General features: G+C 32.6%; 2 protein-coding genes and 2 long non-coding RNA genes across 4 annotated transcripts; 2 read left to right on the top strand and 2 right to left on the bottom strand.

The window, feature by feature from the left end:
* Window positions 1-11,810: 11,810 nt before the first annotated feature.
* LOC140440613 (phospholipase A1-like) lies at window positions 11,811-63,415 on the top strand. The gene is made up of 6 exons (XM_072530981.1): window positions 11,811-11,953; window positions 49,313-49,604; window positions 50,610-50,803; window positions 51,447-51,641; window positions 55,425-55,612; window positions 63,199-63,415. The coding sequence occupies exons 1-6, from the start codon at window positions 11,839-11,841 to the stop codon at window positions 63,373-63,375; spliced, it is 1,161 nt and encodes a 386-aa protein (XP_072387082.1). The 5' UTR covers window positions 11,811-11,838; the 3' UTR covers window positions 63,376-63,415.
* On the top strand, window positions 37,469-39,933 carry LOC140440612 (uncharacterized). Its single transcript, XR_011950885.1, has 3 exons — window positions 37,469-38,087; window positions 38,532-38,636; window positions 38,754-39,933. It is a non-coding gene; the product is annotated as an uncharacterized lncRNA (long non-coding RNA).
* On the bottom strand, window positions 43,459-44,605 carry LOC140440611 (uncharacterized). Its single transcript, XM_072530980.1, has 12 exons — window positions 44,550-44,605; window positions 44,445-44,495; window positions 44,368-44,385; window positions 44,195-44,221; window positions 44,120-44,137; window positions 44,046-44,063; window positions 43,958-43,993; window positions 43,886-43,900; window positions 43,815-43,829; window positions 43,702-43,737; window positions 43,594-43,644; window positions 43,459-43,479 (listed from the first exon to the last, which is right to left on the bottom strand). Exons 1-11 carry the CDS (start codon window positions 44,581-44,583, stop codon window positions 43,595-43,597), a joined length of 318 nt encoding a protein of 105 aa, XP_072387081.1. The 5' UTR covers window positions 44,584-44,605; the 3' UTR covers window positions 43,459-43,479; window position 43,594.
* On the bottom strand, window positions 55,942-69,839 carry LOC140440614 (uncharacterized). Its single transcript, XR_011950886.1, has 3 exons — window positions 69,623-69,839; window positions 56,727-58,367; window positions 55,942-56,671 (listed from the first exon to the last, which is right to left on the bottom strand). It is a non-coding gene; the product is annotated as an uncharacterized lncRNA (long non-coding RNA).
* Between the last annotated feature and the right edge of the window lie 2,250 nt (window positions 69,840-72,089).

Below are 72,089 nucleotides of genomic sequence, written 5' to 3'. Positions count from 1 at the left end.
TTCAAAATTGAAACTGTTATGACACTAACTAAATTATATTAACAAAATTTTGTACCTTTCTTTCACTGAATGCCTAAATGAACTGTTTTCCACTATATAGATTCTAATCACCACTGAATGTCTTCGTACTTTGGTTATCCTTGTTTTTGTGAAATTACTTTTTCCAATTATCAGCTTCTACCAATTTAAGATATTATTTTCTTCACCAGCATTTATAAACCACCAAGCAAACCAGCAAAACAGCATTTATATTTATTCTTCTTTTCAATATACCAATATCCAATTATTATAAGTTGATTTATACTAATCTCCAATCATAATATAATTTTAATTTCTTCCAATATCCATCCAATATTCTTCTAATATACTTTTTTTATCTTCAATAATTATTTGTGTATAATTATAAATGTGCATTAAAATATATATGCATAATTTTTAATCTTCATTTAACCCACTATATTAAACAATTGGACTATTAACTGAATGGACTGGACCTACTTTCTTACTAAACTGCCTGACTGACTTACTAAAACTGTCATCTTGAATCCAAATCACGGGTATTTATATCTTTTTGGATGTTCTAGAATCATCTGGTAGGAGATCATGTTCCATTTGTTCTATTACTTCTATATGGATGTTCTCGAAAAAAGTATATGTTCGTTCCACAGACATAACCATTATTTCGAGAATGTTCGACCGTAAACAATGGTCAAATTCTGCATTCTGGAGAATTCGTTAATTTTCTATTGATAATTTTGTTGACATTTAGGCTTTTCAGATCAGAATAAATATTTAAATTAGTAACTAACACTCTAATTTAATAAAATACACATTTTAAACAATATATTATTATAACCCCACTTTATATTCCCAATTATTTCCTAAAATGTCACTTGGAGAGTAAGTATATCTGTCTGTCACTCACATATGTATAGTTGGTTGCCTAGTCACATGGCTCACTTAAATATATCTACCACATTATAATTACTAAAATACAACTTTTTACAATTATTATATGCTAATTTCTTAAAAATGCCCTCACATAAATAATTTTTATTAAATTCTCTAGTATATAACTTCTTAAAATAACCAAATACTTGTTATATCTAATATATAACTTGTAAATTATTTTTAATCACTATTTTTCTTTCTCCTATATCATATCAATATATATATATATATATATATATATATATATATATATATATATATATATATATATATATATATATATACAGTGTGGATATTAAGTCTTACCCCTCCTAGTGAACTCCGTTATTTAAGACAAAGATGAAAAACGCTCGAACCCGTCAATTTTTATTTTAATAGAGGTATTTTATTACATAAAAAAAATTGTCACCCTTTTCATCCCCTTCACTTGACAGCTACCCCCTCAGATTTTTTAAATGGTAATGGAGGTCGTGCGATAGTTCGTTGAAAAGTGTTTGAAAAGAAGAGTTCTAAAATCTTTACTGTAACTTTAAGGATCTGTTTGTTAATAACGATTTATTGTTTGGAGATATTGGAGATACACTTTGCGATACAACAATACGAAAGTAGGTACACTGGTTTTGCTTTAATATGGGACATTCGGTATGTCACTCGGTTTGTATAAACAAAATTTATGTAATTTTTATTCTTGAACGTTTATACCGAATTATTTTTTTGCAGAATAAATACTTTTGTATCGTTAAAACATATCGTGTTAGAACAATTTTTTAAATAATCTAGTTGGCGTGTCTAGTTTTTGACAACTGTCATAAAAACCAAGCAATTAGCACTGTGATATTAAAAAATATTGACAAGAACCTCGAGATTTGGTGAGCTTTAGTGGTAACCTGTAAATTTTTAGTATTCAAATGTCAAAACCTCAAAATGGCACCACCTCGTAGATTAATAAACAAATGTGAAGCAATTTTAATAGTTAGTGAAGCAGGCCGTAACTACCATGAAGCTGTGAGAATATATTTAATGAAAGTTTTCCGAATCGTCCAATTGATCGACACTATAGACTACTTGTCACCAAATTTTGTGAAACTGATGCTGTCGAAAACAAGAAACGGGATGGTAGAAAAAGATTTCTGAGGAAAAGCAAGTAAATATTGTGTCTCAATTTGTAGTAAATCCATTTAGTTTAACTAGAAATGTTGCTCGCGAATGCGAAGTAAGTCACAGGACCTTCTTAAACATTTTAAAAAAGCAAAAATTTCATTTCTATAAGATGAAAATGGTGCACGAATTGACAGAAGATGATCCAGATCGACGACTACAATATTGTGAAACTTTGGATAATAATATTTCACAAGATCCAAATTATTTAAGACATATTTGTTTTTCCGATGAAGCTACATTCTATTTAAATGGTCATGTACATCTAGAAACCGTAAGATATTGGTCTGACGAAAACCCTCGATTGTTTCGAGAGTGTCATACTCAATTTCCCACTAAATTAAATGTTTGGGCAGGTATACTAGGGGATCACATTATAGACCCTTTTTTTATCCAAGGCAATTTAATGGGGGAAAGCTATCTTAATCTATTGGAAACACAAATAATTCCTGCAATTAATGATGTGCTTAGAAACAATCCAGGCGAATTCACCCAAGATCTTGTTTTCCAACAAGATGGAGCTCCGCCTCATTACGATGCTCGCGTTCTAAATTTTTTAAATAATTTGTATCCGAGAATATGGATTGGACGTCATGGATTCATTGAATTGCCACCAAGATCACCAGATCTTACTCCTCTAGATTTTTACCTATGGGGTTACCTTAAATCCAAACTGTATGGGAGCCAGTTGATGACAATTGATGAACTCCGTCAAAGAATAATCGAAGAATGTAATAGGATTGATATGCAGACCCTACAAAGGGTTAGGGAGGCAACGAAACACAGAATCTAGTTCTGCCAGGAAGTAAATGGAGAATATTTCGAGCATCTTCTACAGTAATTTAAGTTTTCTTTAGGATAATTTGCCAGTTCCTTTAATTTTAAAGATGTAATTTAATACATTATTTTTTGTATATTTTATTTTAAATAAAACCATTATGCCATACAAAATTTCAAACTTATACATTTTTGAATTCTTCTTGTCAAACCCTTTCCAACGAACTATCGCACGACCTACATTGATATTAAAAAAATCTGAGTGGGTAGCTGTCAAGTGAAGGGGATGAAAGGGGTGACAATTTTTTTTATGTTATAAAATACCTCTATTAAAATAAAAATTGACGGGTCCGAGCGTTTTTCATCTTTTTCTTAAATAAGGGAGTTCACTAGGGGGGGGGGGAAGACTTAATATTCATACTGTATATATATATATATATATATATATATATATATATATATATATATATATATATATATATATATATTATATATATATATATATATATATATATATAATATATATTTTATAATTTCATCTAATTCGAAACCTATTGTTCTCATTTTTGAGGCCTAGCATTCATTTAAGTACCTTTCTTTCAAAGATGTCCATGGGTTTACAAATGTTTGAGTCAATATCGAATTTTTAAATCCATAGGTCACTATCGATCCGATTATGATTTTGTAGATTTTTATCTAGCCCATTGATACAGATCTCGTGAATTAAATATCTGGTTCAGATATTTACATCCGATAAAGTAACAAAGTATGCCGTATTGGCTGGGATGATTTTTCTGTTAAGCTTTGTATTGTCTTATGATGTTTAGTTCTAAATAGATTAGTCGTTTAGGTGGTGCTAACAGAGACCTGTTTAACATGTGATTTGTTTCGTATAGGTATTCTCGCCGATTGCTTTGGTTCTGCTCATAATATTTATGTCATCTACATATACTGCCAGTTGATTTATTGATAAGTGTGTTATTTTCACCATCTGACGTTGTTCTATCTACGTATTCCAGTACTAAACTAAACAGTGTTGGTGCCAGTCCATCACCCTGTTTTAGTCTTTTTGTCAACTTGATTAACCGTGAATAGTTAGTCGTTAGTTATTATGATAGATCTTTCCTGCTTAAATCCTGCGTTATATTCTTCTTTGATCTTCTCTGCTTAAGATTGTATGCTATGGTTAAGTATACTGGTAAATATTTCATATTCACAACACAGCAAGGAGATTCCGCCATAGTTTTGACACAGGAGGTGGTAGCCTTTTTATGGATTGCACAGATAATGCTCTTATTCCACTCTTTTACCATTTTTAATGTTATTTACATTCCTCTGGGCAATTATAGGGGCAATATCCAGGGGCATTGTTATTTTTCTGCAGTTTTATTGTCCTTTCAATCTCTTAACAATGTCTAACACCCCAGTAGATAATATACATTATAAATTAACTTCAATATTTGATATTAAAGTTGAGTACAGTTTAAATTCAGTGCGATTTAAGAGGAAACATCATCTAGAGTTACTGTAAGTGGTCTTACTAATAATATTAGCTCCAATATTATCTTCAAAGTAGAGTAATCTACGGGCTGTTTTTGACAACATTTTTCTGATCGGTGGTTAAAGCTAACTACCTACCGATGCAATCAATTCCTCTAAGGAACAACGATTCCATCAATTGCACTTTTCATTGGTCCTTATTTTAATTTTTGGTAGAACCAATTTTTATAATCTTGTCTCTGTACTTCTGCAACTTTATTGTAAATTAATTTAGTATTATTTTGTACTTGCTATAAATTATTACTTTTAAAGTCAATTATCTCGAGATAAGCATAAAACATTAAGGAGAGATATTTATATTATCTAATCTTTTGGAATTTTTTTAAAAACATCAAGTTCTCCTTAAACTTATTTTTATATATTTTATTTATATGTGCATGTGTCTATGTCTACTATATTGAAAGATTTTCCATTTTTTACATGTTATGGTAGATTTATTTGGATTTCTTGTTTTTGGAATTCACCCGTCTGGTGATTGAGTTATTACATATATTTTGTTATATCGTTATATATAACATAATAATATATTATATAATAATATAATATAATATAATTTTTATTTAATATAGTAATATATTAATATAATAATTATTCGATAATTATTGTCATACGACGAGATAGATTTTGTTGTAGATGTCGTTCTGATGAGACCTAAAGAGGTTAAAATACGTATAAGTGGCTTGCGGTTGCCCTGCATCGAAATAAAAATCTAATACCATCATTATGTTTTATATTTTGTTTTGTTTACCTACTTAATTATATTTATCTACTCCTAATAAGTTTCCTGATAATAGAATATCTCTGAGAATTTGCTAATAAAAATATTTAACTATCACGATATCTTCGACCAGGAGAAAGATTATTTTTTTATGTAGTGTGTTGGCCACCTTTATTTCATAGTTAACTATTAATATTTTTTCTTGTATTTGATCCCAGAACCTAATTATCTCTCCTTATCTATTTTCGTTTCTAAGGTTTCTTTATTTTCCCCCTGTAACCCCAAAAAGTTAAGTCGTGCCCTTTTTCTTATCTTCTCTTATCTTTGGTAATTTTATCTATCTCTCGTATTATTCATTTTTCTGTCTTTTCTAATATATCCTATCTTGTCTTATCTTTATTATTTTTTCTGTTGGATCCATTTCTGGTTCCAAAAGCTAGTTTTGAACTTCCTACTCGCTCTCTACTAACCATCTAGCTGCCGTGGCCTTTCTAGCACCATCCAAAAAAGGTTTCTGAGGTTACAATATTCTTTTTAAATTCCATCAAGTCCGTAATATTTTTTATAACGTAATAATAAGTGCACGTTTAATGTGTATATAAAAAACATATTGTTTACACTATTAGCTTGTTAGTAGTACAAAAAATGGGCGTAATTAATTGTGTTAACGTTGCGGAACATAATGTCGGATGCCGTAAAAAGTCAAAAAGTTCAGGTAGAGCGTGTATTAAAAAAAACGAAATGAAAGTCAAGTTCACGTGAAAACAATACGTGTGTTAACCAAAACATTTGTGAACATTCTACCTATTGATGTATATTAAAAGTTGCTTCATTCCATGCATTATTCAAAAATATTAGCATACACAGAAAAACATTTGTTTTTCTGTGTGTAGGTAAAAATAGTCAGAGTATGAGGCCTCTGACTGAGTATATCCACTTAAAATTGTGAAACCAAAACAGATCGAGGGAGAAATAGAGATAGCTACAAATTAAAATATTAGTTAACTTATTTCGCTTTTAAAAAGTATTGACTATCAATCCTTTATTTTTTTCTATTTTACTGAGTTGTCATAAAGTTATGTATTATATGCGTATGCGATCAGTTTTATTTAGGTGAAACATCAAGGCCATTAAATGTTAGAATAAATGAACATCAATCTTATATTAAAAATAGAGAAAATTTAATCTCAAACATGTAAAGACGCATGGGATAATGAACATAGGGTTCAATGCAATGATTCAAGTATAGTCCTAAAAGAAACGGATGGTAAAAAGGTAAAAATTAAAGAAGCGGCTTTAATTATGCTAAATGAGACCAATTGTGTCGCAAATTCCTCGGCAGAACGTAGTAGGATCTGGTTACCCATATTAAAAGAGGAAGTTATTAAAAGGAAAATACCAGTATTAGGAAGTCAGTTACATATCGAGGATACATGATTTATGTTTTTTTTTAATAACAAACATATAAAATCAGAATTTGGTTTTTATTGAAGGTAAACTAAATGTACGACCAAATACTTATGTCGGGATAGTATTTTAAGGTTTTTTCCTGGTTTTTCCATCATAATTTACTATAAAATCACTAACAGGAGAATTTTACTGTTATTATGGCATGTTTTTTTCTTTTTAAAGACGAATTACATGCTATGATTTTTTCTGACAAACATTCTCAAGTTAAAGTTGATTTCATGTAGTCGAATGAACTATCTTACAAGTAAAGTCGCCCCAGGAACGCAACTCAACAATATTGGCAATATCATTTTAAAGTTATCTACTTTAAAAATGTATAATAATTGAATTGTTGAACTGAATTGTCAATATAAATAAGTCAGATAAAATTTAATTATCAGAAATAGTAATAAAAAAACAAAATTTGTTTAATTTATTAATGTTTGTATTTTGAGAACGATTTCCGAATTGGAAGTTGAAACATCAATAAACTTATTTTAACCTTTAATTGTGGCTTATTCCCATTTAAATAGTAATTACTTTAAAATGCCACAAGAAAATAGCTTAAAGGTTATATTAGTTTCTTTTTACATAAAGTCATAGTTTCTGTTTCTTTAAATATATATTGGTTTAGAAAAATACTAAACCTATTTGATATTTTTTATTTTTTGACGAATTCTTTACCATCTAGGATCCTTGAGATTTTCTTGTCATTCAGTTAAAACGATAAGGCGGCGCCCTTTTTATTTTGTTAAATTTTTTATCTACTGCTCTTTTAGTTAATATAATTCAGTTTTATCTCTGTCGTTCTAACTTGGTTTTAAATAAACCGTTTCATTATCACCAGTCTAGATATGTTGACCCACTTCCTAATGCTCGCCGTTATGTCTTTCAAAACACCTGAGAGCCGGTAGCATTGTAGACGTTTTAAATTTGTGTTTCTTTGTTCAACATAAATTTAAATACAGAACATCCCCTTGGGTTAATTTTTGCATTACCCTAAATAGTACCCAACTTCTGTGCATCCTTTTTGCCCATCCAGGTGTATTATTATTAACAAAATCTCATCAGCCAAATTGGCTATTAGCGAAACAATAGTAGCAAGCAATAATTTGTATTACATTTATACGGTTATATAGCGTTTAGAACGTTAATTGAAGTTAAGAAACTTGTTAGGTTTAACATATTGCACTGTAGAACTTAAATATCACTTAGTTTGTTGGGTATATTGTATAACATGCGCTTTGGCGTTAATGCTGAACATTTCTCTAATATACCTTTGTTTGGTAACTTTTCTTCACAGTTGTCACATCTTGGTTCTTGTTTGTTGGAGAACACGTAGCTATTGGTTAATCGCGTGTAACCCAGTCGGAGTCGCGTTAATATTATCTGGTCTCTCCGACTTGTTGGTAATGTGGGCCAAGTTTTAACTATGACTGATGACAGTTTCCTCTTTTCTTCCCACATACATCGCACTTTACATTTGACCGCCCCTTTATATTTTACATTTGAAGTTGAAGATGCTTTACATTTGAAGTCCCCACTCGTAAATGTTTTAATACACTCCGCACTATTACTAGTTGCAGCTTCTTTTGCAGCATTGTCTGCCTCTTCATTTCCTTGAATTCCAATATGGGATGGTATCCAGAAGAATATAATATTTTTTCCATTTAGTTGAGTGGCCATTATCTTAATGACCTGCTTATAAATAAGTATGAACTGCTTGTTTTATCTTGATGACTAAAGGATTAGTTGGGTAGATATATTGGATTGACTGTACGGAAATTAGGGAGTCTTTGAGTATAATATAATTGGTATTATTGGTTGCGTTGACCGTAAGGGTGGCTTGGTATAGAGCGTATAGTTCAGCAGAGTAAATAGAGTGATCTGAAGGGAGTTTGTATTTATTTGTCGATATTGGGGTTATGACTGCAGCACCAGTACCTTCATTTGATTTAGATGCATCTGTTTAAATATGTGTATAATCAGTGTAGTTGTAAAGCATATCATTGAAGGCGGATTTGATTACCTGTAGGTTAAATATTTGTCAAAAGAAATGAGGCGGGTTAGGCACTGAGGGTTCTTTATGTGCCATGGAGGACGATTGGGAGGGAAAACATTTTGAAAACGTGCAGTTTAATTAATTTAAGTAGCTTCTAATCCTTGCATAAAAGGGTATGACCGGTCTTGGCTTTTTTATGAAGAGATTTGGGAACTTTTCTGTAGAACAATTTTAAATAATAGGGTTTTTTGAGTTAGACCTAATTTTTGCAGCTTATGTTATTAATAAATAATGTCTTGTGTCTTTTAGGCACGGTTCACCAACTGCACAATAAATAATTTCGATTGGTGTTGTGCTAAAAACTCCAGATATTATACCTAAAGAAAGATTGTGAAGACTGTCAAGTTATTTTAGCAGTGTCTTCGTGGCTGTAGAATACACAGTAAATCCGTAATCTATTTTTGATCTGGTTAATGTTCTATATAACATCAAAAGCGTTTGGTGATCCACACCCCGTTCTTTATTGGCCAGAGTTGTTAAAAGATTTAATCGTTTATGACAAGATAAGATAAAATTTGTTATATGAAGTTTCGAGCTTATAATTTCTCCTAATGTCATGCCCAAGAAATTTATTGATATTACACGTTTAAGGTTTTTATCACATAGTCTTAGGTTGGGGGTGTTTGTGACAGTGGAAAAACAGAAACCTGTTTTTTGTGACCAGAGTTCTAAGTGTTGTATAAAGTTGTGTGTATAACAAAATATATTTTGTATATTTTTTCCTTTGCAAGAAACTACAAGATCATGTGCGTAGACTCCTGCCTGTATAGGCTATTTTAGGTTTTTGAGAATATCATTGATTGCCACTATGAAGAGGGTAGGACTTATAACCGAGCCTTCAGGAATGCCATTTTTGGATACATTATATCTGATGGTATGTTTGTCGTAACTCTAAAAGTTCTATTTTGAAGAAAGTTTTTAATAAAGAAGAGGCAGTGACCTTGGATGTTCCAACCATGTCATTTTTTTATTATATAATTGTGCCAAGCTGTATCGAAATCTCTTGGTATGTCAAAGAAAACTGCTAGACATATACTCCTTAGTGCGAATGCTTTAGAAATGTCACTTTCCAATTCTATGATATTATCTATGGTTGACCTTTGTTCTCTAAAACCACTTTGATCTGGAATAATTAAATCTTGTCTCCCCAGGTGGCATCTAAAGGTGCATTTTCACCAAAAAACATTTACAAACATCTACACACAAACATTAGCAAACATTTGCTAACGTTTGTCAACACATGTTTAGCACAGTTTGTCAAAAACATATAAACTCGAGAGTTTGAGTAAGTTTGCAAACATTTGCCATCGTTCCGTCTTGTTTGTACAAAATGGCGAAAAGAGAAGTTATATGTGCGACTAGTTTTTTAATTGTGTTTGAGTTAGTAAAAAACGAGAATATAAAAAAAAAGAAGAAATCGTAGATTTTAGACGTCAAATTTTTTAAAAAGGAGAAGTTCAATAGAACTTCTGAATGATTCGTCCACACTATTTCTGTTGCTATTTCACACCAGGCATCAAATTTTTTAAATTTATTGTAGTATAGCTTATGACTTGCATTCCATATTTCTAATTTTTTTTGTAAAATTCAATTAATTCTAAACATTTCTCATTATCCCATTCCATTTTTTTTTTGTAAATAACAAATACATGTAGACTAATCCCTCACCGAAAACAAACTATTCATTTCTACTATGACAGACTATAAAACCTAGTGTCTCCACCAAACACGAACGAACAACGAATCCCTTTGAAGTACCGGCAGCCGACGGAACCGTGCCAAACAACTGCAAACGTTTGCAGTTGTTTGGGAGCTTTCTAAAATCTGTATACACCAACCAAATAAAATTGTTTGCTAACAGTTGCAATCATTTGCAAACGTTTCCAAACATTTTGCGCGCTTGGTGAAAACGCACCTTTAGTCTATTATTAAAAATTTTTTCTAGTAACTTACACATGGCGCATGTTAAAGATATCGATCGATATGACTCGGGACTTGTTTTGTTTTATTTAATACTATTAAAGTTTTTGTATAGGTATGTAGATTTATGGCATTTTTTAGGAAATTTGTGCTGTAGCCATATACTAAAATGTGTATTGTATAGTACGTTACAAGAATAATACGAGGCGTGTTTTTTAAGTAAGTACCGTTTTGGAATTAAAAAAAGACGTGCAAAGATATGGCAATAATTTTACTTTTACATGAAAGCCTGTACCTTAATCTACTTTTCTACATAATTTCCGTGAATATTTAGGCACTTGTCATAACGTGGCACCAGTTTTTGAATACCCTCCTGATAAAATTCTGCCGTCTGACTTGTTAACCACTGCATCACAAATGTTTTGACTTCGTTATCGTCTTGAAGACGCTGACCGCCCAGGTGTTTCTTCAAGTGCTGGAACAAATGGTAGTCGCTGGGTGCCAGATCAGGGCTGTATGGAGGATGATCTAGAGTTTGCCATTTAAATGATTTGATGAGATCTTTGGTCTGATTAGCCACATGTGGACGGGCATTGTCATGCAGCAAAACGATACCCTTACTCAACTTGCCACGTCTTTTGTTCTGGATTGCACGACGCAGATTTTTCAATGTCTCACAATAAGACGCTGCATTGATTGTCTCATTACGAGGCAGAAACTCCACTAGCAATACTCCTTTTCTGTCCCAAAAAACTGTGCACATGATTTTCCGGGCAGAAATTGTTTGCTTAAACTTCACTCTTTTGGGTGATGATGAATGTCGCCATGCCATGGATTGTTGTTTCGATTCTGGTGTGACGTAGGCCACCCACGTTTCGTCACCAGTAACAATTTGGTCTAAAAAATCTTCACCTTCACTGTGGTACCGCTCAAGGAAAGTCAATGCACTGCCTAAACGTTGGGTTTTGTGCAAATCCGTCAACATTTTTGGAACCCATCGTGAACACAATTTCCGGTAATTCAAGTTCTCGGTAACAATGCGATACAAAACACTACGAGAATTACAGTTTCCCTAAATATAATTTTTTTAGTTGTTACGATTAAGCAATACTTTTTTTGAATGATTAAACGTTTTCGTATTTCAAGTCTATTAAAATTCTTATTGATAAGTAGATAATATTCGTAATAATTGATTTTACTAACGAATGTACCTACTTAAAAATGACATACATAGTATCAGTGGATGGTAGCTATTTTTATAATATCATTGCAGAATATTTATAATTTCAGTTTACATAAAATGTTTGTAAATATGTTAAGAAACATTATCTACGTGAGTATATTTCTGTTTATTATAGGTGAGTGAAAATACGTTTCTTAGTTAGTTTTTCATTTTTATTTCCTGATTAGAAATTTCAGAAAATTTTATTTATCGTTCGTTCATCTATTTGTACTCAAGAGTGATTTCTATCATATTTTCATATCTGCTTTATTTAAACAGTTTTAGAGGTAACCGCAATTTACGAATCAGCTGTATAATAATTCCCTGTTTAGACACCATTTACTCCAGTTGCCAGAGACGAAAATGTCACTAAACTTCTAAAAATTATACGAACAGGCTGAATTTGGCAAAGAATATTAATTTTGGGACCTCAAAAAAGATGCAAAAAAAATTTACCACTTTTACCCCCGGTTTCGCCCTAAAATCCCCCTTGGAGGGGGGGTAAAAACGAAAAAAAATCGATTTTTATTAATTTGTACACCGTAGAAAAAAAAAATTCAGATAAAAAATGTAGCTTAGATAATTTTACACAAAAATGTTATTCTCTCAGAAACAACGCTTGAAGCTACTGTCGTGAATATAAAATTTCGGTCTACTTCCTCCTCAAATTGTAGAGGGTTTTCCTTTTTTAAAAAGTTGTGTAATGCACAACATGCTAAAGTTATTTTCTGAACCTTGTCTGGGTCTGGGTTTATTGTGGTCAGGAAAATCCTAAATCTATTAGCTAGGTGCCCAAATGCATTTTTTACTACTCTTCTCGCTCTACTTACTCTATAATTAAAGACCTTTTGCTCAACAGTCATATTCCTAAATGGGTATGGCTTCAAAATATGCTCAATGAGTGGAAATGCTGCATCTGTTAGTATTACATGAGGGACTGGCTTAACTCTTCCAGGCAATGGTTTATCGTCAGGAATGTTTATAGTATTTTGAGCTATTGCACTATCCAATGATGATCTCCTAAAGACACCTCCATCTGATATTCTTCCATTAACACCAACATCCACATAATCAGCATCTTCTAGTGCCAACAACACAATGTGTTCCTTTATAATTATAATACAGGGAACCTTGTGTTTTGGATGCCCTAAAAACAATATGTTTTCCATCCATTGCCCCTATTGTATTGGGAATTTGCTACTTAGCTTCAAATTGCTGTGCAATGTTTAACCAATCTGCTGCAGAATTGGGTGTCTAAAATATAAAGCTTTTATAAGTTATTTAAAACAGCACTTAACTAAACTAAATTTTAAATATAACTACCTTTAGGTATGTATCCTTCAGAACATCATAAATTGCCTGAGAGGTATGTGGCACAAACAATGATATTGTTGATTCGTGGATTCGAAATGTATACATAAGACTGTAGTATGTTTCTCCCATGGCTAAAAATCTTAGTGGGACAATTAGTTTCTCTTTTGGACTAATTGCGTCCCGGTAATTAGTGTCACGTTTCTCTATAAGGGGTCTCACCCAAACAAGCAGCTTTTCAAAACTTTCTTCTGACATTCGCAAAAACTGTTTAAATTGTTGAGGTTTTTCTATAAATTTACTATTTAACATATTTAATCCTACTTTGTAAGATTTATCTTGTAGCCACGGTCGAACCAGAAGCCCGTATTAGTGCAACAGCAGCTGCCTTTCTTTTTTGTAGTCTAGCTACACGTGGGTGCTGTATTTTACAATTTTTGTTCATAATTAATGTTCAATTCACACATTAAATTCAAATTTAAACAAAACAATAACAAACAACATCCAATAATTAAATCATTGGTTCTACTGAAAAAAGTGACATTTGACTTTATTTGAAGTCCAACAAATTTGACTTCCAAGAAATTCACGAATTTATTGACAAAGAAATTGATGAATAAATTCATGAATTTCTTCGTGAATTTATTTTTGGTGTAAAGCCCGTATAAGGTACATTTAAATCAAAGCGAACACAAATCATCAAATACGACCGAACGAAGTAGTTAGAGATGGGACATGTTCCAACCGATGGTTGTCAAAATCAGCGAATGATCAAAAGAAATGGGTGTTCAGTGTGAACAGTGGATAGAACGTAGCGAACGAATTCATTGGGTAGTACTGTTTTAAATACTAATTTATTTACAAATTTGCTTGAGAGTGGTGTTTGTTGTGTAGTGCTGAGAACTTGTATACCTAAATAATTTTGCAATATGGAATGAATGAATGAAAAGACGCTTCAAATAATTGAATCATATAAAAAAAGAAGAATGTCTATGTAATTTTAAAGTCTAAATTATGTAAAATAGTAAACAAAAAAATGTATGCCTGGAACAAAATTTCTACTGATATGAATTGTGATGTCTCTGAATTAAAAAAAAAATATTACTTCGCTTCTAGCATCACTTAGACGAGAAAGACAAATATAGCTTCAAAGGTTCTTGAAAAAACTTTAAAAAAGTCAGTCAGTCAGTAATTCTACGTGGTTTGCTTTAAAATTAGATTTTAAAATCATGCATAGACATTCTACGGAAATTTGTAACTCGACCTAAATTGTCAGTCGTTAACTCAATTAATAAGGCATCATATCCTCTTTTTTCTCTTTTGTAACAAATTGGAACACCACATTCTGTTCTGAGTCCTGTAATAACTATAAAACTAGCAACGCAAGCAAGCAAGCAATTTGATTGAACCCAACCTGTGAGAAAGAAATGTTCACCCCTATGAATTACGTTCGTGTGTAACAATTCATTGGAGCGAGGTGTGTTAACTCGAGTAAAACAGGAGTCACCCCACCGCGCTCCAATGCTCCAGACCATCCCTTTCTCCCCTATAGCACTCTGATGCGCGATAGGGGCACAACTATCAGCCAAATGCTCTTCATGTGGAGGTCCTGGGTAATAGAACCCCAACATGGTTTCCTAACCGATTGCAAAACTCAGGACAGCGCATTGTCGCTATGATCCTGTTATCATGATGTGGCTTATCCGCGAACTAAAATTGCTTACTTGGGCCTTAAGTCTCCACTCTGAGCCTAGGCTCAGTTTGGCGACTTGGTGCTCAAGGGGTTGGGCCCTACGTGCCCGGGTTTTGGGGTTTTTGTTAATTTTTTTGGTGGCTTGCGCCGGTTTTTGTTATTATTTTTTTAATTTTTTTGGTGGCCGAAGCCGGTTTTTTGTGTTTTTTGTGATTTTTTTTGTCGGTGGCCCTGAAACAAAAAATCATAATTAGTGTAAAGTCTATACTATAAAAATCGGTAAGATAGTTTCGAAACAAATTCAGATTTCTGCTTTAATCTGGAGCCTTCTAAAAATTGCAAGACATGGCCAGACGTTGATAAAGATGTTAATAGAGACATGAAGAATCTAAAATTTGCATTCCACGACATGTCTATTCAACTAAGCAGAAATCCTTAACGAATTTGTTTCTTGTACTCGTACAAAGTAGATCCGAATAAAATGAAAAAGACAGAAAAGATTTGATTTCACGTTCAAAGCGTCTATGTATCTATTGATACGTATTTCGACTTAATAAGTCTCATCACAATAGTTATTCATAGCCGTTCTAGTAGGATTTCTGCTTAGTTGAATAGACATGTCGTGGAATGCAATTTTAGATTGCCCATGTCTCTATTAACATCTTTATCAACGTCTGGCCATGTCTTGCAATTTTTAGAAGGCTCCAGAAATCTGAATTTGTTTCGAAACTATCTTACCGATTTTTCTATCAGATGTCGCTATTGCGTCCATAACGAAGCCATTTTATTGTTGCTTCCTAATAAGACAGAGAAGATTATTTTTCACGTTAAGAACGGCTATGAATAACTATTCTGATGAGACTTATTAAGTCGAAATACGTATCAATAGATACATAGACGCTTTGAACGTGAAATTAAATCTTTTCTGTCTTTTTCATTTTATTCGGATCTACTCTGTACGAGTACAAGAAACAAATTCGTTAAGGATTTCTGCTTAGTTGAATAGACATGTCGTGGAATGCAAATTTTAGATTCCCCATGTCTCTATTAACATCTTTATCAACGTCTGGCCATGTCTTGCAATTTTTAGAAGGCTTCAGATTAAAGCAGAAATCTGAATTTGTTTCGAAACTATCTTACCGATTTTTCTATCAGATGTCGCTATTGCGTCCATAACGAAGCCATTTTATTGTTGCTTCCTAATAATACAGAGAAGATTATTTTTCACGTTAAGAACGGCTATGAATAACTATTGTGATGAGACTTATTAAGTCGAAATACGTATCAATAGATACATAGACGCTTTGAACGTGAAATCAAATCTTTTCTGTCTTTTTCATTCTATACTATAACATTAAAAAATATATAAATATAAAACAATATAACAATATAGATTTTATCTTCTTTAGGCAACCGGGCCCACTTTGTGTTTGGCGATAGTCGTTGAGTGTTTTTTGAGCTACGAACTGTCTTCTATGTGCGTTGTTGTTATTTTGAAGTGTTTTCTCTCTAGTGTTTTATTTTCTCTCTGGTTTAATTTTCTCTCTGGTGTTATTGTTTTATTTTACTATTTGTTGTTTTGGTCTTTTGTGCTTCCATCTGTGGAAAGCGTCATCATCTCTCTTAGTATGTGACTGGGGTGGTTCTCTATTTCTGCGAACTTTATCCTGGCTTTTTCTCTTATCGTGTCAGTTAAATTGATTTGTTGGAGTTCTCTAAAGAGGAATCTTTCTGCAACGTATCTTGGTACGTTGACTGCTTCTCCTAGACTGTTGTTGTGTGCCGCTTGTATTTTCTTTTTTGATGTGTTACATATATGTCCCCAAGCAAGGGATGCATATGTTAGTATGGGCAGTATTATGCTATTTATTAATCTTATCTTTGTTTTTAGTCTGAGTTTACTTTTTCTCCCTGTTAGTCCTCTTATTGAAAACTAGCAACGCTAATGATTACATATCCATTTGTATCCGACATTGTGGACATATCATCAACGAATGTGAACGTTCGCTACAATGTAAATGGTTCTACTTTATAGAGAACAAACGAACAAGCGAACACCGACGAATTCGTTTCTTTGTTCATTCGTTTGTCTTCGCTTTGATTTAAATGCTCCTTTATAAAAATTAGAAATGGGTAATTTCGAAAATACCGAAGAACACTACGAACACATCAAAAGGGCGATTCATTTAGCAGCAGAAGAAGCACTGGGGAAATGTGACGAAAATCATAAAGGAATAAAACCATACTGGTGGGATGAAGAAATAGAGAAGGAAATTAAAGATAAACGTCGGAAATACCAAACATTCTTAACAACAAAAACAGAAAACGATAAAACAATTTACAAAGAAGCACAAGCCAAAGTAAGAAAAAAGATCACTCAAAAAAAGAACGAATCATGGGAACAGAACTGCCAAAAGATCAACACCTACATAGGAGGTAGCAGAAGCACAGAGAGTTGGAGATTGATTAAAAGTATGAGAAATAATAAGAAAAAAGACGTTATATCACCAATAACAACAGAAAAATGGGAAGAATATTTCAAAAAATTACTAACAGAACAAAGACCAGAATTTGCTAACCTGGAAGACAACACGATAGGTATACATATAAATTCATCACCATTACAAATAAGTAAATCAGAGATGGAAGAAATAACCAAATCCCTGAAAAATGGAAAATCCCCTGGTCCTGGTGACATCCCTGCAGAATTAGTGAAAGCCGGTACGGACAAACTCCAGGAACAGTTAAGAAAACTCTTTCAAGACTGCTTGAATAGAGCCGAATTACCAAAAGAGTGGAAATTATCTATTATGTCAACTATCCACAAAAAGGGCAGCAAGGATCAGTGTGAAAATTACAGAGGAATTGCGGTAAACAGCACAATAAGTAGGATGTATGGGAAACTTATTAAGAACAAAATAGAAAATGACTATAGAGATTACGAAGCAGAGGAACAAGCTGGTTTTAGAGCTGGGCGATCCACAGTAGACCACCTGTACTCTATTACGCAAGTTATTGAAAAAAAAACAGCCGTCAATAAAGAAGTTCACCTGATGTACGTAGACTTACAAAAAGCATATGACAGTGTACCCCTAAGTAAACTATGGTCAACCCTACAGCAAACCAACATTAAGCATGGTCTTATCAAAGCAGTCCAAAGTCTGTATAATGGAACGACTGCAAAAATTAAAACTGGATCAAGGATATCTGAAGGATTTAAGGTCACGAAAGGACTAAAGCAGGGTTGCTGTATTTCGCCTACCCTTTTCAAAATTTATCTGGAACAAGCACTCAAGCTGTGGAAAAGAAAATGTAATGGCATGGGAATTCCTCTCAATGATGAGACTACACTGTACACCTTATGTTTCGCTGATGACCAAATACTGATTGCTCAGGATCATGACGACTTGAGTTACATGACTCGGAAGCTAATAGAAGAATATAACAAATGGGGTCTCGAAGTCAACATTAAGAAAACTGAAGCCATGTGTATTGGAGGGACAAAACAGTCCATTATATTAGACGATGGGGTAGAAATTAGAAACTGTGATGAATACAAGTACCTGGGTATGAAGATAACTCAAGATGGAACACTCGATGCTGCTATAAAAGACAGAAACATACAGGGTAGAAAAGCCATATCCATGATGAACGGAATTCTGTGGGACCAAACAATATCTAAAGCGAACAAACAACTCATATACAACACCATACTTAAAAGTGTAATCACATATGGCAGCGAAATTTGGCAAATGAAACAAAGAACAGAGAAACTGTTACTAGCAACAGAAATGGACTTCTGGAGAAGAGCAGCAGAAAAGTCAAGAAGAGATCGGATACCAAATAAGAGAATACGTGAAATGATGGAAGTCAAGCATACAATAGTTGATGACATAAAAACAAAACAATTAATATGGTACGGCCATGTACAGAGAATGCCAGATGACAGGATTCCAAAACAGATTTTGACGTGGACACCACAAGGGAAAAGGAAAAGAGAAAGGCCGAGAAAAAGCTGGAGAGAGGGAATTGAAAAAGAAATAGAGGAAAGAGAAATCCCTCCAGGCCTATGGCTGAATAGAGAAGAATGGCGGTTAGGAGTCGGAAGGCGTCGGAGAACGCTGTAAACCGATAGTAGTAGTAGTATAAAAATAGCACGAGATGCTTTGTTACGGCTACTAAATATTTTATTTGACGCTCGTTTTGATGTTATTAGTAGACAAGTTAGAATATTTTGGACACATAATGAGAAACGACACTAAATACAGATTACTAAAAATAATCCTTCAAGGCAAAGTATTCGGAAAGCGAGTAATTGGAAGAAAAAGAATATCATGGTTAAAAAATCTGAGGAAATGGTTCTCCACAACAACAACTAATCTATTTAAAGCATCAGGTAATAAAATAATTATAGCTAGAATGATCGCCAAAATTCGAAACAAATAGGCACCAAAAGAAGAAGTAGACAACCTCAGTGTTATTTAATGCATTAAAATCTTAACATAGTAGGCTGATGAAACGAGCGCTTTTGACTATTACTACAAATAAGTCTATTATTCAATAAATTTTGTAATATCTAGTTTATTTTGGTTTATTAAAGAAAAGCAGACAATTCCCAGACATCATAATTTTTTTTAATATCAATGCGAGAGATATGATTGCTATTTATTGTCAGCAATTTTTTAACGTACGTGCAGCGAAAAGAGAATATTTAAGAAGATACCCGAACAGGCTGCCACCTAATCACCAAATATTTAAACCTATGCTTCGGAATTTAGGCAAAAGTAGTTTAATTCGTTCTAAACGTGACAACTTAGGTCGACTGAAAAACATTACGCCTGATCAAGGAGATTAAGTAATGGTTCGCGTTGATGATAATCTTTACGTACGACTTTTATCTTTGGCGTTGGAAATCAGCAAAACCTGAAAATCCTACACCGTGAGTATTTTCATCCTTATCATTTTAAAATCTGTGCAAAATCTATTGCCAGCAGATTTACCTTTAATGTGAGTAAAAATATAACATTAACTATTTTGCCACAACAAGATCCTGTTTCCTATCTCCTCAATTCAAAAGAGGTCTCGAATTCATTCTTTGTAAGCCCAGTTGAAAATCTGAACTGATTCAAACAATCAGTAGTATCAAACGCAAATCTTCCTATAGTACTGATGATCCATAAAAATGTTCTTGAATCTCACAAAAAATGTGTTGGAAGTTCTGGTCTCACTAATTAACGATTCCTTTGAAAAAGGTATATTTTTAGAATACCTAAAAACAGCCATTATTATTTCTCTTCATAAGGGTGGTGAAAAATGTCTGCAACCATAGGTCCTATCCAAAATTATGGAGAGACTTATAAAAGCCCGACTTACGTCCTTTCTCGTTGAAAACAACATTTTATCACAAAGTCAGTTTAGCTTTTTATCCAATAAATGTACCAGTGATGCTATGTTTTCTGTACTACATGTCTATCAAGCACTGAACAATAATCTTACACTGCCACTATTTTCTGTGAGTATGCCAAAGCTTTTGATTGTGTAAATCACGAGATTTTGATAAAAAAAACTAAATTTGTACATTATTCGAGGTATTTTTTTGAATTGGTTCCATTCTTACTTGAGAAATAGGAAAAAATTAGTTAAAGCAAATTTTTATTAATTTGGTTTGTAAATATAATCTATTTGATTATGACTTTAATTTAATATTGTTTTAACGTGAGTGGTTAGAGACAGATATTTATCTATTATTTTATACATTATTATTATGTTTACCTACAATAATAATTATTTTTTATTTGGTAGAAAAATTTTATTGTGTTTAATTTAAATAGAATATTTATAAATTTATCTATAAATATATTTTTTTTGTAAAAATCCTAATATTTTTTTATATTTATGATTACCAAAGGCTCATGTAGAGGCACCAGTTTCAGGTTCTATAATTTTAGCTGGGATTATATTGAAATTAGTGGGTTATGATTTATTACGATTTATATTATTTTTTAAATTATTTTTATCATTTAACATTTTTTTTCTATCTTTATCTTTATTTGGGGGGTTTTTGGTTTCTATAATTTATATTCGTCAAAAAGATATAAAATTATTAATTGCTTACTCTTCTATGTCTCATATAAGTTTGATTTTAGGGGGTATTTTAACTTTAAATATATGAGGATTTTGAGGAGATAATTTCTAATCACTAACAGGAGAATTTTACTGTCATCATGACATGTGGTTGACTTTTTTGTGTGTGGTTGTCAAAGTTGATTTCATGTAATCGAATGAACAATCTTACAATAAAGTCGTCCCAGGAACGCAACTCAGTAATATTGGCAATATCGTTTTAAAATCTTTTACTTTAAAATATATAATATTATGTTTGAATTGTCAATATAAATAATTCAGATAAAATTTAATTATTAGAGGAATTTTTCACCAAGTACAAAAAAACATAATTAATTTATTAGTGTTTGTATTTTGGGAACGATTTCCGAAGTGGAAATTGAAACGTCAATAAACTTACTTTAATCTTCAATTGTGGCTTATTTCCATTTAAATAGTAATGACTTTAATTAAATATAAAACTCGAAGTAGATAGGTAGTCACTTCGCTCCACTTTTTTCCCCAGATTCTGGGGAAAAACCGCTCGCTCCTTATGGAAAATATGGCAAATTTCCCCAGACCCCTGACACAGATTTCCCCAGATTTGACCTAACCTAACGTAACCTAACCAACCTAACCGCAACGTGATTATAGCGTCAATTCTTCTTCTTTTACGTTTGACCTAACCAAACCTAACCTAACCGCAACGTGAAGATAGCGTCAATTCTTCTTCTTTTACGTTTGACCTAACGTAACCTAACCAAACCTAACCTAACCGCAACGTGAAGATAGAGTCAAATCTTCTTCTTCTTTTACGCAACATCAATTCTTCTTCTTTTACGCAACGTGAAGATAGCGTCTATTCTTAACCTACGAAGCGCGTACTGTGTGTGTGTGTGTGTGTGTGTGTTTGTGTGTGTGTGTGTGTATGTGTGTGTGTGTGTGTGTCTGCTACCCTCTGGTATGCTCCGCTACCCTCCGCTACGGTATATGTGTCTTTGCTGACCTCTGCACCTAATCACCCTCGTTTTTCTTTCACCTTCATAGAGACCAAGAAACGAATACATAAAGTATAAAAATAAAAAAAAATACATGTTATAGACGAAACCTAAGACAGAGACTAAGAATCGAATACAGAAAGTATAAAAAAAAATACAAGTTTTACACACAACACTGATACCTTTATATATAAAAATGGACAAGTATTGTTTATTTACATTACATTAGTACCAAAAAGCACGTCTGTATAAGCTTCCTCCATCTTTAGTAAGCGATTAGGATATGCCAACCAAAATCGTCCCTTTTTCACAAAACCTAGTAGGTCACGTAGCGTCTTATCCAGGTAACCATTATTCAAATATCGGATAAGTTTGCGTCGGAAATCAGTATTTTTAATTATTTGATGTAATTTAATGTGAACGTCGTCTGTTAATGCCTCAATTTGCGTTTTCATGTGTAAACGTCGTTCTTCTCTAAGTAGTCGTTTTGCTTCCAATCTTCTTTGATCTTCATTCTCTCGGTTTGACCGTTGCTCAGCTTCTTCTTTTGATTCTTCGTAATAGTGAAGTGTGTCACATGATATGAACACAGTTCTAGTTTCGTTCCAATTGTTCCTTTGGAATAGTCGTTTACACCCGCAAGGTTTTTCAGATTCACATATTGTATCATAAGACATTATGTCACATAACCAGAGGAATCTAAACGACGCCTGAACGGTAGGAATATCTGAAACAGAATAAAGTGCTTAATTAGGGTATAAGGTACACGTTCATCCATAAGAATCAATGTAAAAAGTGCTGCATTTATCGCATTTAGTAAAATTGAGTACATTAGCTGTAAACACCAAAGTTATATCTTCGGTCGGACGGAAGATTAAATGGTATAACATTGTGCTCAAAAGGCCTCTGAAATGTGCAGATTTGTGCTTGTTCTTCCATAAGAATCAATGTAAAAGTGGTGCATTTATCGCTTTTAGTCAACTTGATTACAGTAGTTGTAAACAGACAAAAAATCTTGATTACCCCCACCACTTTCATCATCATCATTAACACACTCTGAATAATACCAGCAAGCGGTCATTCATCGAATAACAGTCAAAGCAGACACATCGCAGTATGGCCAATCTTATGAAACAGTACATTCAGTTAAACTTAATTAAGACATGTATTGAGCAAGACTTTATTCGGGCCAACTACGCAGGCGCGTGTTTACCGACTAGTTTAATATTGCATGAAGTCGCAAAGCAATATGGAATAACAACAAAGGTCGTAGTAGGTACAAAGTTTTACTCAAATGGAGTTACAATCACACCACATTTCTGGAATGAGCATAATGAAATAATATACGATCCAACAGACGCAATTACAAAACATCATCTACCTCATCAAATAGAATTTACTATGAAAAAAGGAATGTTCATGTGTAAAAATGACGAAGACAGAAAAATGGTTGATATATATCACGATTTTAAGAAAAACAGATCGACGGCAGCATATTTTGAGGAGGCTCCGAAATCTCTACTGGAGTTACGTAAAAACATTTTTATTGCTGTAGCACAGATATTAGGAAATAAATAAATAAAAGTAATGTTCTAAAGTAATTGTTTTTTTTTAAACCCATTGTTGAAATGACCTACCTACGAAGAAAATGTTCTATGAAACCTCTAAAAAATATATAAAATAGTACTTACGTTTTTAATTTTTGTAGCCCAAACACAAACAAACACCTTATCGCCAAGGTTCTTGTAGCACAAACACCCACTGTTACTTTTCGTACATGTTGACTGGCACAAACACTCACTGTTACTTTTCGTAAACGTTGACGGGCACAAACAACCGTTGTTACTTTCGCAATGTTGACTGCAGACTGGTAGTACAAAACGTATTCGTTCATTAAATAGACAGGCTGTTATGACGTAACTCACGCTTAAACCATGTTGCGCAATATTTCGTAAGACTATTCATTTATGCATCACATGCCGGGCTTAATTATAAAATAGAATGGAATGTGCACATGTTTCCGGCATCCATGTGAATATATTTTATCTCACATTAACTAGAATCGGAATGTGCACGTGTTTTCCGGCTATATATCGTGGGAGATGTGTTAAAAGGAAATGACTAACCGGTGATTCATCGTTGAATGCATACACATTTGGCATATTCGCGTCTATATGACTAATCCAGTTTAAGATGAAAATAATTTATATCTAGTACCATATAACAATATTATAACAAAAGTAGAAAATAGTAAATATATTGTAATATTTTTATTCTTTGTTTAAAGTACAAAATACAGTAACTAGATGTCCCTAGTACCTTACTGACTAAAACGTTGTTGAAAACAAGTAGATACTAGTAACCGGGTATATACATGCTACTTAATATTTTAAAATTATTCGCAGCCACGATGTTGAAGGGAATAGACGTATTCGTTTTTATGCTAACGTTCGCAAGCGTGTTTTGCAATGATTTCTCGGAAAAAGACGCTATTGCCTATCTAAATCAATATGAACAGATCGATAATAGTACAGATTTCTCTACTTTGTTAATTAACTTTCAAGAAAAGTATAATTTACCAGTGGATGGTTTGCTTAATAACGCAACAATCAAATTTATGCGTCATCCGCGTTGTCAACACAGTGATAACGAATTTATAGTGGTCTTTCCATGGCACAAACAACACCTGCGATGGTATTTTCCTCAAAGAACGCCGAAGGCCCAAAAAGACGCAGAAATGGCATTTCAGATGTGGCAAAATGTTTCAACCTTAACATTCACAATGGTTACAAATCCTACGCTAGAGCCACCAGATATAACCATAACTATGGATAGGGGAACTCATCATTTTAGAGCAAATTGTATGGGAGATGCCGAATGTCCTACTAGATTTGTTGGAGGTGCTGCTTTAGGACATTCATACTTTCCTCATTCCACAGACACCTGTACAGAAATACATTTAGATATAACGAAGCTCTGGCATTTTGGAAACGACTCTATACCTGAAGGCCGTATAAGTTTTCTTATGGTACTGGTTCATGAAATTGGGCATGCTCTTGGAATCAGTCATAGTGGTACTCAAAACGCTATCATGTATCATATGTATCAGCATAAGATTAGTGGTCTACATAAAGATGATATAAATACAATACAATATCTATATGGGCCTAACAATACCTATGCTCCAAACCCAAAGTTTACAACAACTAGCTCAACAACTCGTAAGCAACCGACCCGCTCAAGGTATACAACGGTACATACACCAACAACTAGTTCGACAACGTCAAGACCAACAACTAGTTTGACAAGACCAAGGCCTAGTAAGCAACCGAAAAATTTGTGTGATATTGTTCCAGATTTTATGTTTCTAGCCACTGCTCCAGAGTTTTCAAATTACCGTTTATATATCGCCCGCGATAAATTTATATGGAAACTAGACTTGAACGAAATGATTATTCCATCTCAGCCTGAACTTCTTGCTGATTATGTTCCTACAGAACAAATCAGCAAACAAACAAATATTTCTCAGCATCCTTTCCTAGCATTCAATATATTGATAATTTTACGCTTAATATACCCAAGAAGGCCCACATCAATGCTATTTTTCAATCAAATTCCGGGCAATCCTATACATTTTACAACAATATGTCATATATAGAATTTTCTAATGATTTTACTAGCGAGGTAAGAAGAGGCTGGATAAAAGACATATTTCCTGGAATACCTGAAGATATTTCTCTTGCACTTCGATGGATTGACGGTCATATTTACTTTTTCCGTCAAAATACTTACTATAAATTTAATGAATTTACTAGAAAAGTTGTTGCCGCAGGACAATTTAGCTAGAATCTATTTGGGGTGCCCTGTCCAAACGAAAATATCTTACAACAATTAAAAACTCTAATATCTAAACTTGTATCTGTATATAATTAAAAAAAAGTGTAAAAGATGTGTTTTTTATTTACGAGTAATAATAAAAATTGTAAAAATATATGTTTTTTATTTACCAATACAAATTCCCGGAAGAAGCTAACATTCTATTTACTATGTAACATGTGTTCAAAGCCAAATATTATGTTAGAATTGTAAAGAATAAAAAGATTTTTAGCTAAACTGCAATATATTTACGACTTAAAATGTTAGATAATAAGTAACAAAAATATAAGAGGGATATGTTAGTCATCGGGATGGATATACACATAACCAAACATATTTAAGGTATTGGTACTGTAGGACGAGTCCATTTAACTCACAAAATAGGGGAGTTCGCTATGCAAACGGCAAACTTTTTTTTAAATTTTATTAAAACCTATAACACAGATAAGGACAAATAGCAGTTTTATGTAATAATTGAATGTTATGTTATTATTAAGTGATGTGTCTTTAAACAAACTCGGCCTAGTTTTTCAAAATCACTAATATTTGGCACGTTTCAAGGTCAACAAAGAGGTATAAAAGAACGCCCTAATAGAAGCCCTGTTCATTCTGCTGTCAACCTTCAACGAGTACGTCACGCTATAACTTTGACTGTGAACGTCGTGATTTGTTAGTGTCCAGTGTTGTTGTTGTTGTTGTTGTTCTCAAGGCGATCATCATGGTCTGGTCTTTAATTACCACAGGTAAACGTTTTATTTCTAAATTTAACACCTATTTAAATTCGTTTCAATTACGTTATGAAGAGTGCAAAGGTAATTTAAATATTAATTTAGCAAAGATATTAGAAAAAGGTATACAGGATGCTAAAGAAGGAGCCGGCTTTCAAAAAGGGGATAAAATTCGTATAATTGTTCGTAATGAAAATTTTAAACATCCCATATCAACAGGTACTGAAACAGATTTAAATACGGATAATATCTTGGATCATATCGAAAACATTGTAACTTCAGACGAGTCAGTTCAAGTCGAAGATACTTCTTCTTCTTAAGGTGCCATGCATTTCTGCGTAGGCGTCCACCGTACATCGTCTTGTCAGGTGAGATGTTAAATAGTCAGGATTAAATAATTCTGTTTTTAGCAGCATTGCGAAGCATTTCATAGCTGTGGATTCCTGTCCATTGTCGAATATTGCGCAGCCATGACATTTTTTTACGTCCGAGACCTCTCCTACCCTCTATTTTCCCTTCGAGTATCAGTTGCTGAAAAGTGTATCGTTCTCCTCGTATAATGTGCCCCAAGTATGCAGTCTTCTTACTTTTTACATAATTAAAAAGTTCCCTATCATGTAAGCCCGCTCTTCTGAGTACTTCCTCATTTCTGACCCTGTCCGTCCATGATATTCTGAGCATTCGACGCAGGCACCACATTTCGAACACTTCAAGTTTGTTAATGGAACTGGCCTTTAACGTCCATGCTTCCATTCCGTACAGGAGAACAGGCCACACGTAACACTTAAGCATCTTGTATCGGAGGTTGAAGTCCAATTTGCGATCAGTCAGAAACTTACGAAGCCTCAAGAAAGCATTTCTGGCTTGTTCAACTCTGCTCTTTATTTCATTCTCGGGGTCCCAACCCTCATTCAGCAAACATCCCAAGTATTTGAATTGCCTGACTTGTTCGATTTCTTCTCCAGAGACATATATCTTTGCGTTGGGGTAATCATTTCTACTTATAATCATTGATTTTGTCTTCTTGATATTTATTTTCAAACCCCGAGCTTCACTTGCAAGAGTTAGATCATTCAAAAGGCATTGAAGATCTTCGATGTTATCTGCCACTATGGCTGTATCATCGGCATACCTGATGTTATTAATAAATATGCCGTTAACTTTAATACCCTTATTAGAGTCTTCCACTGCTTCTGCGAAGGCTTTTTCTACGTATAAATTGAACAGCATTGGAGACAGTATACAACCTTGCCTTACTCCTTTTTTAATGGAGAAATCTTCTGTTTCGTTGGAATTTTGAAGACGTACTGTTGCTGTCTGATTCCAATACAGATTGGCAATGATTCTTATATCCTTTGCATCCAATCCCAACTCTTGTAGGTATTTTATCATCAATTCATGTTTTACATTATCGAATGCTTTCTCGTAATCGATGAAACAGATAAAAACATCCTTTCTTTGATCTAAACAATTCTGTATCAATGTTTGCATACTAAAGATCGCTTCTCTCGTGCCAAGTCCATTTTTGAAACCAAACTGACTCCATCCACTGACCTCTTCACATTTTTTAAACAATCTAGTGTGAAGTATTCTCAGGAAAAGTTTCAAAAAGTGACTCATTAGGCTTATTAGTCGGTGGTCCTTGCAGAAGTTCGCACGTGGTGTTTTTGGTAGGGCGATAAATGTAGATCGAAGCCAATCTTTTGGAATCTGACCCGTATCGTAGATGTCGTTAAAGAGCTTGACAATAATGTCTAGGTTTTCTTCATTAAGTAACTTGATTGTTTCTGCGTACATATCATCTGGTCCTGGGGTTTTGTTACTTTTTAATAGTTTGATAGCGTGTACAATTTCAGCTTTCAAAATACTTGGGCCATACAAATGGTCTCCCAGTTGTGGTGGTTTTTGTGTTCTGTCATCATTGAACAAATTGGCTGTGTACATTTTCCAAGTATTAAGTATATCGCTAGGGTCCGTTATTAATTCATTTTGGTCATTATGTATACCAGTGACTTGTTTTTTCTTGAAGACACCAGCAATTTCCTTAATTTTCTTGTGAAGATTGAAGCTGTCGCCGAGTTTATATAGGCTTTCAGCCTCGGCGCAAAGTGTAGTCATCCAGATCTCCTTCGCCGCTATAATTTCTTTACGAATTTGACTGTGTATATTTCGGTACCCTACTTCGTCCTGCCTGATCTTACACTGCCTGCGTTGTTCCATCATCTCTAATATTTCTTCTGTCATCCACTCATTCTTGGTAGTTGTTTTACTCTCGACTAGAAAAGTGTTGTTCAACTCATCAAATGATTCTTTTATGGTGGTCCATGACTTTTCAACATCATTCTCAGTTGCCATATTAGAGAACCTATTGTTTATTTCCTCTGTGTACGCTTCATTTGTTTCATTGTTTTTGAGTTTTCTAATGTTTACTGATGCCTTCTGGTGTTTTCTTTTAGCTGTAGCGAGCCTCAGTTTGATATTTGCTACTAAGGGATTGTGGTCGGATCCTATGTCTGCTCCAGGTAATGCAGATACCTTAGTAATAGCATTCCTGTACCTTCTATTAATTGTCACATAATCTATTTGGTTCCTTATAATGCTCTGATGTCCGTCTAAAGGCGACTTCCATGTGTAAAGCCTCCTGGGTGGTAACTTATACCAAGTATTCGTTATGACTAGATCTTTGTCTTGACAGTACTGTATCAATCTGTCCCCTCTGTCGTTTCTCTGACCAAGACCATATTTTCCAACTACGTGATCTACAGCTCCTTCCCCAACTTTTGCGTTGAAGTCTCCTAATACGATGTTAATTTCGTGATTCTTAGTCACCTTTAAGGCTTCGTCTAGCTGTTGATAAAATCGCTCTAGTTCTTCTTCTTGCTTGTCTGCTGTAGGGGCGTAGACTTGTATAATATTTATGTTAACTTTTCCATGCAACTGAATAAGTATGACTCTTTCGGAGATCGGGACAAAGTTCTTCACGGAGGCGCGCAAATTTTCGCTTATCAGAACTCCCACCCCATGTCTGTGGTGAGGGTCTGTGCTATCACTGCATGAGTAGTAAAGGGTTTTACCAGTAGTATTGATCATGCCTGTGCCTTCCCATCGCAATTCGCTTATGCCGAGAATATCGATGTTAATTCTGTTCATTTCCTGAATTAGATTTTGTAGTTTGCCTGCTGCAAATAAGCTTCTAACATTCCACGTAGCAATTTTGATTGTCTTATCAAGTTGAAACCGGGAGATTCTTCGCACCCCTTGGCCATTTAAGGCCTGCCCGGGACTAGGGGCCGTTTGTTTTGTTTCTTCCAACATGACAAGAGAAAATCTACGGACGGATGTCCTGAGGAATATAATGCGGTAGTTTCCTACTTGCTTTCCGCATCGCAGTACCGTAGCCCTCTAACTGTTTCAGTCTCACCTACGGTATTCTAGTAAGAAGCCGGTTTAGGATCATTTCCTTTACGCCTAATTCTAGTACTGGTGATCGCTGCTGCCCTTCACCAGGTTGATTCTATACTATCCCTAGAAACAGGGTTGCCACTTCCGTTGAATTCACTGAACCGAATACTATATTCTCCACCTTCATCATCGTTGTGGTCTTCACCCGTATCCCTGGGCAAGGGGGCCGTGTTATACCCCACGGAACTGGGTCCCTATCTGAACTTAGCCATCTACTAGCTCCGGTCTACTGAAGCAAGAGATGCCCACCCCCGCGACGTGGACGCGCCAGACAGGAATTACTCATATGAGCGACAGAGAAGGTGGCTCTGTGCCCTATGAGCCGAGTTAATGGGAATGTGTGATACCATTCCCAAAAGCTACTATAGAAGATACTATAGAAGATACTATAGAAGATACTATATTTGATATACAAATTTACAAGATACCTAGGGGTAGCGGACGACATAAAATTATAAATTTGGCAGAGGACCGTCGCACCAAGAAAAGCATTACCCGGATTAAAAATACCGACACTTTATGCGGGGCTCGAGCAGTTATAGTGGGCTTAACATACGTCACAAACGAGATTTTGGGTCACAAATTGATCAAACGTGATGTTCATAACATACGTATAGGTCGAAAATTGCAGACTGATTTGGCCGAAAACCTTTGTAACCTGTTGGGCGGTTGTTATATCGAAGGTTTCACGCTGACCGATTTTAAACAGGTCGAAGAACTACTGGATGTACAAATAAAGATAATTTGCGCTGAAAATTTCAACACAATCATATACGAGGGCCCCGAAAAAACAGCCAAGATTTATTTGTATAAAAACGGCAATCATTTTGATGTTATAAACAATTTAAAGAGTCTTTACGGTAGTCGTTTTTATTGTGCGAAGTGTGATACCCCTTATCAGGGCAAAAATAAGCACAAATGCAAGAAAGCACCACTTTGTACGATTTGCAAACATCCCGAGCATGACTTGACTACAAAAAGCAAAGTTTTGTGCAAGGACTGTAACCGTTATTGCTACAACAATAAATGTTTAATAAACCATACAGAAGCTTGCAAAGAAGTATTTAAATGTGAAAAATGTAATAAACTATGCAAGAGAGATAAGGAGCATGTATGCGGTTACTCCATGTGCAGAAACTGTAATACCTTTGTAGAAATAGCTACGCATCAGTGTTACATGATGAAAAAACCAGCCAAAGGAGTTTGTACTGTAGCCTGTACTTGCAATAACAGATCAAGCGTGATAAATTCAGGCTGTGAAGAAAATCACAAACAGTCACAAAGTTGCAAAGACCCTTGTAGATGTAACAATCTCTCTGAAGAAAAAATAATGAAATGCTCTTACAACGAAAGATATATATTCTTTGATTACGAGGCAATGCAGGATACAGGCATTCATGTACCGAATCTTGTAATTGCGCAGGATTTCGAAGGAAATAAATTTGTTTTTAAAGACAATGAAGAGTTCTGTAGATGGTTAATTTCCGAGAAACATAGAAATTATACTGCGATAGCCCACAATAGTAAATCATACGATTCATATTTCATTTTAAAATATTGCGTGGAAAACACGATAAAGCCGTACACTATCTACAACGGGTCAAAACTTATGCTTTTGGAAGTCGAGGCTCTTAAACTGAAAATAATAGACAGCTCTAATTTTGTAGCCGGCCCCCTGTCCGGTTTTCCTAAAACTTTTGGTCTGCACGAATTAAAGAAAGGGTATTTTCCTCACTTTTTCAACACTCCTGACAATACTCACTACGAAGGCTGCTTACCAGATATTGCGTATTATGGACCCAACACAATGAAACCAAAACAAAGATCTGATTTTAAGAAATGGTACGATGAGCATAAAAATGACCACTTTGTGTTACAGAAAGAGCTCCATACCTATTGCGACTCAGATGTTGATATTTTACGACGTGGGTGTTTGGAATTTCGCAAGGATTTTTAGAAATAGCAAACATAGACCCATTTCAATATCTGACTATTGCCAGTGTGTGTATGGCCATATATAGATCTAAATATCTTCGAACAAACACCATTGGCATTGTAAAGCAGGAGATAAAGGAGACATATAGCCGGGCATCAATAAAATGGCTCAATCAATTTTATAACGTCCAACATGCTCTTAATGGCGGAGAAGTGACAATTTGCGGTGCAAAAGTTGATGGTTTCTCGGAAGAGTCGAATACTGTGTACCAGTACCACGGTTGCTTCTGGCATGGCCACCCAGAATGCTTTAAGAACGACACAGTTAACCACGTCAACAATAAGACAATGAGTGACTTGTACGAGAGAACAATAAGACGATCAAAACAAATAAAAGAAGCAGGGTACAACTTGGTAGAAATCTGGGAATGTGAATGGATAAAATCAAAAGAATGTAAAAACGCCGCAGATCCTCAACTTATTGAACCCTTAAAGCCTCGTGAAGCATTCTTTGGCGGTAGAACAAACGCCATAAAACTAAACGTGACTGGGAAAAAGCTCAGATACATAGATATTGTATCACTGTATCCAACCGTACAATATTACGATCAATATCCAGTTGGCCACCCTACAAAAATACATGCACCTGAAGTATACGATCCTAATTGGTTTGGTCTAGTACATTGCCAAATACTACCGCCTACTGATTTATACCATCCTGTATTACCTGTCAAAACTGACAAATTAATGTTTCCGATTTGTAATCAATGCGTCTTGGAAGATTGCGAAAATTGTGATCATGATGACTCGGAAAGAATGCTGATGGGTACATGGACAACTCTAGAAATTAATAAGGCCTTAGAAAAAGGGTACAAAATAATAAAAATTCACGAGGTGTGGCATTTTGAGCAAACATCGACAGATTTGTTCAAGGGATATGTAAAAGATTTTATGAAGATCAAATTAGAAACTAGTCCACATACGTATGCCACAAATGAAGAGTACGCTCGGGCTGTAAAAGAGCAGATGGATATAGAGCTCGATTTATCTAAAATAGGCCCAAATCCCGGTAAACGAGCAGTCGCTAAAATATGCCTAAATAGTCTATGGGGTAAATTTGGCCAAAGAATGAATATGAAACAGACAGAGTATGTTGTGGACATTAAAAGATGGTACGAAGTTTTGATGAACGATAAAATAAATTTAACAAACGTCACATTTATTAATGATAATATAGCACAAGTCTCTTACGATTTTAAAGACGTGTTTGTGGAAGACCCAACATCTACGAATATTTTTGTGGCATTATTTACGACCAGTAACACTCGTCTAAGACTGTACGAGATGATTGATAGGCTAGGAGAGGCTGTAGCTTATTTCGACACAGACTCCATTGTTTACATTGATGATGGCCTAAACACTGTCGAAACAGGTGAAATGTTGGGCGATTGGAGTGATGAGTTGCCTGGAGATGACTACATAGTTGAATGGCTCAGTACAGGTCCTAAAAGTTATTTTTACAAAACAGCCAAGGGCAAAGAGGTGACTAAAATCAAAGGTTTCACTTTAAACTACGAAAACAGCCTAGTACTCAATGCCTCCGCCATGAATGACATCATACACGATCCAACCAAAGAAATTAAGCTCACGTATGACCAGATCGGTAGGGATACAGAGACCAAAGATATTGTTACGAGAAAAAGGGTATCAAAGACTTTCAAGATGGCCTACAAGAAACGAAAAATAATACAAAGTGATGACTCATTAATTGACACAGCACCTCTTGGTTTTCAAAAATTATAATAATATTACGCATTAGACATTGTACATCATTCTTTATTAGACGCTGTTACAGGACGTGTTTTGTCTCGCTCGTGTTTTCGATAAATTTTGATTTTGTATAAATTAACAATGTCTGATCAATGGTCAATAAATATTATAAATCAGCGAGAAATAAAAAAATTCAACGCTTATCTATGCACTTTTCAAGTTAATTGTGACAACTTTAAAATAGGTGAAGGTTTAGAACAAGACAAAGACTATCTAAAAAACCATTTAGAGGCCGCTCTTGAGAATATAAAAAAGCAAGCTGGCTACACAACAGGTGACAAAATCAGAATTGTTGCCTTAAATGATGACTTTAGACACCCGATATCGACAGAAACAAGTTCAAGTGCCAATATGTCAAAGTTATTAGAACAAATTAGCAATATATCGACATCTAACGCTGCTGTCCACCTGAGAAATACAAAATTTGATGTTCAAATCTTGAAAATACCTAATCCGAAACACCACTGATCTTCCTATGATGATGATGACTTTAGACACCCGATATCGACAGAAACAAGTTCAAGTACCAATATGTCAAAGTTATTAGAACAAATTAGCAATATATCGATATCTAACGCTGCTGTCCACCTGAGAAATACAAAAATTTGTTGTTCAAATGTTGAAAATACCTAGTCCGAAAAACAATGATCTTCCCCGGGTATGGTAACTTTCTGCAGTATCAATGATGATGATTATATGAGATAATGGTTCCAAACCCAAGTATCAAGAAAGAAAATATAACAAAAATTATTAATATTGTATAAAGTTGAAAGTTATGTACATAAATAAAAATTATTGTAATCTTTTAAGGTATTAATACAATACATATATAAAAATTGTAAAATTTATGGACACATAAAATACCAAATTGTAATTAGTATTAATAAATATAATAATAAAATATAAAGTTTTTCATTTATAACACATTCTATATTGTTTAGCAAAAAAATAACGGTCTCAGAATATGCTTTAGAGAGTGGTATATAAAAATTTTAAGAAATAACTGCGTAAAGGTAAAAATTTCTTAGAAAAAAAAGTCAAAACAACGACAATTATGTAAATAAGATGTAAATATGAATAAATAACAAAAATCTAGCATAAAACAATAAATGACACGTAATATTATGTATTTGTAACTGTTTAATGCATTATCTTTAAAAACCTGATTTGCTTGGTACTCAGGGCGTTTTTAAACTTACTGTTTCAAATGGCGTACTGTTTCAAATGACGGCGGCATTTTTGAACTTTAAAGTGTGATAATATAGGTATGCGTCAGGTATGCGTCAGGTATGCGTCAGGTATGCGTCAGCTAGGTGTCAGGTATGCGTCAGGTAGGTGTCAGGTATGCGTCAGCTAGGTGTCAGGTATGCGTCAGATAGGTGTCAGGTATGCGTCAGGTAGGTGTCAGGTATGCGTCAGCTAGGTGTCAGGTATGCGTCAGGTAGGTGTCAGGTATGCGTCAGCTAGGTGTCAGGTAGGTGTCAGGTATGCGTCAGAGACGTTTTTTGCTTTTATTAAAAAGTGTTAGTTCTCTTTATCGATGGTGATCAGCACTTTATATAGATACGCATCACTTTTTCAAAATCATTTAGTGATTGACAGCTGGTGGAGTAAGACGTGACTATGGTTGAAGAATATGACTATGTGTTTGGCCCCGAGTATGTTGGCGATAGAACATGGAAGCTGGGAGAGACAACTTTAATATTTAAAGAGGATAATATATTAGTAGATGAAGAAAAGTTTCCAGCAACAGACGGTCTTCAGAATTTATTATTTTACAAGTATCCTAAAAACTTTACGCCTCTAGATCATCAAATGTACAAACGAATACTGCAAATAACTGATGTACACAGAGATACGTTGGGAAAACTAAGACATCAAGCTTCACCCGAAAAATATCGTGACATTATTAGACCACTGTTTAAAATGACTAAGAACAAGAAGAAGAAGAAGAAGAAGATTCATATGAAAACAGATGGCAAAAAGGGAGTTTTAGATAATAATAACAGCCAGCAAAATACTATTGGTAATCGGATAGCGATAAACAACGATCCACAGAAAAACTACTCTCCAAGTAGAATAGGTTATCTTTGTAAAGGTGAAATACGATATGTATAATATACATGTATATTATTAATAAATTATGTTAATTTTTCCAGTGTTTTATTTTTCGGTGTTCAAAGTTTTTAAATTCATAGCTAAGTTCATTACCGTTTTTTTTGTTGTTGTTATTTATTATTATTATTATTTATGTATATTACATTACCCAAAGAAACCCTTCATAGTCACGCTCATAGGGTACAGAGGTGCCTTATTACCACTAGTTTTTGTGTAACCTCGTGTACATATTCAATCATGTAAATTTTTAAAATATATTTTTTACCGAAATTTTCCACTTTACCCTCGTATTTTGTTTTATTTTTATTTTATCAATGTTTATTTAAAGCATATTTTGATCTTTTTTTTTTTTTTTTGTTGACTACATAGCCATATACGAATAATAGTTTGACTACATAGCCATATACGAATAATTGTTCTTTGATTTTTTGTTTATATAAATGACGTTTTTACAAATAAAAGAAAGGAAAGCTGTTTGGTTAGTTAAAAACAATGTTCACACTTTAGAGTTTGGACATTATTTTCAACCGTAACAACAGACGGGACGAGAACCCACAGCTTGTGTCTGTCGGGTTAGTGGGAGAGGTTGAATAGGAAAAGTAAGGAAATGTTTAAAGGTTTTGGAGAGATTTCTAGGTATCTTAGGCTAACATTTATATATATTACAAGTATTTCTGTTTCTTCATTTCGCATAAACTACTTACTCAGTCACTAAGTTCGTCAGTACTTCCTATAGAATCATCTTCGGTATCACTGGCTAGGAAAAACTGAGTAGCTATACCAACAGTATGCACCGTTCCTCCACACGTAAATTTATACGTTGTAGGCATGGCGTGATAACCACAACGGGGGTGAAGCGTTGGTCTAAATACATCGGTTGTAATATTCTTCGTAAACGATGTTTTACATATTTGGCAAAAAAATGTCACCTCAATATTGACTGAGCACTTGGGGTCGCATTTGCACATAAGTGTCTTACAATTGTGAAACATCTTATGGTTTAATGATTATCTTACTCACTATGTTTAAAATACTTAAATAATATGTTTTTAATACACGCTGCTTATTATATCTTATAATAATATATTTCTTATGTATTCTTATGACGTTATTTGTTAAAACATAATAGACTTACTGAACAGATAAAGAAATACAGAACCTACTTATCGAATATAAAATTGTTTAAATACTTTTCTCAGTGTAGTAATAGAATTAGCCGTCTTTGTTTGCGAATCCAGGAATAAACAAGTATCATCAAACATATGGTTCGCAGACCTTAAATGCAGCTGGATCGTATGTGACTTTCGAATTTCCCATGATATACTTAAACATACTTACGGCCAAATATCTAAGACTGCATTTTTTTTTGGTATTATCTGACTAATTATTGAAATGCATAAAAAGACGGGATGATTTATTTTCTGCGACATTTCTAACCAACTAATAATGGGTAAGTTTACTCTACAAAATTATTAGTCAAGTGTCTTAAATACCTATATTTTCCAGAACCGGCAATCAGGAACCGAATTAGGGCGCATCTCACCCCGCAACAGAGAGTAAGTTTTTGTAAAATTTTTATATGTTGATATAGGTAATTACTTGAAACGTATAGGTCTGCTCTTCTTCTACATAACGCTGAATTTTAGTTAATTTCTACTGTTTTATTATTTTTTATATGTTGATATAGGTAATTACTTGAAACGTATACTGCTATGCCTAGGTCTGCTCTTCTTCTTCTGCATAACGATGTTTTTTTGAATTTTTGTTAATTTCTACTGTTTTATTTTTATATGTTGATATAGGTAATTACTTGAAACGTATAGGTCTGCTCTTCTTCTACATAACGTTGAATTTTTGTTAATTTCTACTGTTTTATTTTTATATGTTGATATAGGTAATTACTTGAAACGTATAGGTCTGCTCTTCTTCTACATAACGTTGAATTTTAGTTAATTTCTACCGTTTTATTTTTATATGTTGATATAGGTAATTACTTGAAACGTATACTGCTATGCCTAGGTCTGCTCTTCTTCTTCTGCATAACGATGTTTTTTTTTTGAATTTTTGTTAATTTCTACTGTTTTATTTTTATATGTTGATATAGGTAATTACTTGAAACGTATAGGTCTGCTCTTCTTCTACATAACGTTGAATTTTTGTTAATTTCTACTGTTTTATTTTTATATGTTGATATAGGTAATTACTTGAAACGTATAGGTCTGCTCTTCTTCTACATAACGTTGAATTTTAATTAATTTCTACTGTTTTATTTTTATATGTTGATATAGGTAATTACTTGAAACGTATACTGCTATGCCTAGGTCTGCTCTTCTTCTTCTGCATAACGATGTTTTTTTTTTGAATTTTTGTTAATTTCTACTGTTTTATTTTTATATGTTGATATAGGTAATTACTTGAAACGTATACTGCTATGCCTAGGTCTGCTCTTCTTCTGCATAACGTTAAATTTTAGTTAATTTCTACTGTTTTATTTTTTATATATTGATATAGGTAACTACTTGAAACGTATACTGCTATGCCTAGGTCTGCTCTTCTTCTTCTGCATAACGATGTTTTTTTTTGGATTTTTGTTAATTTCTACTGTTTTATTTTTATATGTTGATATAGGTAATTACTTGAAACGTATACTGCTATGCCTAGGTCTGCTCTTCTTCTGCATAACGTTGAATTTTAGTTAATTTCTACTGTTTTATTTTTTATATATTGATATAGGTAACTACTTGAAACGTATACTGCTATGCCTAGGTCTGCTCTTCTTCTTCTGCATAACGATGTTTTTTTTTGAATTTTTGTTAATTTCTACTGTTTTATTTTTATATGTTGATATAGGTAATTACTTGAAACGTATACTGCTATGCCTAGGTCTGCTCTTCTTCTTCTGCATAACGATGTTTTTTTTTTTGAATTTTTGTTAATTTCTACTGTTTTATTTTTATATGTTGATATAGGTAATTACTTGAAACGTATACTGCTATGCCTAGGTCTGCTCTTCTTCTGCATAACGTTAAATTTTAGTTAATTTCTACTGTTTTATTTTTTATATATTGATATAGGTAACTACTTGAAACGTATACTGCTATGCCTAGGTCTGCTCTTCTTCTTCTGCATAACGATGTTTTTTTTTGGATTTTTGTTAATTTCTACTGTTTTATTTTTATATGTTGATATAGGTAATTACTTGAAACGTATACTGCTATGCCTAGGTCTGCTCTTCTTCTGCATAACGTTGAATTTTAGTTAATTTCTACTGTTTTATTTTTTATATATTGATATAGGTAACTACTTGAAACGTATACTGCTATGCCTAGGTCTGCTCTTCTTCTTCTGCATAACGATGTTTTTTTTTGAATTTTTGTTAATTTCTACTGTTTTATTTTTATATGTTGATATAGGTAATTACTTGAAACGTATACTGCTATGCCTAGGTCTGCTCTTCTTCTACATAACGTTGAATTTTTGTTAATTTCTACTGTTTTATTTTTATATGTTGATATAGGTAATTACTTGAAACGTATAGGTCTGCTCTTCTTCTACATAACGTTGAATTTTAGTTAATTTCTACCGTTTTATTTTTATATGTTGATATAGGTAATTACTTGAAACGTATACTGCTATGCCTAGGTCTGCTCTTCTTCTTCTGCATAACGATGTTTTTTTTTGAATTTTTGTTAATTTCTACTGTTTTATTTTTATATGTTGATATAGGTAATTACTTGAAACGTATACTGCTATGCCTAGGTCTGCTCTTCTTCTGCATAACGTTAAATTTTAGTTAATTTCTACTGTTTTATTTTTTATATATTGATATAGGTAACTACTTGAAACGTATACTGCTATGCCTAGGTCTGCTCTTCTTCTTCTGCATAACGATGTTTTTTTTTTGGATTTTTGTTAATTTCTACTGTTTTATTTTTATATGTTGATATAGGTAATTACTTGAAACGTATACTGCTATGCCTAGGTCTGCTCTTCTTCTGCATAACGTTGAATTTTAGTTAATTTCTACTGTTTTATTTTTTATATATTGATATAGGTAACTACTTGAAACGTATACTGCTATGCCTAGGTCTGCTCTTCTTCTTCTGCATAACGATGTTTTTTTTTTGAATTTTTGTTAATTTCTACTGTTTTATTTTTATATGTTGATATAGGTAATTACTTGAAACGTATACTGCTATGCCTAGGTCTGCTCTTCTTCTGCATAACGTTAAATTTTAGTTAATTTCTACTGTTTTATTTTTTATATATTGATATAGGTAACTACTTGAAACGTATACTGCTATGCCTAGGTCTGCTCTTCTTCTTCTGCATAACGATGTTTTTTTTTGGATTTTTGTTAATTTCTACTGTTTTATTTTTATATGTTGATATAGGTAATTACTTGAAACGTATACTGCTATGCCTAGGTCTGCTCTTCTTCTGCATAACGTTGAATTTTAGTTAATTTCTACTGTTTTATTTTTTATATATTGATATAGGTAACTACTTGAAACGTATACTGCTATGCCTAGGTCTGCTCTTCTTCTTCTGCATAACGATGTTTTTTTTTTGAATTTTTGTTAATTTCTACTGTTTTATTTTATATGTTGATATAGGTAATTACTTGAAACGTATACTGCTATGCCTAGGTCTGCTCTTCTTCTTCTGCATAACGATGTTTTTTTTTGGATTTTTGTTAATTTCTACTGTTTTATTTTTATATGTTGATATAGGTAATTACTTGAAACGTATACTGCTATGCCTAGGTCTGCTCTTCTTCTGCATAACGTTGAATTTTAGTTAATTTCTACTGTTTTATTTTTATATGTTGATATAGGTAATTACTTGAAACGTATACTGCTATGCCTAGGTCTGCTCTTTTTCTTCTGCATAACGATGTTTTTTTTTTTGAATTTTTGTTAATTTCTACTGTTTTATTTTTATATGTTGATATAGGTAATTACTTGAAACGTATACTGCTATGCCTAGGTCTGCTCTTCTTCTTCTGCATAACGATGTTTTTTTTTGGATTTTTGTTAATTTCTACTGTTTTATTTTTATATGTTGATATAGGTAACTACTTGAAACGTATACTGCTATGCCTAGGTCTGCTCTTCTTCTTCTGCATAACGATGTTTTTTTTTGAATTTTTGTTAATTTCTACTGTTTTATTTTTATATGTTGATATAGGTAATTACTTGAAACGTATACTGCTATGCCTAGGTCTGCTCTTCTTCTTCTGCATAACGATGTTTTTTTTTTGGATTTTTGTTAATTTCTACTGTTTTATTTTTATATGTTGATATAGGTAATTACTTGAAACGTATACTGCTATGCCTAGGTCTGCTCTTCTTCTGCATAACGTTGAATTTTAGTTAATTTCTACTGTTTTATTTTTATATGTTGATATAGGTAATTACTTGAAACGTATACTGCTATGCCTAGGTCTGCTCTTTTTCTTCTGCATAACGATGTTTTTTTTTTTGAATTTTTGTTAATTTCTACTGTTTTATTTTTATATGTTGATATAGGTAATTACTTGAAACGTATACTGCCATGCCTAGGTCTGCTCTTCTTCTGCATAACGTTGAATTTTAGTTAATTTCTACTGTTTTATTTTTTATATGTTGATATAGGTAATTACTTGAAACGTATACTGCTATGCCTAGGTCTGCTCTTCTTCTGCATAACGTTGAATTTTAGTTAATTTCTACTGTTTTATTTTTTATATATTGATATAAGTAACTACTTGAAACGTATACTGCTATGCCTAGGTCTGCTCTTCTTCTTCTGCATAACGTTGAATTTTTGTTAATTTCTACTGTTTTATTTTTTATATGTTGATATAGGTAACAACTTGAAACGTTTACTGCTATGACTAGGTCTGCTCTGCTTAGGTGTCGCTGTGTTTTTTTTTTTTAAATCTGATCGCTACAAATTTTAGATATATGTATTTTAATCTTGTTTTTTAATCGGTTTTTTGTTTTGTTTCAGAACCTACCGGTGCCCCTAGGCACCTATAAGGGGGTGAGGATTCTATTAGGCGTGCGCCAGGCCAGCGTGCTGGTCTGGCTCTTAAAAGGTACTTTTGTGTATATATATTTTTAATACTTGTTTTTTAATATGTTGTGTATTTTTTTTACAGAACAACAATAAAGAGTTAAAACAAATTGTTATCTTTTAATGTTTTCCTTTTTCCTTCTTTGTCACCCATGCTATCCTTTGTATTGGAAATTTACAAAAAATTATTAAAATATTAATTCAGTTTTCATACAATCTATAGACTAATAATTTTCTGTTATTCTACCTAGTTGTTTTTTTTATCTGTGCAAATTTTAACCTTTTTTTTTTTCATTCTGTTTTGTGCTTTGATTTTTGTTTATATAAATGACATTTTTACAAATAACAAATAAAGGAAAGCTGTTTGGTTAGTTGAAAATAATGTTCACACGTTAGAGTTTGGACATTATTTTCAACCGTAACAACAGACGGGACGAGAACCCACAGCTTGTGTCTGTCGGGTTAATGGGAGAGGTTGAATAGGAAAAGTAAGGAAATGTTTAAAGGTTTTGGCGAGATTTCTAGGTATCTTAGGCTAACATTTATACAATTATTACAAGTATTTCTGTTTCTTCATGTGTGAATGATTCCCGGAAATTTCTCTGCTAATAAAAACATCTGGAGCCATAACAACATGGGCTTATAAAATAGACGCTTTGGTCATTTAGCATTTGTCGTTCAAACGGTATGGCTGACTATTTAATGTTAGTTTTATTAAACAGTAGTGAGTTCGCAAATGTGACAATCCACCCGGTAGTAATTAATTTTCTGAGTTTTTTTTCACGTGATCGGTTTTTTACCTTCTCGTATTGTGTCAACGAGTATGTTTATACGAACGATCTACGTTTACGTCGTGATTTTGTTACGGGGGAAGTGCTATAAATTCAGTTCGTGGTCGATTCAGTTATCGTCTTAACGATCAATTATATCCATAATACTGGCTTATTAGAACAGCCCATTGATAATTTCTCCACTGCCAATTATGTGCAAGTTTTTACACCTCATCCTCTTCCTTCTCAGCCTTAGTTTTCTCTCGTCCGTAACACTTTCCCTAAATAACAACTAGACTTTTTATTTTCTCGCGATAGCTGCGAAGATATACAAATAAGTGCCCTGTGTAGGATTCTACAGCCTTTCAGATCATTGCAGTAAGGTACGTTTTTTCAAAATTTTCTTTTTTCAATTTTATAAAATTACTGACATGCTGAGTGAAATTTAAAAAATCTTACCAGCAGCGTTTCTTCTCAGTGTTCGTGTCTCTTCATAATTCACCTTCTTTTTGTTTATATATATATATATATATATATATATATATATATATATATATATATATATATATATATATATATATATATATATATATATATATATGTATATATATATATATATATATATATATATATATATATATCTATACACATAAATGTTACCTTTAAAAACAATAGACAAAAATATCTTAATAGTGATTTTATTTTCATGAATTTTAAAAATTTAATAAAAGTTAAAAAAAATGAATTAATTGTCAAATTGACGGTCTTCTTGTGGTTAACTGTAAAAATTTTTTATTAATAAAAAAAAAGTTCGAAAGGAGCACATAGTATTTAAATACAGATTATATTTTTAAATTCAAAATAATAATAATAATAATAATTTTCAATCTTACCTCAAAACAGCTGATTGGCTACAGCTAGCATACCTATCAGTCCTGCTGCATCTGCAAAATAGTTTTTCAGTTTGTGTTCCATACATAGTTATACACGGTTGTACTTACTTACAACCAGCAGAATCAGGATATACACCACTCGTTCTAAAAAAATACAATGAAAATGTGTGTGACTAATACTAGATTTTTTTATCTTAACAAATTACTACAAACATACTTACCAAATACTCCTATAGCTGTAAAGTAAATAAAACTGTATATTTACAATTAACAAAATAAAAAACGTTTTTACCTTCGATGTCCATATCTATAAAAAAATTAAAAATTAGGTATCGTCTAAATGATATTTTAGTTTTTAACTTACATGTCAAAATGTGGGTCGCTATAAAACCTGCTAAAGCTACACAACAACAATTAGTACCTTTTTTTTAATATGCTTAGGGCTTACTTACTTATTAACGACAGCACATCTACAAAGAATTGAAATAAATATCCTCTCTTTTTTTCCCGTTTTATTTATACTTACATGCTACTATAGCCGACACTGTAAACAAAAAATTATTACTAATAATACTAATAATAATCGGTAATCGATTCTTACCTATGGGCCTTGTCTCAGCCCTGTTCACTGAAAAAAAGTAGTGATTTTCAAGTGATCATATATATATATATATATATATATATATATATATATATATATATATATATATATATATATATATATATATATATATATGTGAGTATAGTATATTAAGAATGCTTATAGATACTTACAATATATGCCTGGTTCGTCTGAAAAAGAATATCGATATATATCAGTATTATAGTTTCTGGTTTTACTATTTACTTACGGGTTAGTACTAACTCCATAGCTAGTACGAAGTGTACCATCACCTGTATCACTAAAAAATCTAAATTTTAAAAATTGAGGATATAACTGACTGGCCCTTTCTTACCACCCAAAAATACTATTGATTGTATAGGCTTCATTGTAGCAACTATTCAAATTAATAATATTGTTCCCTAGTTATATAGGATAATGTTTGCGGTTTTACTTTTTTTTATTTTTGATGACGTCTAATTGATGATTATACTCTGAGAAAAATGAGAAAATATATAGTTCTAACTTTTTGCATTCCATAGTATGTTATATTTTACGCCTTTAGTCTTATTTCTTGGTATTGCAACAATTATTCTTATTTGTCTGTTATTGCAACATTTTGCATTTTAATATAAAGGCTTATGACTTGTATTTTTTATACTTTATATATTCGTTTATTGGTCTATGTCTTAATATAAAGGCGTATAACTTATGTATTTTTATACTTTGTGTATTCGTTTCTTGGTCTCTGTCTTAGGTTTCGTCTATAACATGTATTTTTTTTATTTTTATACTTTCTGTATTCGTTTCTTGGTCTCTGTCTTAATATAAAGGCGTATAACTTGTGTATTTTTATACTTTGTGTATTCGTTTTTTGGTCTCTGTCTTAGGTTTCGTCTATAACATGTATTTTTTTTTATTTTTATACTTTCTGTATTCGTTTCTTGGTCTCTGTCTTAATTTCTTGGTCTCGGTCTTAATTTCTTGGTCTCTGTCTTAGGTTTCGTCTATAACATGTATTTTTTTTATTTTTATACTTTATGTATTCGTTTCTTGGTCTCTATGAAGGTGAAAGAAAAACGAGGGTGATTAGGTGCAGAGGGCAGCAAAGACACATATACCGTAGCGAAGGGTAGCGGAGCATAGCAGAGGGTAGCAGACACACACACACACACACACACACACATACACACACACACACACACAAACACACACACACACACACACACACACACACACACACACACACACACACACACACACACACACACACACACACAGTACGCGCTTCGTAGGTTAAGAATAGACGCTATCTTCACGTTGCGTAAAAGAAGAAGAATTTATGTTGCGTAAAAGAAGAAGAAGAATTGACTCTATCTTCACGTTGCGGTTAGGTTAGGTTTGGTTAGGTTACGTTAGGTCAAACGTAAAAGAAGAAGAATTGACGCTATCTTCACGTTGCGGTTAGGTTAGGTTTGGTTAGGTCAAACGTAAAAGAAGAAGAATTGACGCAATCTTCACGTTGAGGTTAGGTTAGGTTTGGTTAAGTTAGGTTAGGTCAAACGTAAAAGAAGAAGAAGAATTCGTAAGAGAAGAAGAATTGACGCTATATTCACGTTGCGGTTAGGTTCGGTTTGGTTAGGTTACGTTAGGTTAGGTCAAATCTGGGGAAATCTGTGTCAGGGGTCTGGGGAAATTTGCCATATTTTCCATAAGGAGCGAGCGGTTTTTCCCCAGAATCTGGGGAAAAAAGTGGAGCGAAGTTACTACCTATCTACTTCGAGTTTTATATTTAATTAAAGTCATTACTATTTAAATGGGAATAAGCCACAATTGAAGATTAAAGTAAGTTTATTGACGTTTCAATTTCCACTTCGGAAATCGTTCCCAAAATACAAACACTAATAAATTAATCAAATTTTGTTTTTTGTACTTGGTGAAAAATTCCTCTAATAATTAAATTTGATCTGAATTATTTATATTGACAATTCAAACATAATATTATATATTTTAAAGTAAAAGATTTTAAAACGATATTGCCAATATTACTGAGTTGCGTTCCTGGGACGACTTTATTGTAAGATTGTTCATTCGATTACATGAAATCAACTTTGACAACCACACACAAAAAAGTCAACCACATGTCATGATGACAGTAAAATTCTCCTGTTAGTGATTAGAAATTATCTCCTCAAAATCCTCATATATTTAAAGTTAAAATACCCCCTAAAATCAAACTTATATGAGACATAGAAGAGTAAGCAATTAATAATTTTATATCTTTTTGACGAATATAAATTATAGAAACCAATCTTTAATGTTAAATCCAATACACTTTATTAAAATTATCCTACTGAGATATGTAAAAAATATTAGCGTATACTTTTTTCTTCAATATTATTATATTTAGTAAGAGGTATTATATATAACAAAATTCAGAAGTCTTGATGTTTTTGTCAATTTGTCCTTCGTTACCTAGAATAATTGCGTTAAATCAGAGCTCCGCAGCTGATTTGTAAAATGAGATTATTTTGAACTATTTTCAACTTATTAATAGGTATTTTTTTTTTGTTGAACTAATGTATCTTTAATATTTTTAACACAAATAGCTCTAACATGTAGAGCAAAAAGTTAAGCGCAAATGTATGCCACACTCTATTAGCTACATCAAAATATGCCTCAAATTAGGGATGGGAAAAACCTACCGGTTTTAACCGAAAACCGGTTTTTTTACTTCGCAATAACCGGTTTTATCGGTTTTTTTTTGTCCCGGTTATAACCGGTTTTTTAATTTTAAAGTGAAAGCCGGTTATTAGGATTTTACCGTGATTAGGGTTAGGTTAGGTATTATTTTGGATACCAATCATAATTATTATTCACAAGTAATTATTCCATAAAAACCATAATTCAAATTTTATTTTATTTTATAAATACAGAAACAAACTGAAAGGGCAAACTCACATCAGCCAGAAACAATTAAGTTTTATTATAATATTTCGTTGAAAAGGTATTTGTAGTCGTAATATTTACATAAGAAGCGATCTGGTACATCATCTATTTTTCACACTTGACTCTTGACATTGAAAGTGGAAGAATGGCTTTTGCTGATTACCAAAAATAATGTTCTGACTATGAATATCGAATTACCGATTACGAATACGAATCTCCAAGGATTTCCCTACGTTTTAAAAACGATACACCCATGCAGGAAGTATTAAATGAGTTAAAATGTATCTGTTTTATACAAATATACAAACGTGTTAAAAGTAATACATGATAAATTTTTTTGATGGTAGTAAAAATAAAAGATTATCCAATTTATTTTTAAGTAAAATATTTATGTTGATATTATTTTTTTTAAATCCCATTTGAAAGAGTCTTGGAAATTTTTTATAAGTTGAAATGGTTGAGGTGGGAAATTTTTTGGGTTTGGGAGGAGAGGAAAATTGGTGGGTATTTTCGAAGATTATATTTTTAAATGGTAAATTAAATTTGCATCATTAATTAAATACAATAATTGCATATTATATTCTACTCTCATAATATATTCAATGACAATAGAACCTGAATTATTTTAGCGCTCTCTGTTGAGCAGTAGTATAATAATTTTGGTTTACTGTTCTCTACATCTGACTACTGAAATTTTATCACCTTTTGATGGGGCCACAAAGAAGATCTCGGGTTTTCAGTACATTACTGCTAGCCTTGTTATCCCCCTTGTGTTTATTATCGAAAGATCTTTAAAAAAACCTCAAGCCAAATCTTAGTACAGCCCAAAAGTTATGCCAAAAGCTTATAACTAGCCTTTAATAGAGGGGCACTAAGCTTTCACGAAACCCCCTGCTTTGCCATGCTACAATCACGGACCCGAGGTTCAAAAAACTATATTTAAATCCGTCTATGGCGGAGACATCACATCCAATTTAGGCTCGTAAGTTAGGACGTATCTTACCGAAATCGAAAAACTTTCTCCTTCCTGCTCCTTCCAGAATGAAGAAGCTAAAGTGAGTTTAAAATCAAACCCTGTTTGGTCTTCACACGATCTGGAGTTGGTGAACAGTGGTTCCAGTTCTGATTGACTCTATATCTGCATCAGCCTTTGCTGCCGAGATTAAGTGATCCGTTTTCATTCTAGGAGCAGAACAGAACCTGTATGCCAGGCTTGGCTTTTATAGCTAAAAAATACATGTCGTTGGTTGGAAGTTCGGTGGCATCAGAGAGACTGGTGTCATCATTGAATGATATTGTGTCAGATGAGAGAAGCCGCTTAACCGACCAACATATATATGAACGAGTTTTTCTCAATAGGCTTCATGAAAAATACTGGCCAACATAATGCTAAATCCATTTCATATAATATAACCTATTTGTAACCTTCTAACCTATACTTTTTTACTTAAAATATTACTTCATTCTACTTTTATTGTATATTATTGTAATATGTGTATATTAATCTTACGCTATATTATATTTAATAATAATCAATAAATATATAATAATAAAATATAATAATAATAAAATAATAAATAAATATAATAATTAGTAGAATAAAATGGGTTTATTAAAAATTGTGTTTTATTTATATTTATATTGATGTTCTTTCGATAGTACTAATTTTGATTATATTGATCGAGTCGAATGTAGTATCGCAAACTAAAGTGCATTGTAAATGTAACTTTGTAACCTATTTTATTAAAAAAAACCGAAAACCGGTTTTTGAAAAAACCGGTTTTTGGAAAAACCGGTTTTTTTTGGCCGGTTATAACCGCCAGGTTAAACCGTAAGCAAAAAAAACCGGTATAACCGAAAACCGGTGTCTTGTCAAAAACCGCCATCCCTACCTCAAATTATAATTTCTCATACTCAGACGTCCCCAGTCATAAATTTTTATGCATAAAATTCTACAAACATAAAAGTTAAAGAAAAAAACAAATTTTAACGTTAAAACCCTCTGTATCTTTCTTCATATCAATAGTTTAATGAAGTATGTTGGCTTGAATCGTAATATATTAAAGTGTATAATCTACTGTTCCTTTTTATATAATAACTTAAGGGACACCCTGTATATATCTAGATTCAAAACTAACTTTTATTTAGGTAGTCCTTCCAACGTTTCAGGGCTGTCTTTGATTAAACAAATAGCGGAAGAAATTTTCATCACAAATAAAAGTATTGGATCAAGAAACTCCTACGGCTATTATAAAAAGCAAATATCTTTTCTTGATGATAATGGAAAAATAACTTTTGGTCTCTTCGAATCAAATCATTCAATACTAGATCATTTAGAAATGGCTGTCTTTGATTTTAATAGAAACTTTCCCGCTGTAATAAATATGACATTTTCGAGCAGTTTAGGAAAAATGGTTTTTGGATTCCGTAGGTCAAACATGGTGTTTACACTTTACACGAGGTAAGTAGTTTTCTTGTAAGGTTAAAGCGCTATAAAAAAAATAAAAGACGTAGTTTAGACGAAGTTTATTAATATATGAAGAAAATCGTTAACACTTTAGTTCTCACATAAGACGAAATAATTTTTCGTCGTTATCTCAACGTTATTGTCGAGTATATTCTCCAGTACATAAACTACTTTTAGCTTACCGTCTGTCGTGTATACTTCTGTATAAGGATACAGATGTAAATGAATAAGGATAAACTCTCATCTGGTAATTGATGACTCATTTGTACTAATATATATATATATATATATATATATATATATATATATATATATATATATATATATATATATAAAGTAATTTTTTAATTTTAAATATAGAAATAGGTTTTATATTGAACAAAGATGACAGACTGTGATAAATTTTATCAACATTATATTTTTTTATTATTAATTAATTTTTTAATTAATTATACCAACGTTAACAAACTATTCATCACATTTGTAGCTCCCTGGTGAAGGACATAACCAATGTCCGAAAGCTTGTATTAAAAATTTACAAGAGTACACGTTTCATTTTTATTGCTGCAAACCCAATATTTAATGTTTACTTCCTTACGTTGTCAGCAAATACTTCTGGTTCATTGTCAACTATATATATATATATATATATATATATATATATATATATATATATATAAATATATATATATATATATATATATATATATATATATATATATATATATATTTATATATATATATATATATAAATATATATATATATATATATATATATATAAATATATATATATATATATATATATATATATATATATATATATATATAATACATGGTTGCCTATGATTTACCTTTGTTTTATACTATGTAATATATTAATACACACTCACACACTCATCGTTTATTAAATTATTTTACGTATGTGGAACATGGATTTACATCTGTTATGTAACAATTCATTCCATATGTATGGTTTAAACATTTATTTCAAATTTTAGGGAAAATCTTAATGGTACTAAATTGAAAACCGTTCATGACCTACCCGGAAATTTTACTAAATCAAAGCGGAATATATTTTGTACTCATGGCTGGATGAATAGTGGTGCTTCTCCAGTTTGTCAAATAATTAAAAAAAAATTGCTTGAACATACTGATAGCAACATCTTTATTGTTGATTGGGGCCCGGTAGCAAGTAAGGATTATCTATTTATTTATATTTTTAAGTAAAATATTTTTATTTTTATCTTAATCTAGATTAAGAAACATTTTATTTTAAAATGTTTCTCTGATACTATCATGGCGTAACAAAAATGGATTACAAAAATGTGAAAATATGCTATCACTTTGCGTTGTTTACAAAACTATTTCTACAGCCCAAACAATAAGTTCTATACCTTAAAAATTATTTTTCATAACTTACTTTCTTCGTTAAAATCTTTATATAATCAGTGGATAATTAGAGCTACATCATATTTGGTTATTATATAACTCCAATAGTGATTGATTTATATTAGATTACAGTTGTCTTTTAGCAACAACTGCTGAATTTAACATAATAATGGGGTCGTCTACCTCCAATCGTCGCTGCACTTGGCCTAACCAATGGTTTCTCTCCCCACTCTTCTCTCCCCTCACTGTCTTCTCTGACCCTCTTTCTCTCTTGAATTTCCCATTCGACTTTTTTGTCCACATCTTTTATAGAGTCTATGCCATTAAAGAAGAAAAAAAATCTGTTACGGACTCTGGACTTACACTAAAGAAAAATGAAGCATATCACCACTGCTTAATATAAGATGGATTATATTGTCTTTGCTTATTTAAATTTTTTATTCCAGAAATAGCAACCTACCCGATTCCTGCAGCTGGTGTTAGAGTCATGGCATTATTCTACTCAGATTTTATTAATGATCTAATTGAAAAGATTGGAGTACGTATTGGCAATATTCACCTTATAGGTCACAGTCTTGGTGCACATCTTTCAGGTTTCACTGGACGTCTTATCAATAGGGGAAAACTTTCTAGAATAACAGGTATGTATTATTCTTTTTAAAGCATCACTTATTAATATTAAAAAATCTTTAAAAATAAATATTGATTTATTTAAGAATTCTATTAATTAGGCCAATGGAATAAACAACTAAATGTATTTTTTGATTTAAACACCAAACTACATCAACCTGGTAGGGTTATTAGTGGATATAAAAAACACAAGAAATATTCATATATATATATATATATATAAGAAAAAAGAAGTACTTGTGACTTGTTTGGAAAAAATATATAACTGTTTTGGATGGGTTGGAGTCAATAATAGGGCTATTGGTTAACTATTTTTTTTATTCTCGAGCTTTCAATTGTGTTTACAATTATTATCAAGAGCTAAAAAAGGACAAAATACTTACAAGGTTGAACTAAAAAGAAAAAACCATTTTTGTTAACTTACCAAATAAAAATTAGTTTGGTAAGTAAAAATCACTGCTTACATGTTCAAAATATTTAATACAAAAATGTTTTTATCTAATAAATGTTTCTCTGAAAAATTTTTTTATAATTTTGAAAACATTTTTTTAATATAAGAATAATTGAATTTATAAATAAGTTCAAATAGCAACCAATTACAAATAGCCTCAATGTCATAAATGCCAACATAAAATTTTTATTTTTGACAATTATATTGCCAAAAGTAAAACTTCGTTTAAACATTCTTTTTTGTTTAGTAACAAAAAGAAGAAGATTTATTCACCCTTGACAGATGTCTGAAAGAATGTGACAGATATATGGAGAATTAAATATGACATTTTACAAGTTTTATATATAAATCATAAAGAAAGAATATAATTATAAATTTTGCTTAAATTTTGAATTTCAGATCTTTTGTTTAAACTCTTATCATTTTTGCTAATACAAACCATTTCCAAAAAAGTCCTTTTAAATTTATTACTTTCACTACATAAAATTTTAATGTTATCAAAATCCATGGATTTTGATATTATATATTATATAATATTATATAATATTATATTATATATATATATATATATATATATATATATATATATATATATTCAGGGATTCTACAGTATTTACTGCCTTCCCTCGGTCACCTTTCCATCTATTTCTGTTGTCCCATTCTCCATCGTTTAGGCCTCTCTTACTCATGGCGTCGTCTACTTCGTTGGGGTCGTCCTCTTTTCCTCCTTCCTATGGGACTCCATTCGGTTATTCTCTTTATCCATCTGCTATCGCTAGTTCGTCTTACATATCCATACCACTTTAGTCTTTTTTGTTCTATATATGTTAGTATGTCTGTTTCTATTGATGTTCTTTGCTTTATTTCGTTATTACTTCTCCTATCTATTCTTGTTACTCTGCAGCATCTTTGCAGGCATTCTATTTCTGTTGCTACTATCTTACTGCTGTTTTTCTTGTTTATGATCCAATTTTCAGCCCCATATGTCATAATACTTCGCACTAATGTTTTATAAATCTGTGTTTTTGTCTTCATATTTAGGTGTCTATCCCACCATACTGAGTTAAGTTGTCGGATTGCTGTTCTTGTTTATCCTAATCTTTGTGTAATGTCTTTCTCTGTTGTTGCCTTTTTCGTGATTATAAACCCCAAGTATTTGAATTTATCCTTTCCTTTGATTGTTACGTTGTCATCAATATGTAGATCTTCTATGTCTTCTTCACTTGTAGATAGGTACTCTGTTTTCGCGAGGTTAATATCTAGGCCAGCCTTGGTATATTCTTCTTGTGGTTTCTTCATCATGTAGCTGAGGTCGTCCTGGTCTTGTGCAATATTCAATTATTAGAATTGTTTAACTCGTTTGTGAGAACTGTTTTGTGATCATCATCTGTGATTCCTTTGGATCTTCTTTCTTCTGTGAATTGTGGATCAATCAGGATATATTTAATGGTCAGTGGATCAGAATAGCTGGAGTAGATTGGTAATCGTAAAGTATTTGTAAATAAAATGTTGCATATATTAATATATTTTTGATATGTAATACTCACTGCTGCAACTTCGAGATTAGTATTTAATGTAATTGGCTTAGCTTACAGGTCTGTTTTTACAGACATCTACATTAAGGTAGTTACACCGCCACTGGCCTGTACTATTTTGTTTTTTGGAAACATTGATAATTTCAAAGATTTATATTCGCTTGTTTAAAATGAGTTTCTTGAAGACATAAGATCTTAGAGCATAATTCATTTATTAAAAGTTTTAACTGTTCTAAATGGACATAAAAGCCGTAAAGACTCCATTATAAAATAAAGGAATCGGACATGTTAAAACTGTGCCTGAGATAGTAATTTATCTGTGGAAGAAGGATTATTGGGGTTGTTTCTTTTTTAACCTAGTGACATTTTTAATTTTGAAATGTGGGTAAAACAGTAAACAATATTAAGTATCTTAATTAGCTCGGTAGTTTCTATGGAGTAATTTTTTGAACTTATTTTAGGATATTTGGTATACAGTATATTGTTTAGAAAGTCAAATATTTCATTATAGACCATGGCGGATCTGGGCAAAAATGAATAAATTTTAATGTGAGGCATTCGGATTTTTGCAGAAAATCTTAGTAAATTTGCTGTTATAACTCTGCTCTACCAGTGTTCCTTTTATATTTGTCTCACTAAAATATTTGTTCTATTTCTAACTTGTTTATAGTGGTTGTATGTATCATATGTATCATACAAATATCCTTCTTCTCTTTACATTGTGTCTTTACTTCCTCTCTAAACCATGGGGTTTTCTTTTTTAATATGTTAGTGTTTGTTACTTTCCTCTCTCCAAGTGATTCTGTTGCTACATTAATTATGTTAATTTTGGTGCTTCTCAGCTTTCCTCGATGTTATAGTTTTCTAATATTTCATTCACAGCAATCTTTCCTGATATTCTTTTTCTGTATAAGTATTCAGTGGATTCCGTATTTGGTCCTTCGACCCTGTTTTTCTTAGTGTTGGTGTCGTTCTCTTACGTGTTAAGTATTTCATGATGATTCTTATTTCACATAATACTAGGCTATGTTCGATACCTACATCTGCTAAGTTAAGTCATCTTATGTACGTCGATTATTTTGATGGATATATATCTTTGTTAGTTATAACGTAATCTATCATAGATCTTTGTACACGGGTGCTATTAATGTTATTTGTTATTTGTTTTGGTCTTTGTAGTTTAAAAATGTGTTGTTTATTCAACACATCGTTCGTTATTCGTGCAGAAATTTATTAGCAGTTCTCCATTTTTGTTGTTAACATTCTTCTTATGTTTTTGCTTAATTCCAGGTATTACTTGATTTCTTATTCGAGCAAAAAAATCACCCAATTGGAGCGCCGTGTGGTGATTCCTGTTTTAAACACGAGTTAATACACCTCGCTTCGATTAATTGTTACAGCCGAACGTTATTCTAAGGGCTGAACAAGTCTCATAAACTGGATTTAATCAAATTGCTTGCTTGCTTCCTTCTCACAGACAAAAGAAGTAGAGGTATACCACCAACACGTTGAAGTGATGATGTAAGGGTGGAAGGACGCTGGGTTATTGGACTTAACATCAGACTAGAAAATGATGATAATTCATGTCATACGCCAAATTGTTTTTAACTGAATACTACCGAACACTATAGTACGCAACAGTATAAAAAATCTGTACGAACCTTAACTTCCTTTTTATATATATGCAAAATGATTGTATAATATGCGAAAAAAAAATCGTTTGTTTGGAAAATAAGTAAACTGTTTGTAAAATTAATTATCCAATTCGACTATTACTATTACATATGTTTATAGTTTGCCATTTTTAGGATTAGATCCGGCTTTACCTTCTTTCACAATAGTATCCAATGATCATCTTAATATCTATGATGCAGAATTTGTAGATATCATACATACTTGTGGAGGATTTCTCGGTATTAAGAATGCCATAGGGCATGTCGATTTTTATCCAAATGGAGGTGGTCCCCCTCAACCTGGGTGTTCTAAAGATTGGCAGGTAAATTTTGTAATATTAATAGTATTTGTATTTTAGTATATATACAAACTCTATGTATAGATGTATAAAGGATGGAATATCAGGTTTTTCGGTCAAGAAAAATGATTCTATTATCTCGTCAAACTCAATATTTCGCTAATGTTTATTAGCTTCATCAGGAGTGCACTAAAATTATTATTAAAAACAAAAACAATTATTACATAGAATATACTTAAAAACAAATAAAAACTCACAGAATGGAATCATTAAAATAAAAACCAGCACATCACAAGACTTTAACAATTACACTAAAATAATTACTAATACCTACCAATATTAAAATACATTAACCCTCTACCAGGCCAATTTTATTTTCAATGGAAAAATTCACAGCTTGATTGGTTTTGACATAAAAGAGCCAATTATGATATTTATTTTGACTGAAAGTTTTTTTTAGCCACCTGAGGAAAAAAATATATTGCCGGGAAAAGTATACATATTTACATCAAGATGCACATTTTCTTATTTTATTATAAACATAATAAACAAATAAAATAAACATAAATAAGTAAGTGAAAATGCAAAATTAGTTGCTTTTGTGAAAAGCAAGAAAACAATTATTTGTTAAAGAAAAACAAAAATTAACTTGACATTCACAACATAAAATTTGAGTTTCTGATTTGCAGCCAGCTAGCTTGAATGTTTTTAAACCCATTCTATCAAGAAAAGTTGGCGAGTGTGATGTGTTGTCGAAGCGAATATCATCTGCTCGTAGATATGTTTTTCTTCCACCAGTTGATGATGGTTGCAGTACTTTTAGAGATGGTCTACCTACTGGTTTTCTCTTAGGATTTACCTGATATTTGCAGAGTACATTAGCCACTGAATTCCGAAAATTTGGAAGGTTCTGAATAACAGTCTTCCCATGAACTCTACGGTGGAGAAGGTATGAATTTACCAAAGTCATATTGATAAAGTGATAAAAAAGGCGAAGTGAAGTGCTTTTTGTTTTTAGTCGGATGCGATATCGACCAAGTAAGCCGGCTAATAAATCTACTCCGCCCATGTGGCAATTGTAATCTACAAATAAAATAGAATATAGAACACAGAAATAATAAATGTGGACATAAAATACCTTTAATAATATTCGGACAATCAAGCTCCAAATATTTCTTCTTCTTTCTGTCATATCTGGCAATTTTTCTTGGTGACTCTTTTGGAAGTATAGATAAGAATGGCTGAACCCCAATGTAAGTAGACGCTAATCTTACATTTTTGGTATCATTCTAATCTATTGTGGTTATGTCAACACCATATGCAGTACCAACCTATTCACTGGATTCTCATATTTTTAAATCAATAGCTCGTTTATCTTTGTCAGCAGGTAACTTACAATTAGGAATTCTATCACGACGAATAGTGCCAAGTGCATATATCCCATGGCACCTTAGATAGACAAGTAGTGGTAATGACGTATAGAAATTATCAAAGTAAATTATATGATTCATAAAATGAGGAACAATGTTTGCTAACCGAACAACATTGGACGTTGCTCCCAAATCTGGTTCCCCTGGAAGGACAATGTTATCACCAGCGCCAGTATAAACTTCGAAGCGGTATGCAAACCCATAGGAGTCACAGAGAATAAAAAGTTTCATTCTCCACTTGTGGGGTTTATTCGGCATATTTGCTCATCTACACACAAACAAGGCTGTTTTGGTATTGAATCAAAACGGTCATTGAGGTGATCAATGATTGGTCGAACTTTATAAAGTAGATCATACCTCGGTTCACCGTTTTTCTACAGCAAAGAAAGGTCGTTGAAACTTAGATGCTTACGAATTGCGAAAAATTTTTTAGATGTCATTGTACTTCTAATAGCTTGAAAAGCGTGTTCTCCGTAGAATTGCTCCACAGCTGGATAACGGTACAAAGCCATGTAAATAAGAATACCTACATATTGTCTGCTATATGTTCATAGAAATCATCTGTAAAAAAATAATTGAAGCACTGATATGGTATTTTCAAATATCTGAAACTATGTGGTAACTCTTTGTTACCTTGAAACACTACCTGAATTTTATAAAGTTGTAAGTTTTTTGTCTCCAAACTATCTTTTTAAATTCATCAGACTTGGTATCAATATTTACTGGTTGTCCAATAAACCCGCCATTATTAGGTAGCATTTGGGGACCCGCAGGCTCATTCTTGAGTAATGGTGACTTTGCTCTTTTCGTAGGCTTTCGTTCCAGGTAAATAGCACTGCACTATGTCCTTCCGGCTGAAGTGGAAGGTTGAACATCTCCGGATTCCGTCGCTGCTGCTGTTGATGGTTGAACATATTCAGATTCCGTCACTGTTGCTGGTATAACACCTGATGTTATGGCTAACAATATATTTTTTGATGTTGCTGGTTTAGGTGAAGATGCTGGAAACATCCATTTACATTCAGATCTAACTCTGTAGATTTCGTAAAAAATTCAGCCCATGATAGTCTCTGCATATCTGATACACATTCGTTAATTACATTTTTCTGATCTTTTGTAAGTTCATCTTCACTTGATGGAACATCGTCATTAGTTTCAACCAAGTAATCGGAGTCGTCCACAAACTCTCCGTAGTCTTCGTCATCGTATTTGGATTCTTCGTCCGTCTTAATAGAATCCATTATTTCTCTAATTTCCTCTTCAGTCATTCGAGAGTAGTTAATGTTGGACTTACGACACATATTATTGCTTCTGACACAGAAAGATGACGCAGAAGACGTTTTAGATTACTGAAACAAAAAATAATACTCAAAATCCCAAAAAATCGATGTAACATAATAAACGTGTCTGATTTGTAAGAGAACCGAGAAATTCATGTAGACAGGCAACACCGCCTTGAGGCGGTCAATGTTCAAACGCATTTTACGTCTTTGATATAAATTTATACTACAAATATACGCAATAATTATACGCAAATTATGTAACCTACACAAATATATATATATATATATATATATATATATATATATATATATATATATATATATATACATATATATATATATATATGTATATACATATATATATATATATATATATATATATATATATATATATATATATACATATTATATATCGAGAAAAGGAGTACGACCGTCAATCCAAAATAAACTAAGGTACACTCGAAGAGTGGTGGGTTTTTCGGTCAAAGTGAAGAAATAAAAAACAAAGAAGGTGGCTACTTCATCTATTTATTGAAGACGTTTCGCTTTCTACTCAGAAAGCATCATCAGTTCATCTAAAAAGAACAATATGAAACCAAACATCCATAGAGAAGTTAAAAATGTGTGTTACATTACAAAGACATGTAGCAGTCAATGATATTAAAAATATGAAAAAGCTTACGAAACTGGACATTTAGAGTTAAAGTTGTATAAAACAATTAATTGAAACTAGGTATAGTTTACAAATTAACAAAATTAGCACAGCAGAAGAACATGTGATAATCATACATGTATATAAAAAAGTTATTATAAAAACTTATGTAAAAAACATTAAGGTTTTTTATTTTGTGATGTGTAAAGAACTAGAAAGATCATGAGAATGCACTTCCAACAATTTATTTATAATCAGTTAAATTTTAATTTTGACTTTAGGTAACATTATTGAATTATTTAAAATTAATATAGTAATAAAGATAAAAATGAAGTTACCAGTCTTAAGCTTACTGAATCTCGCAGGTAAATGAATTTACAGGTTAACCTGTAACACCGTGGGTGTTAGTGTGTGATCAAGCATCTAATAATAGAGCTTTATTTAAGCTGTTAGGCGCATGTAAGGATCAGCCAGTAATAGACATATCACTGTGTTTGATACACCCCACTTATTAAAGAGTTTAAGAAATAATTTTCTTAACAAAAAGTTGACGTTTTTTGCCGATTCTAAACAAATATCGTGGCAAGATATTGAATACACATACAACATCGATAGAACCAATATGAGAGCACGAGCACAACGCCTGTTGAAAATAACAGACGTTCATATAAACCCTAATAATTTTTAAAAAATGCGTGTAAAGTTAGCAGTACAAATTTTTTCCAACTCAGTTTCCTCAGCAATATCAACAGCAATAGCTGTAGGACAGTTACACACCAAAACGGTTCCTCATACTGCCATATTTTTGAAAATTATAAATAATATTTTTGATGGTCTTAACAACAAATATTGTAGTAATAGTAATCCAAACAGAAAGCCATTGTCAACTTTGGGCAAGTTAACTGAAAACTTAAAAGCAGGTTTAGAATATTTTAAAAAAATTAAAGGATTTGAAAATCAGAAAGGGACAAATAATATTCACTGTCTACACGGCTTTCAGTGGACAAGTCGTATACCAAGTTTGCTAAAAAAGAGTAATATACCTTCATTTTTATAGCACTTTCATATAAATATGAACGTTGTTTTTAATTGTTCTCGACTTTTAATAATAAAATGTTTCGATATTGTCAATAATGAAAGTACTTCTTGAGAACAAGAAATAATAAATATTTTTTTTCCTAAAATGTTAATTTTACAATCTTAGTTTGAAAAGAAGTAACATTCAAATATACTTATTTACTTTGTTTTAAAATATGATCTAATTAGTGATGTTTTAAACTTTCTAATCCTGTCCGTTTATCAGCTTTTACCTATTGTTCCTAGGCAGATGGCCCTCAACTATTTATATGTTGGAAATTGGGTGGTTTATAATCAATGATGTAACGTAATAAAATTGTACCTTTGTCAATGACCTACGCTGTCGAGACACGTAATGCTAAATAAAAAAAAAATTCAATGTCAACTGAGAAATAAACACAAAACACATCGAGCGGCATTTTCGCTTACCAAATGCGTACAAGTATACTCAATGGTTATATATGGTTAAAGACGGGATAACATGCTGCAGGCATAAAAATAGCTGGAAGATATTATAATGACAATAGAAGTTAAGCCGTCTGGAGGCGGTCTTGCCTGCTAGAGGGTTAACTTTTTTTGCTTAGATATTAAAGCCTAACAGCCCATTTCATAATCAAGTTAAAGGAGACTTTAAATTTAAAGCTGCCTTTAACTTTAGATTTTCATTTCATAATCAAGTTAAAGGATCCTTTTTATCAAAAGCCAACTTTAACTTTAAAGTGAGGATTTCGGACCTTTAAGTTGTTAAAGCTTCCTTTAAAGAGTACATAACCTATTTTTTGAATATTTGAACAACACTGTTTAAGGTTAGCGTAACTGCCATCCTACATTGTAATAACATATTACTTTTGTAATACCATTCTTTAAACATATTTACACTTTAAAAGCGCAATTATACATACTTTTGAAACATCTAGTTCAAGTTCATCTGATGAAGAGGAATTTATTGCGGTTAGGAGACCAAAAATTTACAGATTAAGAATAAACTATTTGGAACATTATGATGATCTGGATTTTTATCAAAGATTTAGGTTAAGGAAATAGATTTAGGTTAAGAGCGTAGGCGCAAAATTTCGGGCCAATGCTTTTTAAATGCAATCATTTTTTTCGAATCCTGAGAAAACTAACAAATATTTTTGAAAAATTTAAACGCAGAATGAAAGATTACATTATTACCGAGGGCCGAAAGTCCCTTAGAATAAACAAAAAGTTTTTTTGAATGAGATATTTTAAATTAGAAATCACACTAAATTTTCTCTTTTTTTCACCCCTGTAACTTATTAAAATAAACATTATAGAAGTTTTCAGGGACTTTCGGCCCTCAGTAATAATGTATTCTTTCATTCTGCATTTAAATTTTTCAAAAATAGTTATTAGTTTTTTCAGGAATCGAAAAAAATGAATGCATTTAAAAAGCATTGGCACGAAATTTTGCGCCTACGCTCTTATAGGTATTATACTATCTAATATTAATAAAATTAATAGTAAACTAGAATTAAAAAGTAAGTATTAAGTAATTAATCTAATTAAAAAGGAAAGTATAGTAATGATGATCAACTAATTAATAAACTAATTAATTTTTAAGTAATAATAGTAGATTTAAGTAAGTATTTAGTAATTAATCTAATTAAAAAGAAAGTCCAGTAATAATATTTATATAGAAATATATAAAAAAAAATAATAATAATTAGTAGTTAAAGTGGTATTGAATTAGTATTAAAGTTATTAATACTTAAATTAAATCTGGATTAGTAATTAAGTAATAATAAGTAATTTAGTAATTAAAAACCGACAATTAAGTATAGTATATCAATCTGGTAAGTAGCCAGGACATAACACAAATTACAACGTGCAAAATTCGGCAAACTGGCCAAAATGTATGACATTCAATGTCATTATTTCCATTTTAGTTCAAATACATCGTAATTCAGTTTAACCAACAGTGTAAAATTTCATTAAAAGCCACTTTACTTAAACAGCCCTTTAAAGCGAGTTATGAAATCAAATATCATTGACACCACTTTAAAGTCGACTTTAACATAAAGTCCCCTTTTACTAAAGTCCACTTTAGCGAATCATTATGAAATCGGCCGTCGAAATATAGAGATGTAAATAAAGGAGTTTTATTTACAAATATACAACAGCCCGCATATACAACAGCCCGCATACATGCTAATTCACTACAAAATTATTTGTTTATGTATATATATATATATATCTCCTTTTTAAATCTACAGTTATATCAAGAAATACAAAAGTAAAACTCTACAAAACAATAATACGCCCAGTCCTAACATATGGTTCAGAAACCTGGACTTTAACAAAAAGTAATGAAAACATGTTAGGATGTTTCGAAAGAAAAATACTAAGGCGCATCTATGGAGCGGTAAATGAAAATGGTGTCTGGAGAAGACGATACAACTTCGAACTCTATAGGATATACCAGGAACCAGATATCGTAAAACACATAAAGATAGGACGTCTAAGGTGGGTAGGCCATGTTATGCGGATGGAGCAAACCGACCCAGCTAGAAAAACGCTCCTTGATAGACCTATTGGTCAAAGAAGAAGAGGAAGACCCAGAACAAGATTCCTAGATAACATCGATGAAGACATGAGAAATATGGAAATACGTGCTTGGCGGAGGAAGGCGATGGATAGGGACGACTGGAGAAAAATTCTTGGGGAGGCTAGGACCCACACAGGGTTGTAAAGCCAAAATGATGATGATGATATATATATATATATATATATATATATATATATATACAAGAAATATTTATAAATAAAATAAATAAATATTATTATAATATAAAAAATAAATATTTATAATTAATCTCAACGACTAGTAAGTTGCACTGAAGATTTGTGATATTTTATAAATATTTACATTTTTTTTCTTATTACAGTGTCTTGAAAAAGGAATAAAACCATTCCGAAAGCTAGACAAAAAGTCCTAAGAGTGTTTCATTAACATTCCGGCCAATTTTCTGACTGCAACCCCCTAATAAACTGTGTTGTTTGTATATATATATATATATATATATATATATATATATATATATATATATATATATATATATATATATAATGCACAATATCTTAAATTGCTCGTTATCGTTTACATATTTTATGTGGTTTAGTTTTAATGAAAACTAATTTTTTTAGATGATGGATTCATGTAGTCATGGTAAATCTTATGAACTATTTGCTGAGAGTATTTCAAATAAATCTTTGTATAAAGCAATACAATTAAATGGTCCTAACGGAGAATGTAATTCTGCTCTAATGGGATTTCATGTTCCACCCAGTACAAAAGGAATATATTTTTTATTAACGAATTAGCTATTTAAACAAATAATTAATTAGTAAATAAATCAGATAAAAGCACTATTTTCTTCTTTTTTAATTATTTCGTGTTTCCTTTCCATGCCAGCTACGAAGGTTGCCATCGTCTGCTAAAACTGCTGTAAATAGTGGCACTACATTCTTATGAAACTGACCTAACTTTTTAATGTTAAGAGATAATCCATATTCTTCCACACCAATACTTTTCCACAATTTATTTTGGACAATGGTTAGCAAAATTAATATACGTAAAGGTTTGCCCAAAGTATGTAGTGATGAGGGGGTCATAGTGGGGTAGTTTACTATTATAGTAATTACAGATTGAGTGACAAAACGAAAACATTCAGAGTGAAGTTTACCCCACTTCGTTTCGTACAGTGGGGTAAAGTGGGCATTGTGGGGTATTTTTATATAAATTATGTGAACACCTTTTTGTAATCAAAATATAAGCTTTTAATTGTTATAAGTGTTAAAAACTTACGCATATACGAGGTGTGTTTTTTAAGTAAGTACCGTTTTGGAATTAAAAAAAGACGTGCAAAGATATGGCAATAATTTTATTTTTACATGAAAGCCTGTACCTTAATCTACTCTTCTATATAATTTCCTGATAAAATTCGGCCACCTGACTTGTTAACTACTGCATCACAAATGTTTTGACTTCGTTATCGTCTTGAAGACGCTGACCGCCCAGGTGTTTCTTCAAGTGCTGGAATAAATGGTAGTCGCTGGGCGCCAGATCAGGGCTGTATTGAGGATGATCTAGAGTTTCCCATTTAAATGATTTGATGAGATCTTTGGTCTGATTAGCCACATGTGGACGGGCATTGTCATGCAGCAAAACGATACCCTTACTCAACTTGCCACGTCTTTTGTTCTGGATTGCACGACGCAGATTTTTCATTGTCTCACAATAAGACGCTGCATTGATTGTCTCATTACGAGGCAGAAACTCCACTAGCAATACTCCATTTCTGTCCCAAAAAACTGTGCACATGATTTTCCGGGCAGAAATTGTTTGCTTAAACTTCACTCTTTTGGGTGATGATGAATGTTGCCATTCCATGGATTGTTGTTTCGATTCTGGTGTGACGTAGGCCACCCACGTTTCGTCACCAGTAACAATTTGGTCTAAAAAATCTTCACCTTCACTGTGGTACCGGTCAAGGAAAGTCAATGCACTGCCTAAACGTTGGGTTTTGTGCAAATCCGTCAACATTTTTGGAACCCAACGTAAACACAATTTCCGGTAATTCAAATTCTCGGTAACAATGCGATCCAAAACACTACGATAATACTGAGGAAAGCAGTCGGACAATGATGAAATTGTAAAGCGTCTGTTTTCTCTCACCTTTTCGTCCACTTTCTGCACCAAATTTTCATTAACCTACCGAAGGACGCCCACTCCGTTTTTCATCATGCACATTTGTGCGGCCATCTTTAAATGCTCTCACCCATTTCCTTACCATTCCATCACTTATAATGTTTTGTCCGTAAACTTCAACGATCTCACGATGAGTATCGATCTATTTTACGCCTTTAGCACTAAGAAATCGTATAACAGCCCGTACTTCACAATCAGCGTGACTCACGATTGTTGGAGGCATCTTAAACACTGAAGTAAACAAGTATACAATGAAGAATCAGACTGTAATGGCGTCAGTGCGTAGACAAGAGATGTAGGTAACCAGCGCTCATGCGCGGAATCGCAAAACGGTACTTACTTAAAAAACATGCCTCGTACTTAGAATAAACAGGCATAAAATGAATTAAAATTTTTCCTAAAGCCAAATTAAACAGTTATACTCAAAATTTGGAAACGTTCAATGAAATGACATCAAAAGCGTTTAAATAATTAGTCAGCAATGTATATGGTTCACACATGTGTGGTTTCGTCATCCTCGTTATCTTTTGATGCACAACAGCAGTGTGTTTAACGCCTTCAGTTATTATTTAGCGTATGGCTACATCACAGGTTCATATATATATATATATATATATATATATACATATATAAATTATAAAAATTACAAACAACAGTAAATACAAAAATATTATTCTACAAACAAACATCTAGATTATAAATATATTCGATTCACTTTTTTGTAGCAGCCAGGAAATCCGAAGGGTTGCCGTTATAGGATCTAATCGGGCATTCCTCTACCATGTGTTTTACTGTTTGCCTTTCGGCGCTGCAGTCGCAATTTGGTGATTGTATTTTTCCCCATCTAAAAAGTGAGTCGGAACATCTGCCACAGTTCGTCCTTATTCTATTGAGTATGGTCCAAATTCGTCTAGGTTGGTTGAAGCCCTCAGGTTTGCTTTTAATACATGGCATGTTCCAGTTAGCTGGTGCAGCGTTATTCTCCCATTGTTCTCTCCACCGTTCAGTTACATTAAAGTTTTGATCTACTAGCCTTTTTGCTGTTTTTAGAGGCGGGTGTCTTGAACGGAGCCTATTTATGTCTCTGGCGGAAGTTCTGAGATGGGAGCGGAGCTCAGGATCAGTATTGATTTTTGTAAATTCTCTGACAAGGGCATGTTCCCGGCGGATGGGTGGTGGAGCTATATGACTCAAAGCTGGTAACCAGTAAGTGGGCGTAGCCTTGATTGTGCCCGATATAGTTCGCATGGCTTGGTTGAGTTGGACATCAACACGGTGAGTATGTGGACTGTTTATCCATACTGGTGCACAGTATTCCGCTACGGGGTATACCAGTCCTAATGCTGTCGATCTAAGTGTGGGTGCTGAGGAGCCCCATGTAGTGCCGCAGAGTTTTTGCAGGATGTTGTTACGAGTTCGGAGTTTTGCAGCAGTCTTAGTAAGATGCTCTTTAAAGTTTAGCGTTCTGTCAAGTGTAACACCTAAGTATTTTGGGTGTTTATTATAGTTAAGCAGTCTATCCTCAAAATGGATTTGAGGTTGATAGTTGGCCATCTTGTTGTTCAACTGGAAGCAGGACACTTCTGTCTTAGTTGGATTGGGATGCAATCTCCATTTGCGGAAATAATTCCCTAGGGTATTTAAATCGTTTGTTAGAATGCGTTCAGTGACCTCGAATTCTTTATGACTTGCGGCAAGCGTCCAGTCGTCTGCGTATCCAAACTTTTTTGATGTGGTTTCTGGCATGTCTGCTATGTAGAGGCTGAAAAGCATGGGAGCCAGCACGGATCCTTGTGGAAGTCCATTATTCAGTTTTCTTTGGGTACTAGTCTTGTCTCCCAACGCCTTCAGTGTATGCATCGTATCCAATCCTCTGTAGACTGTGGCTATAAATAACCACAGTACTTGCATTCAGCATCTTCCTCATCGGTTTTCTTTATCTTTTGTGGTTTTCTGACTATTTTTTTTTCTTTTTTATTTAGATTATAAGCGCCTTAATTGATAGTTGTGGCACCTTCTCTTAATTTCTATGCTCTTTTTAGTAGAGTTTAATGCAATGAGCTTATTTTTATATGGTAATTCTGTAAGAATTGCTGTTTTTCCTCTTCTTCTTACAAACCTTTATGGCATACGGTCTTCCTTCGGCAAAGGCATAATTTGCGCAAGAGAAATGATAAAAGAACTGTTTGCTTGGTCGTTCATCCAAGAACATCCATGTTGTGAAGAGCTTTGCTTAAATTCTGGAAATCTTTGTTCTCGAGTTAACAGCTTAGTTATTGTTTCTGTCGGCGCTGGACGTGTTTCCTCAACAATAAATTGAATTACTTGAGAATGATTTAGCAAATCGCTGGACGCTGGCAGGCAATTTGTAGAACATAAAATAATTTTTTCGGATTTTCTTAATTATCCAGTCAAAATAGTGTTGCCGTCAGGAATTGAGTCACTACACGACCTGAGTGGCTGCTTTATCATTTTTTCACTTAGTAGTTTTTAATGGCTTTAAACAATCAACATCTAACTTCTGCAATCGTTGTGAGCAATGTGGAGAGAACCACAACAAAACAACACCATTTAAGTGGGGAGTCCATTATTGATAATCGCTTAATAATTTTCTTGTATCGAAAACCAATGTGATTCAAAAACCTTGATAAAGTTGAAGGCGAATACTTAATAGAATAGTCTTTAACAAGTTGTTCGTAGGTCATACTAAGCGTTGGAACTAGATTCTTTGAATAGAAATTATAAACTGCTCTTCTAATTACCTCGGCGTCTTTTTCATTTACTGCTTTATATGTAGAAAACTCACTCCACTTTTTACGAGGTTAAATTCTATCTGTAACAATTTTGCACACTGTTGTATATGGCATCTTTAGCCTTAATGAGAAATTTACCGTCTTCTGGATTTGGATTATCTTCTTTTACTGTTTGAGCATTCCTAATAATTTCTTTGTCATCATCAGATAAATATAAACGTGTTTTACACTTAGCATTAGCTTCACCGATTCCTGACAGTTTACTTGAATAGTCGTGACATAACTGCACCGATCTAACTGCAAGAAAATAACTGCCTGAATGTGCAAATGTCAAACTTAAATATGTTTCTGTTTTATTATGTTTAAAAATGGTTCATAAATTATATTTTCTAGATAAATAAATTATACCTAATTATACCTAAATACCTATTGGCACGAGAATTATAGTGTGTAAAGTTGTAGAATAATAATTATTAGTCACTTCACTACTAGTAGTGAAGTGACTAGTGAGTGTAGTAGTGTCTGGGGGCTCGGGAGACTAAGACTTCGGAAGCCCTGAAGAAGACATCAGAGACGATGTCGAAAGCTCGGCCCAATGGATATCGACGCGATTCAACCCGGAAGACTGGTGAGTTCAATATTAATTTTTATAATAGTAATAATTTTAGCTCTAGGTTTAATTGTACTAACCGTGGAAATCATTCCGAATATATATACATATATATATATATATATATATATATATATATATATATATATATATATATATATATATATATATATATATATATATATATATATATATTATATTGATGGCACGAAGTATACATTATATGTACTATACGTCGCACATCCTTTAATTTGATGTGTCATATGCTAGTATTACGCCCTTTTTAGGTCAATAAAGCGAATTTACCTTATATTTAACTTATGCTATTTATACATAAAGCAAATATATCTATTATTATCCATAGTGTCATGTGATATGTCGTATTTCGCTATAAGTTCAATAATAACGAAGACGATGTGTAGTGTCCTTTTGGTAGTGTGTTTGTTTTTTCTATCTAAATATATTTGTTACATCCTCCCTTTTTATTTGCTAAGTCGCATGTTAGGATTTGATCAGTTGTTTATTTTGTACTTGGCCTGAGGCCTTCTGTAAGTCAATAAATCAAAATGTGTCTTATGGTAAGTCTATTTTTATCCATAGTGCCCTATGATATCTCGTATGTAGCTATACGCTCATTATTAATGAAGTTACTGTGTAGTACCCTTTTGGTAATCGCCTTGTTTGTTTTTTTTTGTATTTGAATATATTCGTAATCTACTCTTCTTTTATTGGCTATGTCGCATGTTAGGATTCGTTTAGTTGTTTATTTTGTACTTAGCGAGAGGCCTTTTCTAAGTCAATAAATCAAAATTTGTCTTTTAGTTAAACTATTTTTGTGCACAGTGCCCTATGACATCTTATATGTAACTATACGTTCATTAATAATGAAGATACTGTGTAGAGCCCTTTTCGTAGTTGCTTGGTTTGTTTTTTCTATCTTAGTATATTCGTGATTTCCTTCTCTTTCATTTAACATATCTCACGCTTTAATCGGACCAAACACAAAGGAGATATGATGTAATGCTTTCTTAGCAATGCCAGAATGTGTGTTTTTTCTGTCTCAACATATTGGCTACCGCCTCTCCTCTCCAATGATGTATAATACGTCACGATCGGACGAACTATTCTACCCCCACCACAAAACGCTCAAAAAATTATTTAATTCTACATAATTCTGTTTAACTTGATTTACTTTTATTTAATTATATTTATCGTTATTTAATTTTATTTAGTCTTATTTACTTTATATTTTATTTTATTTTGGTAAAGCGTTGATGTTTGCTAAACGTCATTTTATTTTTATAGTAAGTGTATGTTTATTTTACCCAGTGACATATAATAAATATATATTATACGTCATTGATCTTACCTTACAATTACAGTAACCTATATTTTTAGCAATTTTCTAAAAAATTAATTTATTCATATTTCTTTGTTCAGATGGCGTTAGGATTTTATATGTAAACTAACATTTGTATTAAATTCTACCTTACTTACTTTACTTTATCGTGTCCGGACATGTCATTCATAAAATTTCGGCCCAGTATCGGGCTACGTCGGTTCCATCTTGGTTGGCGAGCCACAAATCTTCGAGGGGTACATCGATGAGGACAGTTTCTGCATTTAAGAAGATGTTCCATATTCTGTATTTCTCCACAGTCACAGTTCACATCATCTCGGTCGATCTTTCCCCATTTTGCCATGTTTAATTTTACTGGAGCGACCCCCGTTCTTATCCTATTCATAGTTTTCCACGTTTTCAAGTCTAGGGACTGGCCGGTCCATTGAACCTGGGAAAGAGGAAAATACTCAGGCGGTTCCTCCTGCACTGTCCCAAGGAAGCTTTTCCTAGATTTTAGTCGCTTTCATGGTATTTGTGCTTTGTATAGGGCATGCTGCTCTTCTGCGATCTGTTTATTTTTCTCTATGTGCTCTACAATGCCTTTGCGTGTTTAGGGTTCTTCAAACCCACTGCTTTATATAGATTTAAGAGCGGCGTTGGTGTCATGCACCCCGTTACTATCCTGCATGTCTTATTTAGTGCAGTATCAACTTGTTTGGTGTGGGCAGATCTGTCCCAGACGGAGCACGCATATTCAGCAATTAAGAAACACAGTGCCTGTGCCGTTGTTCTTAAAATGCCAGGACGTGCGCCCCATTTACTTCCCGTTAGCTTTCTGAGTATGCTGTTCCTAGTTGTTACTTTCCCTCTCGTTTTTATGCAATGTTGTCTGTAGGTGAGGGACCGGTCCAGAGTTACTCCAAGATATATCGGTTGGTTTGTGTGTTCTAATGTATTACCATCCCACGCAATTTGAAGTTTTCGGTTGGCATCAAAAATCTACGTTAAAAATATTATTAAAATTAATTAATAATTATGTTAATATGTAATTAATACAGTATTATTAATTAAACGTATTGTTTCAAGAGCAAAATTTGATTGAAATATGATACCTAGTTCGTATTTCTTTCCTAGATGGCGTCGTTACTGTACTGGAGAAACGGTGTGACCTGTCATCATAGCCTTTTATATAGATAGATATCAATTTCTTATATTATTTTCAGTTTTTAGGACATATGAAAAAACATTTTTTGTGGTTCAAATAAATGATATTTTTGTTAATTATAATCTGTCAGTAATTAGAACTTTTAATACGTGTTTAGTGATTCGTGAATTTTATAAAGTCTTGCAGATTAAACAGTAAGTTTTAGACTGTTTCTAGGTATAAGTTTTAGACTGATATTTATGTATTATAGAGATATGGCCGCAAAATATTTGTAACTGTTTTTTCGATTACGCGTTCATATAGCATAACAGTATTTTGGTACAAGATACAAGCTAAAATAAGAGTAAGCAAGATAATGTTTTTATATGCTTAATTAAATTTAGTATGGAAGGTTGATATACACATTAATATTTAATAATATTATGTACAAATAACTTACTTCGGGAACCTTAAACTTTGACCTATTCTTAATCAGATATACACTGCCAGACAAAAATACTACATACGTTTATATTATTATTAATACAATTTGTAACTAAAAGATCTGTTGAAAACAAAAATACCTCAGAAATATTGATAATTCGATAACTAATTTTGAAATGATATATATGGACCGATGACTCTGGGTAGATTCTTGATCCTTCAATATTCCTTGGGCTCTTTTAATTCATTTAACGCGGTGGATTAGACAGCATATATTCTTTGGTTTATTTCTCAAAGATTGGTATGTGTTTTTGCTTTGTGTATTATCTTATTCCACTCTCTTCGGTCCTGAAAATTTTCTCTCCAGTTTGCAATTCATATCTTAGATATATCCTCTAGTAGTTGGTTTTTCCATCTTATTTTTGGTTTTCCTTTTGGTCTGTTTATTACTGATTTTCAGTTTTTTATCTTCCGAATTAGTACATATGCTTCTCTTCTTTGTATGTTTCCAAACCATCTCAGTCTTTGTGCTTTAATATATTTTACTATGTCTTTCCCTTCGGTTATATTTTTTATTTCATGGATCATTAGTCTTCTATATTCTCCTTGTTCTGTCTTTATTGGCCTTGTATCCTTCTCATAATTTTTCTTTTAATTATTATTAGTTTTTCTTTATTTTTGTTTTTCGTAAGACACATTACTTCCCTCCGTATGCTATCACTGGTCTAATTGCTGCTCTATATATTTTTGTCTTTAGTTCTTTGCTCAGGTTTTGTCCTTAACTAGTCTGTGATATTTCCAATATACCCTGCCCCACTCTAATTCTATTTTAAATCCAAGTATTTCAAATAATTGACCCTCTGAAAATTATCTTCACCTATTAATATTTCTGTTGGTCTATTTACATAGTTTCTTGTACTTATTAAGTATTTTGCTTTATTCTGATTGATTATTAGTCCTTTGTCACGCTATATAAATGCTAGATCGTCTGCGTATCCTATGGTTTGTGTTGAACTTCGAATAATTGTTCTTCT

Source organism: Diabrotica undecimpunctata, chromosome 5, assembly GCF_040954645.1.
Source record: "Diabrotica undecimpunctata isolate CICGRU chromosome 5, icDiaUnde3, whole genome shotgun sequence".
In the NCBI taxonomy this organism is placed as follows: Eukaryota; Metazoa; Arthropoda; class Insecta; order Coleoptera; family Chrysomelidae; genus Diabrotica; species Diabrotica undecimpunctata.
The sequence above is the reverse complement of the archived record's forward strand: the minus strand, read 5'-3'. Positions and strand labels throughout refer to the sequence as shown.

What these genes read in the sequence shown, in the direction of transcription:
- LOC140440613 (XM_072530981.1), top strand. Translation starts at nt 11,839, where the DNA reads ATGGTAGCTATTTTTATAATATCATTGCAGAATATTTATAATTTCAGT. An exon ending in GTGTTTACACTTTACACGAG is followed by an intron (nt 49,605 to 50,609) that starts GTAAGTAGTTTT and finishes TTCAAATTTTAG; the next exon opens with GGAAAATCTTAATGGTACTA. An exon ending in TGATTGGGGCCCGGTAGCAA is followed by an intron (nt 50,804 to 51,446) that starts GTAAGGATTATC and finishes TTTTTATTCCAG; the next exon opens with AAATAGCAACCTACCCGATT.
- LOC140440611 (XM_072530980.1), bottom strand. Translation starts at nt 44,583, where the DNA reads ATGAAGCCTATACAATCAATAGTATTTTTGGGTG. An exon ending in ATCAATAGTATTTTTGGGTG is followed by an intron (nt 44,496 to 44,549) that starts GTAAGAAAGGGC and finishes TAGATTTTTTAG; the next exon opens with TGATACAGGTGATGGTACAC. An exon ending in CCTGATTCTGCTGGTTGTAA is followed by an intron (nt 43,645 to 43,701) that starts GTAAGTACAACC and finishes ACTATTTTGCAG; the next exon opens with ATGCAGCAGGACTGATAGGT.